Below are 71223 nucleotides of genomic sequence, written 5' to 3' on the forward strand. Positions count from 1 at the left end.
CCTTGCCAAGGGACCCATGAAGAGGTTCAATTACGGAGCAATCTCATTAATTCCAGAGCTTGTTACGGCGAACGGACAGGACGCCTCTTTTTTTCTTCATTCAGGAATGCAGATGTGTAAGGGACATAATTAGTAGATAAGGGTCCTAATTGGATCCTGCTGTGTGGCTGCAGAGGGCGGAGCCCTCGCCGTGTTTTACAAGTTCCACGGCGTGGAAGTAGACTTTTTTATCACCCGCTCACACACAGGAGGAGCAGGAGGGGAACCTCTCGCCCCGATGTTACCAGGGACAGATCCCTGCTGCAGATGTGGGGCGCTGCGTGTAAAGCGGCCCAAACGCAGCGCCGAGTGGCCGTGACTCAGCAGCGCTGGGTGGCGAGTGGCAGCTGTGTGTGTGGGGGGTGTAACCCTAACGCTGGGTGGGGTCTGTCCCCCAGCTGTGCCCATCTGAGGGGAAAAACGACCCAGAGGAAGCTCCATTAGTTCCAGGGGCGGCTGACGGCGGCGGCAGCGGAGCAGAAAGGCGCTCTCCCTCTCCTCCGGCATCAGCGAAACCTCCACACTCAATTACGTCCGCGGGAACAAGGCGTGTGGACAATGAGCGCAGCCACCGAAACACTGATTTCCACTTTATTTACACAAGTTTCGCCTTGTTGTCAGTGAAATAGGCTTTTGGAGAAGGTGCCGGGGAGTTGTACCTGAGTCTTTCTCCTGGTGTTGTCGAGGCCCTCGACGCCATTTACTGCACGGTCCCCCCTTGATGTGGATCACTGGTGTGAAGAGTTTCCCACTTGCACGTATTGTATGACTGCAAAAGCAATGGGCCCTGGAAGCAGCAACACACACACAAGTCGAACAATGAAAGCTGAACTCGAAGCATGTGACGACCTCCCGTGTGAAGCATGAAGCCCATCTATTATCTCTAGCTCTATGATGCTGCTATTTCGCCTGTAACGGAGAATGAGACCGGTCCGGCACGCGCTTCACAGACGAGGATCGTGTTCACATCAAAGTGATTCGTTCGCATCGGGCCGTTTCTTCATGAAACGCCCGCGTCGGCGTTGTGAAAGATGAGCCTCTCATCTCATTCTGTTCCTCCCTCGAACATCCAGGGAGTCAAAAGAACAACAGAAGGAGCTGGTGGGCAAATAATACCTTGCTTTACTTACTGACCCATATCTCTGTTAATTACACATGTTGTTTTCCCTCACACCCCCGGTCCTCACATTCAGCCCATTCCTTCTATCACACTGGGCCGGGCTGTATATCTGTGTCAGCTCCGCGGCCTCTCGGTGACTCTTCTATCTCACGTGGATCCGAGCGCCCCAGAGATGTTGTTTCAGTATTTCTGAACGCGACACCAGCTGTTTTCTTCTTGCTTTCACTGCAGCAGCAGCGGCGGCGGTGGCGGAGGAGAACTAACGAACCAAACAAAGCCTTTGTGTGTGTGTGTGTGTGTGTGCGTGCGGTGGAAATTGATTAATAGTGTTAATGCTTTCCATGCAACTTACATTACCTCCGCATGATAAACATCTCGGTTTTCCAGGGTCGGGTTTGTGAACTTCTGGGCTCGTCCGCCGCCTCCTCCGACCCGCTCGCCTTCATTCGTCTCCGCGGCTGCTCTTTAATTGTAGTTGCCACCACCTCGCGTGGCTCCGTGTGTGCATCTCCATGTTAACTCGGTCTGTGTGTGTTTGTTTATGTGTCTCGTAAGTCTTGGCCAAGCAGCCTCGGCCCGGCTGCCTGCTGTGCTGCCTGTCATTCTTGCTGCCATTGACATTCAGGCCAAGCAGCTGTGCCTCTTCATGTTTTTCAATTAGACATCACTTCAAAACCACCCTGTTTGGAATCTAAAGGGCTCACTTTTCCTCTTTGTATACTCTGCGAGCATGGGAAACAAGAAATCGGTAATTTGAGCTGTAGTTCTCTTTTTTTTCTACAAAAACATTGTCATAGCAGCAAAGATGCCCCACAGTAACACAAGGAAACTTTGATCAGAATCAGTAATAAACAAATAATCAAATCTGAAAATCAAAACCACTGTCATACAGTAGCTCAAGGAAAATCGGATGATCGGCCTACATCATCCCAACAGGTGCCCCCTCCCACTTTCTAAATAGGAAATAGGCCAAACACCCCGTAATGGGACTAAACTCGCGTTTTTCCAATCACAACAGAGGTGTCATTTACGTCCCCGTCACCAGGCGTGACCTGGACCCAGACTGAGCCCAGAGGAGACGCGCTATTGATCTGCACAGCCAAGAAAGCCAGCTGCCATTAAAGCCATGACAGTGGAACTGTACGACATCGATCGGCGGCGTCAGGACCCCACCGTATTATTTATAAAGGAGAGCTCCATCTACTACTCTCTTATGTCTGATAATTGATGGCAAGTGGGGCCTCGCTGCCTACCCTGACCCCGACAAACTGAAAGTCAGATGGATTACATCTAACACAATTATGATTGATATTATCAGATTACGCCATGCACGACAAGGCATGCTGGGTCAGCCGAGCTGAGGCGTTCACTGCTGCAGGATGTCTCGCTTAATTCCTCCAGTGGGAAAAAATGGAGGGTCTTTGATAAAGTGTGTGTGTGTGTGTGTGTGTGTGTGTGTGTGTGTGTGTGTGTGTGTGTGTGTGTGTGTGTGTGTGTGTGTGTGTGCATACTAGTCGCTCATCGATCATTAAGCCAGTATTGGAAAGTATTTTGATGAGTTGACAAAAGGTTTTTGATGTGTAATATACATTTCTAATACAAATGTCACCATTGTGCTATAATAGTAATAAAAATAGCAGCCCAGTAACAATATTAGTTTAAACTTGGGTCAAGTGTGTGCAGGAGTTTTCTTGTGCAGCTTATTAAGTGAATACATTGTTTTTGTAGTTATGGAGGGTGCCTTGTGTTTCACGAGTGAACCAGCTTCTATGTGAAAGTGGCCCAGGTTGTTCAGTCCTGTCCCGTCAGTGACCAGCAGACTGCTCTCAGTCCATTTCTTTATGTTTTTATTACGTGGTTTACTTGCATTTTTCTCTCTAATTCAATTACCCTGGATGGCTATAATGCAATTCAGACGTTGTTTATTATTCCCCCTCAACTCATTTCCAAACAGGGGATTCTTGTCCTTAAGGACCCAATTTATGGTTCAGAAGTTTCTGCTCTGTGCAGATCATCGTGATCAGAAATTGAATTAACGTGACAGAAGGAGCAGTTCCTTATGATACTTAAATTGTAACGACAAGCCCGTTAGAATTCATTTTCCACTCTGATTAGATTTAGAGTCATCATAATTGCTTCAAAGATATGTCTGTTCTCGGTTCATATTCGGGAGAAAAAAACATAAATTTCACAAATTGGTTCCTGTCGCTTCTTGTTAAGATGACGGTGATTCATGGCTCTGCCGCAGCTCGCGCTCGCAGCCGCGTTCCCCGTCGCTGCCAACATCAGCATCATAAATACACTAACAAAAATGTTTCATTCTCCAGTAGTCACAGCAATTGCCGCAAATTGAATTAAATCTGCATCTGTATCCTCTTAGTTTTTATGTCCAATTCATTAGCAAAGCTAACATTCGTATTAGATACTGTGAGCGGTGGGTTCACGCAGCACTGCACAGCGCGGACTAAGTGTCCTGTGAGTTTTGCAGAAGGAAACGCGTTTAACACTGCAGTGAGCACTTTGTGTGAGCGGTGGCCTCCCACTCGCACATCTTTCATCTGTGAGGACATTTCGGCTGCAGACTAACTGTTGATGCTACAGGAAGTAATAGGATTTTCAAAGTGCAGTAAGCCTGGTTGCGTATTTGTGCCAGACAGACTGTCTGAGAGTAGCAGCTGCAGCGCAGTATGTGTGAATGGAGCAGCTAGTAGTCGGTTCCCTGTAGCTGCCTGATGGAGGAGGAGGTGAGGAGGAGGCTGGCTGACTCTCCTGCTACTATGGCCCCGCCAAGTGTGTTTTAACACCTGGAGTCCTGGCTGGGCCCGCTCCAAGCACCGCACCATAATGACCTGTTAAGGAGCTCAATAGAGAGCAATTCACCTGGTGAAATAGGAAAGGGGGGGGGGGGGGGGGGTTGAGCTATTGAATGTCAGCCAAACACAAAAATGTCCCATTCATAGGATGGTGTGAGTTACACTATGCTAAGCCGCTATCATCTTAATTTAATGGCGTCTCCTCATTTGTGATATTTCATTTCATTTTTCAGTTGAGGACAGAAGGGAGGTCCTGTATGTATAGTCAACATATGGCACATATTGGATTACTCATATATTGTGTTTTTGTTGTGGTGGGGGTCATCTTTCTCATCCGCCGGCTTCATGCAACATATGTTCTCTTCCATTTCTCATATCACACCAGCTCCTGAGCCTGCCTGGTGTCTGATAACGGCCATTATAGTGCTTCATATCCGCATGGAATATTACTGAGCTCCGACTATTTCAGTTTCACTTAGAAATGATGGGAAACAACTATTACAACTCTTTTAGGATCAGGTCAACCTTTTAAAATAAAGTTCTTTGGAATGTTGTAGGGAAATTTTTTTTGTCCGAGGCCTCGTTACCAATAAATATCTGATCCGGTAACACTGGATTCTGGAAAGTGATGAGCTACTTAGAAACCAAATTATTTTAGAGGCAAAGTAAAATAACTAATAGCAAACTTGTTGTTCCTGTACCAACATGTTGACGGGTCAAACCACCATGATTGACATACAGCTCCAAGTCTATGGCGGCAGTAGAGAACGAGCCGAGGTCAACTGATTCCGGAAGCTTAGCTAAAAAAAAACATTTTCATGTTCATTTTCCATGTCTCATTTCAAACTCACAATCTCATGTCTATTAACTTTAATAAACAGTAGAGGTGTTAGTGCTATTTTTGTTGAATGTGCCAATTGGTTTTTCTCACTTGACTGTCACAGCACAACAGATGCTCAAACTCAGTGATTCAGATTTAATTTCATGTACAGTACTGGTATAAAACAGTACTAATACTATTATTGCGGCAGCTACATGAGCTTATTATTATTGTTATTATTTGAGGTGATGTAACCCAACACAAGTGACATTTAACACAGCACCGATACAGTGGTGACAAGTAGTCACTGCTCCTCGTTTGTGCCACACATGAATCATCAGTTGTCTTTGTTTTCATCTAAATTGTGTTACAATCAAAACATAGCACAATGCATCTTCAGCTCAGCTTTTGTGCCAAGTAATTGAACATATCAGTTCACGGAAGCTAATAAGACCTAGTTTTGTAATGTAGCAATTGTACATTGACAAACGGATTGCATTTACCACTTCCTCCTCTGTTTATTATCAGTAACTTGTAATATAAATATGCAAATCTTCTGCTTGAACTTTACAATCCTCCGCTGAGGCTATTCATCTCCTTTAAAGTGTTCATTTACATGTGGAGAGGCTCCATGCATCAACTTGTGTCATTTTGAAAGCAAATATTAATCAATTTTGCCCCAGAGCAGTGTGTAATACATAGGGTGTGTTTGCCGGGATGCTGCGAAGAGGCTGATTCTCTATCAGCGAGCTTCATCACATTAGGCGCAGACATGCTCTATAGCGACTTGTCTCGGGCTTTTTCTTTGTATCTTTCTCTAGGAAGAAGACTGTTTAGCGTCCAGAGTTAAATCATAAACCCATACGGGACCAAATCCATGGATTAAGCGTGGCACGGTACGTGTTCTGTGACTGGTTCACTAGAAAGCACTAGAGGAGCTCCTACTTTCCCTGTTGCTTCGGAATCTCTAATACTTACAGCTCAAAGCCGTAGATAATGTTTCCAGCAGATGCGTGCAGAGCCAGCTGGCATGTTACCGTAGCTTAGTGGCACATATGCTAACTGACACTGACTCATCCATATTGTCCATCCATGACTGAAACTGCCCCGTTGAGTTCATAATGCCCACTGAGCCACCGGGATAATCTGTCACAATAAGAAAAGGCCTGAAGTTTGCCTGAGTCATACAAACGGCTCTGTTTCAGCGGACATGCTCTGTTAATGTTAACGCCAGTCAGAGCTCATTACCCTCATTCCACTGGGCCGCAGCATGACTGCTCACAGGAAGCTGCATCACTTTCATTTGAGTGTAATGCATTGGAATAATACAGGAGATTTCCTGCGCTGGGACTCGCGGCCCACGTCATCTGCTGCTCACCGTCGTAGTGTTGCACCAATGAACTCCCACTGTTGTGCCAGTGACGGGGGCGTCATCTTCACCCTAACTGCTACACAGGTTAGATGACCTGTATTATAACGCATGTAGCTTTTAATAGGCGATACTGTGTTCTGAGAGGTTCTCCAGCGAACGTCTACACGTCTGAACCAGCCGCGTGATCGTCTTCAGCTGTGTCTATGTAAATGCAGCCTCTGTTATAGAGCAGCCACTCGGGCCTCCATGAGCTGTCATACTGAGTATACCGCAAAGCCAGGCCAGGCCGCTGATTCCCGCAAGCACCGTCACAAACCTCTCCAAACAATGTGACAGGTCGGAGCAATCTCGATAAAGCAAAGCTAGCAACCAAAAAAAAAAAAAAAAAAAAAAAGGAGCATACAGCAAATACAGCAGCCTGCCCCCATTTCCCTAAGGGCTCCGTCCTGCTCAATAGCGTCAGCGGCGGCAGACAAACGATGATAAAGTGATCCTCTCATGACTCTGACAGGCCCGACAGACAGCAGCAGGGCCGGCCCACGCAATAACGCCAGTCAAGCGGGCGCTCAGCGAAAGCACAGCACTGAGACGCGCGTTTCATCTGAGGCGCTGTAGAACAACTAAACACCCACGCTCGCGGTCACGCTCCTAATTATTGCCAACAGCTTGTTAATAAAAACAGCATATTGCTGCTGTCACATCAGCGGCCCGGCGCCTTTGTGTTGTTCTGAGAAGGAACGAGTATCGAGGTTTGAGGCCACGCGGCTTTTCTTACAGTGTGCAAACATGAGAATGTGGAGGATCTGAACTGTGGCTGGGAATGAATACACACTGAACAGGGCTGATTGTTTAAAAGTATAATAGGATGATTAATTATTCCTTAAAGCAGAAAGAACCTGTGAACATGTTATTTCACATAGAGATGCACTCTTATTGACTTATTGCACAGTATCAGGCCTAGCAGGGAAACCGATGCAGACGTGCTGCTATGTCTAAATGGCTGCGACTCCAGTTTTCTCTCCAAGGACACTTTGACATGTGGCCAAGAGGAACCAAGCATCCAACCACTGTGGTTCATGGATGAATGCTAAACCGAAGAAGCCACAGCCGTCAGCTTAAAGACGCTAAAAACTGGAAAACAACAACAAGCACCGAGAGCCGACGTCTGTGAGAGATTAACAGACTTCAAACTAGAAATATGAGCATATAGGGAACATACTCACATTTTGGGACGGGAGCGTTAGCGTTGGGTTTTAATTGTGGTGTGTTGTGGTGTCATCACCAAAGTGACTGTGAAATCTTCATTATTACAGACAAACCAGCACCCATTGACGGGGGTGCAGCTGCTGTGAAGATGACAAATGTCTTTCAGTTTTTCTCATTTCCCTGTATTTAAACTATAAGTGGTAGCAAATCATATTAGAAATCCCTGGTGTCGATTTTTTTCTTCTTGAATTCATCAAATTGCGAAAAAGCAAAACGTTTCTGATTCAGGTCTGTTTTGTTCCTTTTTGTTTGTGGGTTCAATCCCTGCCCTGCTCAGTGGCCCACTGATGTAAAGCCACTGAAGGAGCCAAAAGGTCAAACGTGTAATAACAAGGACACGGTGCACTTGATGCTAGAACACAGGAGAGCAGCCGGCCTCCAGTGGCTTTTAACATATTCCGTCCATCTCTCTGTTAATTATAGTCATATTGTTTCGCTGCAGTCCGACGTTCCTTAACATATTCTTTGTTTTGGCTCCTTTTTGTCTCAGGTAATGGAATGTCAGCCCGGCACGATTCTGGGTGTCGCCGAGTGTTGATCAAAGTGACCTCTGCACTCGCCCGCGCTCGCAAATCAATACGCGCGGTCGACAGCGGCTGACAGAAGCAGGCGCAACATATAATAAATGACAATTCGCCATCACGACGGCGAGAGCATATCTGACAACTGCTGCTCATGGCCGTCATTTTCATGCGATGCCAAGCTGTTATGTTCAAAGTGGGATTCATTTGCCGGGACTGTCTCACACAGATGCTGATATTACAAGGCTGACTTGTAAGCACCTCATCCCCCAGTCATATGTTCCTGCTGGAGCTGCCCGGGCCGAGCGCTGACAGAGGCGGTGGTATTACAGTTGTACCTCTTTATTGTTGTTGTCTTTCAAAGGGGAGCTTATATTGAAAGCAATTTTGCTCTTAAGGGGGCAAATTGTTCACAGAAAATTGTAACCGCCATCGCTCGCAGATGACTGGCTCCACCTTTTCGATGCTGGCAGCCAAGAATGGAAAGATTTCATATGTAGGAGGGAGGAGGAGGAGGAGGAGGAGGGCGGGGGGGGTGGAGGAAAAGAAAGGAGCAGCGCATATTAAAAGATGTGTTGTGAAAAATGAGTGTGAAATCTCACACGCGCCGGATGATGGAAGCGGCTGCTGTTTCGCCAGGTGGAGGGGAAATGGGTTCCTGTGTGCACGCTGACACGCACAGAGGCTGCAGGGGAGAAGGCCCCAACACGTTGCCACTAATACAGTGACTCCGCTGGCTTCATTACCAGACACGTCAGAAATAAAGCCAGACTGAGCACTTCTCTTTATGGTTTCCAGCTTTGTCGGAATCAACAGGATTGGGTTTTACTTTGTTTTTTTGCTGTTGGCAGAGTGCCTGTCCCCTCAAACGCGAGAGGCAGTTAAGAGAAAGGCAACAACTGTCAAATCTGTTTTAAAACTTAAAGCTCAGTTTTTGAAATGATGTCACCAAAATAATAAATTGTTATATAATAATTCCTAATTAATAATAAAATGAATTATTCCACTGAAATCCAAACTCAGCCCACAGAATGTAACATACATCAGCTCCCGACTCGATCGCGTGCCGCCTACGCTTCACACATTAGACCTTTTGTTTGTGCCATTTTTGAATTATAAGCAACGTACCTGCTAACGTGTAAAATGCAGAGCTGGGAGTGCAACTTCGCAGTTTACTGTCAAAGTTAAACCTGTCTGACTGTAATCATTGCGCTGTCTCCTCCTCCTGCTCCATCACTACCAGGTCCCAGCGGCTGCTGCTAATTACCCAGATCCGACCGTGGCATTTCTCTAACTATGGACACAATGAATTATGAAAGGACTGGAACACACACACACACACACGCACACACACACACACACACACCTGCACACCTCCCAATAAACCTGTTTGTTTTGGCCCAGCGTGCCCCATCCATTAGTTGTTATTGTTTTCTCTAAACATGACATTGATTCAATTTACCCCCCAATCAATTTCAAATGGTTCTGACATTCAGATATGACCTTAAAGCCAGGCGGTCCGAGAACTATGATTAGGATTAAACTTTTGTTAATGAGGTGATTTCTCTTCACGCGGGGGCATGTGACACGATCCAACGCGACTGGTCAGTAAAAATCGGATCAATTACTGTGAACGAAGCTGCTTTAACTTGGTTACCCCTGCACCTGCTAATTTGTGTAATTAATAACTTCCTCTCAGCTGCACAGAGCAGTTTATTAATAACAATCTATATCCGTGCTGCTTAATGAAATGGCAGGGGCGAGGCCGTCCGTTCTGCAGGTAATGTCATAATCAATGGTGCCCATCGCATATGTTAATTACCACCGTTATTAATTGTTACAGTTGTACTTGAATGCTGCGTGCTGTCAGCTCCTTTGTCCTACTATGTATAGCAATCAGCGAATTGAAAATGGCAAATCTAATTAGCCATTCAGCAAGCAGGCTGGGAATCCAAATGAGACGGTATCAGGACTGACAGCTGGCAGCCGAGGCGCCGTTCACACTGGGCCGCGAACAAAACCGGCATTATCCACTGCCCCAGGAACAACAGGAAAAGGCATGTATCTCCAACTAATAAATACATTCACAGCAGCGGCCTGCCATATCACACAATGGCCTAATGAAATGCCTGCTTGATGCTTTTGTTTGGGTACAAGGAGTGTTTATGCGTTTATCTGTACAGAGTGCACCTCGTCCATCCAGCAGCCTGCGGAGTCGCTTGTGAGCCAGAACCAGACGGAGGGCAGCTTCTGCAAAAGTCAAAGTGGAGAGGAGCTTATAACATGGTCATGAATGCAATCCTAAAACGGTGAAATATTTGCATTACAAATTTCTATAAATTCATCATTTTCCAGATTTACTGTAAAATAAGTCTGTGTGAGATTTTAAACTCCTGAAGTCTTTTTCTTTATTTACTGAGTGAGTGTAAAGTTAAAAAAGAACTTCCCTTGATTGTTTATCCGTCCTCTGAACCACACATGATTATTTACCCCCGCTATTTACGAGTCCCTTTGAACATATCAGTCCGATCTGAACATGTTGGGATGAAATTGTGAGGGAGATTATCAAAGGTCACTGATGAGGCCTCGTGGCCATTTCGTACTCATTACGCTGGAGGTTGTTGTTCATGAAAGAGAGAGATAATTTTGTGGCATGCACATGTACATGTCCTCATAATGACACATGCAGCAATCTTGCAACAATTCTTGCTTGAAATTGTAATGTTGCATGATTTTGCTTCAACAATTATAGATAAGTGCCTCATGAGTCATCGGGCTAATATCACCAAGGTACTGCAATCAGGGCCACGGGTGAAACCACCGTCCCGTCTGGAGACAGTCAGAGTCGTCCCACTAGTTCTACTGTTGAGCCTGAAAGGGGGGAAACAGCAACCACACGACAACGTTGAGCTATGCAAACAACAGCAGGAGTTATCAGAAGAGGAGCTTTAAATCTGAGGCCCCCTCAAATGTCTTTGTTGGTGTTAAAAGGCCTCAGCAGCCGGACGTGCAAGCAGGGAGACTTTGGATCTTAAGGTGAGTTTCCAAGCAACTGGACTTTCAATGATGGACTGCGTCAGAGTAGCTGCTAGGCTGATGTGCAAAGGCACGGCCTCACTCTACAATCACACACATACAGTACACAAAAGCATCCGTACCCGAAGCAGACGGCAGCTTGCGTCTCCATCCAGAGAGCACCTGTAAATAATGCAGTGTTAAAGGTGGCAGCCGGGAGGAAATTAGAGGCTGAACAGGTGGATGAGCGCCCCCCCCACGCTCGCCCATGCATCACCCCCACCGCGGCACCGTGACGCGCCGAGTCTCGCTCTCGGCCTCACCCTCCGCGCCGTCGACACCACAGGTGCTGAGCTGCAGCACGGGGGCCCAGGGGGGCTGCCGGCCCTTCCTCTCGCCACATTCAAAGAAGTGATGGGCAATAAAAGCTCTTCACACCTTAAGTGAAAGATACGACTTTAAATATTTTACACACATTCTGCATATGCAATTTATCCACACCTGGCTCTTAGGGGTAACAACATCTGGTAGCTGTTGCTTTAGAGGCAATTAATTCTTCATCCAAGCGACTAAGGTCCTTTCTGAAAATGTTGGAGAAGCACTAAGGTGTTACTTGGGTAAATACAAGCGCTTGGGTTACAATGCAGCGCGGTAGCAAGAAAGTTGGGAGAGAAACGACATTAATGTTGTGAACTCTGACATTAGTATCCATTTCACATCCAGTGGGACTGAAGCGCATTTAAATTTGTAAACTAACTTATAAAAAGTCCAATACTAAGACTCAACGTACTGATTTCTTTAAAAACAAGAGTCAGAAATGACAAGAGATAAATAATGAGAATAGTTTAAAAGGGCCTGAGAGCTGAAGACAGACCAAGATGTGAACATTTAGTTAATACTTTTGCCTATAAACAGTGATTACACTACTTTGACTTCGTCAGCCTCTGACCTTTGAAGCCAGTAAATAAAACTTATCATGATGGAGTTAAAACAACACCTAAGTGGTATATTGAGTTAGAAGTGATTGGCTTAAAAGCATTCAAACTCGACTTTTTCATCTTTAGTGCCGGAAATCACTGTTTTCCTGTTGTCTGCACGACTTTGGACATTTACCTTCAGTCTGAACGGATTCCTCTGTTTGTTGGTGTCTTTTCCCATGGAAATAAAAGTGGAGTCAGGGTTCAGTGCTAAGTGCGACCTGACCTGTATTCCCATGTGCTGTATAACAACAGGGGGGGGTCTATATTACCTAATGCAGTGTGTTTACTATGACCATACTGCCACCAAGGTCTTAGTCCATGGCATGGATGTGAGAACCACAGCAATGAAATCCTGGCAAGGCTACAAAGGAACAAAACAGTCCTCAGGCAGTGAGAAACAACAGGGAAATCAGATGTTTCTAAATCAGTGGCAAAATAAGAGTTTCTGTTTTGAGAGAATTTTACGGTTTAAGGTCAACGAGGTAGAAAAGAAGTCTTGTTGTTGTAGAAAAAAGGATGATTGAAAGTCCTCACAGGACGCGCTCAGTCATAATGTTCTTCCTGTCTTCCACGTGTTTGGGTTTGGCTGCTGTTTTGGTGAATGGGCGCCGGAACAGGTGAGGCGCCGGTGCCCCCGTGTCCCGTGAGCGTGGGCGGACGGCGAGGTTAAGCTGCTGGGTGGACACTGGTTGTACTGGCTGTTTATCATAAACACAGTCTAGCCCAGAGAGGTCCATCTGCTTTGATTTTATTTAGTGATTCCCCCCAGGGGCCCTGAGCTGGAGCGAGAATAACAATACTTGAGCCCATCTGTTCCTGTAGAACCAGCCCTGGCTAAATTACCACGCGCTACGAGCGGCTGGCATATGCTGTGGCATAAAGCTACAAGAGGGCATTGTGTGCCAGCTGTTCTGTTGACAAATACTTATCTGGCACTTCTGAAGTCAGCTTGCTAAGCTGGTTTCAAGTTTGACTAAAAACTAAACAGGGTAAAGTGTGGAAGAGGGTTCCTGTGGGGAGACGCGTGTATAATACATGCTGATTCGTCCCAGGGTATCGTTTTGTCAGAGACTGTCTGGGGAATTAGGTCACTGGAAGCAGACTTAATTTGAACATATAGGACAGATAGGCAAAGCAAGTGGTCCGACCACACTTAAGCTTCCTGATCCTCTTGTAGACATAACGGGCTGCGATCATATTGTTGTAATATGTTTACAAGTCATGGGGCGATTGCGGTTACAGAGGTTTAAATTGGGCTTGATAATAGTAATCCTCTCAGCGCAGAAGCAGATCTTTCTAGGGACGGATAACAGTGGCACTGAAAACCACACCGCAAAGCCAGGTTTGATAAGGATTTACGGCCACGGCCTCTTAAGTCTGGCTGGAGAACAATAGAAATTAAAAAGGCATCTTTTGCCATAGACACTAAATTTCAGACAGATATCTTTAAAAAGTGCCATTATGCACAAACACACAAGTCAACTTGTTGCTGTGAACATGCACTGAGAAGAGAACGTGCACGAAACTGGCCCCGAATAAAACTTTGCTAAGTTTTATTCGGGAACTATTGTGGACTTTCAGCACAGTCAGAACAAATATATATATATATTTTTTATATGTATCTAAGCATCAACATTTAAAGCCTGCGCTGTAGGATTCTGAATGTACTCACATCAAATATAGATAGATAATATACATAGAGGACTTTATTTACTTAACACTTACAAGAACACTACTGACAATAACTTTCCACCTGTCACATACGTCCATACTGTAGAGATGCAACAGAAAACAGTAACCAAAATCCAGTCCTCTGTTCCGAGGGTTCTCCCACAGAGAACGAGCAGTGCAGAAAAGTTCCCAGAGGAAGTTCCGCTCTCTGAATCAGTGAAACAGTCAAAACACCTGAAGAGTTTCATCGGGAATCAAATTTATAAAATACCGTTAAACACTTTACACTCATCACTACTGAAACTTGTGATTTAGGAAAATATATATATACTGTAATGCTGACGCCAACCTCTGTAGCTTGGCTACATTCAATTTTGTGTTTTTGTAGTATGACTGGTATACTTCAAGTATTCTGTAAAACTGAAATACAATGAGTCAAGGATCAAACTTGAAATCTTTTAATTTAAATACACATATGTTGACTCAAGGTTACCCGCCTTGTGCCTCTTCATTTCCCACCCTTAAGTCTAAACCGCCCAATGTGTCACTATTAACATTCAGTAGTTGCTTTGAGGGAGCATAAACTACAAAATTCACTTCAACATACAGTGAAAGAGGACAAGGAGTACCCAAAACCTACAGTATTATCAACCCTGTTTCATTTTGTTTTCCAAACGGGACAATATATATATATATATATATATATATATATATATATATATCTTTGTAATAGGATTAGAACATAATAAATAAGATTTTGACCACAAGTCTTTGTTATATGGTGCCTGGCTGGAAACATTGCAGGTTACATGTTTGTGAAAGGCAGCGACAGTCAATACTTGCTCCTCTACCCAAAGAAGGTCAGGACCACCAGGACAGGCAGAAACAAGGCTTTGTAAACATAAAATATAATTTAAATTTAGTCATCACCGTGAGTTAGACACTTAAAAAAAACACTGCATGTGAAATTCCTCACATGGCACTCAGACGCATTCTTCCAGTATTTTTACCTCGCTGACCCTATGAACGCGTGGAGTGCTTCACCAAGCCGCTTCACAACAGGAGCCATTGTACAAGTCTCCCCTCATGCATTTATCTGGCATCTACTCTGCATTAGCAATGCAGAGCGCTCCTTAAAGCTACAGAGAAGAGGTGAATTTGTATCCTGCAACACAAAACCCACGTCGACCAACCAGCAAATTAGCACTCGCTGCGCCTTCCAATAGCAGAGGAAAAAGAAACGGACAAAACCTAAATGTTTCCTGATAGGTCCACTTGGGGATATAACAAAAGTGCAGCATTGGTTGAGCAAGTGTGCAGCAAAAAAAACATGAGACTTTTACAATGGCTACATCTGTTTCTGCAAAACACAGACATTTACACAGTGTGATGGGAAAATATGCAAACTGGTTCACAAAGAGCAAAAATACTCTCGTTTTAATGCAACTGCACAGTAGGTTGACATCTATACTGTTGATGTTACTACCTGGAGAAATCTATGCTACTAAGAGATTTTACACGACGTTTTAGACCAGTACACACAGGTGGGGTGAGGAAATGCCCGCTGCTCTGCGTCCTCGCTGTGGCATTCTGGAAAGCTCCCAACTTTTACAGTGATTAAGAAAAGCAGGACTCCTCTTGTCTTAAGGTACATGAGGTGGCGGAGATCCTCCCTCGAGCTCCCGCGAGCTCGTTATTGTTGCATGTTCTGTCGCCCGCAGTGTCACGAGCCTGACCTGCCACCCAGTCTGTCCGTCCTCCCTGAACAGGGAGCGTTTCATAAAGTCACCGCCCACCGTCGATGCTCTGCTGTGAGACACGGGGAAGCTACATAGGACTACATGAAGAACACAACACCTCAACTAATGCACAGTGCAAATAGGCTTCTCACGCTCTCCTCCATCTCTAGAGGCTGCAGAGATGGAGGCATTTCAAGAGAGGTGGGGTGAGGAGAGTAAACTCAGCAACCACGCCCCTGCTGGTAGGCAGCCTTATTCAGTTTAAACAGTTTACAGTTTGTCGTTTTTGGTCTTTCTGGGACTCCTCTGTCCTGGGGAGGATGGGGTGGTGTGGCTGCGCGGGAATACAGGGGCAGGTCTCTGGGGAGAGGACTCTACTTGTACAGACTCATGGTCGGGCTCTGGTACATGCACATGTAGGCGTCGCACAGCAGGCGCCGCGCCTGGCCCTGGATGCTCTTAGGATCCAGTGCATGCAGCTCCTCTGGGGTCATTTTTAGGTAGGCCTCTACTTCTGGACAGGGAGACACCTGGGGAATGTTAAAACCGTTCTGGCCTCCTGTGGAGACACACGCTCAGTCGTTACAACACAGCCCCTTCCAGCAGTCAAAATTATGATAAACTATTTTTGCGTGAATGTTTGTGGTAAATAATATGTTGGGACTATTCATCACTGTCTTTTTTAATTCCAATACTGTAAGTCTCACTGACTTGTGTGAAAGTTAAATCGTGCAAAGAAACTATATTTAACACCTCACCGTCACGGTCAGCCATGCTGTCGAAGAAGAGCCAGGCTGAATCTGCGCTGCCGTACTTGACGAAGGCCACGTAGTGGCTGGTTTCGATGCACAGCACAGCGAACAGCTCCATCTTCTGACGGGGATAACTGCCCTGACGACCCGTACCTTCTTGTAGCTCCTTGGGGACGGACAGTTTGCTGTGCCGATGGGCTTTCCTCCTCGGGTGGAGGTGGACCTGAATAAGTGAAAATAGTTACACACATCTGAGCATGATGTTGTTATTGTGGCCCTTAAGGTTCAACAATATGCTTCATGCAACACAGGAAATAAAATGAACACTTAATGACTCATCAAAAGGCAAAAGCAGATATATGTACTGTATATATTTTAGCAGTAAAAGCACTGACTATTTGCAGTTTAGAACATCAACCATCTGTGTTTTTATTCTAAGTCACTGCTCTAAAACATCATTTCTGATCTTCGACTGTGATTCCTTTGGATTTGGCGCCACCAAATGGATCACACCCTCACACACTTTACAGCGTTGCAACACTGCCCTCTGTTACTCACCTGTGTATTGCACTTTTCACAGAACTGTTTAATCTTGCCAGCGGTGATATCCCCGTCCTCGTAACAGTCTCGACACTCGTACAGAGCCAGGCCTCCGCAGATTCGACATTCCCTCGGAGCTAGATAATAAAACACATACCTTCATCACAGCTGACGCGGCACACGAGTGTGGCTCTTTTTATTTTTTTGTAAAAAGTTAAGAGCAGGTTTGAAGGCAAGAAGAAAGGACTCCTTCATCTCAGCTGAGTAGCAGTGACAACTCAGTGAAGTTTTCATTACTGAATGCCACACAACTCTGAATCACCATTGATCGGTGAGAACACTGGAAGAAATATTAGCTGCAACTCACTGTCTTCCAGAAGGTCTGTGATGTCTAACTCTAGCGAAGGGAAAATCTTGTTGAACATTTTGAAGTCCTTGCCGAAGCGAGGCATCTGGATGATAAGGCAGGAGGGAGCCTGTGGGGTCAAGGAGGAGAGGGACATCGTAGTGAACGAAGCAGCGAGGACGAGTAACTAGTTTGGATTTAACTGTTTGTAGTTTTACGTCACACAGTTCTTTGATACCAAAGACAGAACATGGAAAAAAAAAAAAAGAGGCTCATCTGTGAGAAACTGTTCCCACTCGCGTGTTCTCACGACACTTCTGTCTGAATCACAGCTCGTAGACACATTGTGAGTGTAACAGGTAAGAAGACGGATTCAGTGGCTCAGCCTTGGCGGGCAGAATGCTTCTCCTCTATCCAGAAGTGCCAGTGCCACTTGCAACCACACGTGTCCAGGCCAATATGCTCGAGGTGGTACGTTCTGGGTAACAAGCCGATTCTTGTTCCTACACACTTTCTGCTCGCTGTCATTTTTAATTGTGTGTTTTGTTTCATCCTAGCAGGTTTGGTCGTGAACGCCTACATGCTGGAGAGCATTCGTGACTTGCTGTGCTGTCATTAACGTGCTTCTTTTTAAAACATTGAAGTGAGAGGCACATTTTTAATACTAAAAAATGTCTGGTATTTATTTATGAGTTGTTGGTACAGAGTGTATCAAAGTAGAATAGGTCCTTTAGCTCAGTCATATTAATCTCGTCACATGCTAAAAAGCAACTAGATTCATGTGAGCCTCACCTCCGCAAACTTCAAGTCACTGTTGATGAAAGACCACTCTAGAAGCTGCTGGATGGTGGGAACTCCAACCTTGTCCTTCTTGTCCATGAAGATCTGATAAAAGTAACAGTCCTGGACCTTCTGTCCTGCCGACCTGGAGAACAGAGTCGTGGGTCTGTTGTGTGTCATGGGTCTGTTAACATTCATAATTTAGGTCTATTCAAATAATTATCTGTAATAAAAGTGTCCAGAGCAGCACTTACCTTAACTTAAGTAATGGATCCACTCTTAATATGTGATGAAAAAGGATGTTGAGGAACTCCTCAGGATCTGCAGTAAATTAAGACCTTCAGTGAGATTTGAGACACTTGATGGATGTAACATGTAACAACATGTTTTGTCCTGTTGTACCACTGAACACAGACACATATCCCAACCTTTCTCTTCAGACGTAAACCCTGACGCAGCTTCTACTTTCTCTAGTATCCTTCGTAGCTTCATCACTTTAGTAGCACACACATAACCATGTCTAGAGGACAAAGAGCCAAGAACATGGAGGATAAAGGCATTTGAAAAAGACATTTTAAACAAACCTTAAAAGAAATGTTCCGACTTACATGCGCAGTGGGTTGACTATCTCTGTGCGCAACAGCTCTTGGGTCTCTCTATAATACTCTACATCCGTCTTCGACCGTGGTCTCAGCAGAACCGTGTCCAGTACAGAACTAAATGAGAAAAGACTACAAAAAAAACATTTATTAAACTCTACATTTTGTTTTATATTACAGAACAATAACGTAATTAATTATATGATTATAGTACATTCTGTATGTATTGATAATGTTTACATTGTGTTCAATCTAGACTGGTTACAGTTTAAGAATTAAAAATGGTCAACTGGTCAAAGTATATTCCAAAGCATTCCTCTAGTTAGGGATAATACTTTGGGGTCGTTGCTTTGTCCAGTGGGCCTCAGGCAGTCTTGGCAGGATCTACCATCCAGCTCACAGCTGGAATGCACCCTCCTACCAGAGCCACTGGGCAAAATCAAAACAGCTTACTAATAAGCCTCCGCCTCTGGGAAACCCAGCTCTGCTGGCTGAGGAAGCTCCTTACCGGCAATCAATGCATGTGAAGTCCAAAGATGTTAATATACGATGACATACACTGCAGCAGATAAAAGGTATTTACTGTTAGACAGGAAGCCCACTGACCAGAATAGGGTTGAATCCAGGTAACAGGAGTTGTAGTGGCCCTGGATGCCTTTCTTCTTCCCCACCATGATGTCCAAACCATCGTTCTCTGTGCGGGGAGGCGTGTTCTCGTGCACTACCTCACTCAGGTAACCCCCAAATGCTACATGAACACACACAGTGCCAATAAAAACTCAAAGCTTAAAGAACAGTTCATTTGCAGCCATGAGTAAATCACCATGTGTTACCTAATGCCTCACCAATTGAGTTGCATCGCTCTATGGGATTGGAGGAGTGGTGGAGAGACGGGAAGCGGGAGTCAGGCCGACAGCTCCTCAGCTTCACGAACAGAGCCTTTTTGGGTGGACAGGTGAAGTACCGGGTGCCTTTGAAGGTACCGTCAGTGCAACCAGGACATTCATCTTCCTGAAAGAGCAGGTCAATATGACATCATCCACATTCTGTCAGGAGCACATATGCTTTTAAATCTGCCTTAGACTGTAAGATGCCTGATAGACAATTACGAAACATATCCAAGAGTAACTACAAAGCGAAAGGATTCTGGTAGAAGCTCTAAGAAGAATCAAGGGTACACTAGGGACTTTATCTCACCAGTTCCAGTCCAGCTAGAGGCTCTAGCAGGCCAGGGGGAAGACCAACCCAGCGAATGACACCACATAGTGGGGGGTTCTCCTTCACCTCCACCAGAGAGCCCACCTCCAGGCCTGGCTGTCCCCGGGGAGGTGTCGGAGGCCGGGGCGAGGAAGGGGCAGCCGGAGACGGGGGCTCTGGCTGCTCTCCCATCACCGACTGAACAGAGAGGGAGAGCGGCCCATGACTCATACTATCAGTGGGCCCAGTCTTCCGGTTCAGGCTGAAGGGCAAGGAGTGGAACTTGTTGTCACTGGACAACAAGGAAGCAGGTGGGGCCCGGGAGGGTGGGGAGGACTGCTTGAAGTCAGGGGGTGTTTCAGTAAGTGACTTGGCGGGGTCCTCCCCAACTGCAGGAGAGAAACCAGAAACCAGAGTTAATGTCCCTTCACAGGAAGACATGTCACATTATTTAGGCTGTGTTTACCAATGTGGAGATTCCAATCTTTAGATTGTAAATTCCTGTTTAACTGACCTCTTCCGGTTGAAAGTGTGTTGCACTTCAACCACTGGAGGTCTGCAAAAACAAGATTATCAGATGGTGATGAGTTACGCTTTAATGTCACCATCTGTACAAAAAGAAAGGAATCCAGCACACTGACAACCGTGGGCACCTGACTCAAATTCAGGTAGTAACAGACCGCAGTTCCAATAATACTTCAAGTGTGAACTTCTGGAATTTCCATCTAGACAACAGTTCACAGTTAATGAAAGCGTCTTGTCTGCCAGCTTCTGTTAATGTTTTTATGTCAGTCAATGGGAAATCTGGTACAAGTGTCATTTAATTTCAAATCACAGCTGGCAAAGACTGAGGTACAGTATCTGCAACAGCAGACCCTTTGTATACTGTTGAGTGAATTGTTCTAATATATATTTTCAATCAATTGGACTTCTTGACATAACACAGCTTAATATTTGTCCAGTGAGATTAACTGTATGTGCTGTGCTGCTCCTTTTCTCATCTGATCCAGCTAACACTGGTAAAAAAGCTGTACTTTATACAATTTATTACACACAGATTCAAACTTTTAAAACAGTGGATAATACATTCAAAACAATGACCATGTGCTTGTAGAAGAAGAGTGCCCCTATTTTCAGAATTCATCACAGCTAAACACAATCAAACTGCTACAGTTAAACACTGAATTTAGTTGTGTCACTAAATTGGGGATCGCATTTCAGGCAGCTCTCCCAAGATAAACAATAAAAAAGACTATAAGTCATTAAATCACTCAAAACACAATTTTACAACAATTTACATTTTAATAACAAGAAGGATGAAGATAATGACTGAATATAAATTCTCCAAATGGGTGGCACTCTCCTTTAAACATTTAGCCAAACCAGACAACCCACAAAGAAGCCAGTCTGAAGTCTGCTGACATCATGACAGAAATCAGAGAAGCATAATCATAAATAAAAATACCCCTGATCATAAAAAATGATTAAAAAATGATGAAAATGATTACACATTCACAAGATGAGTAAGCAGATATGAAAAATGACTTCCCCTAATGTCTGCAACACAACGTAAATTTCCATGCATGGAAATGAAACGCTAGTGCGGGCACCACAGCTTTTTCAACACACCTACCTATGGATGTGGAAATTTATATTTTCTTATTACGTTTGCAAATTCAGAGTTTCTCCATCAAGTGGTTGTGAGGGAGGGTTGTGTCTTTGAATTTTGTTTTACAATCAGTCCAAAGGTCAGAACATCAGTACAGGTAAACACAATGCTTGGCCGATTCTTCACCACTGACATGTATTGGTGATAACAGAGGAGAAGAACACAAACAGGTCCCTACGCTGATGCAAATACAGAAACAATGACACAATGTTCTGACTGAATCAGTGAGTCCTGTCACTAGAATAAAGGCTTTTACTAATGTTTACGCCTGCAAAGTGTGTCACATAGAAAAACGTTATCAAATACAATAGCAGACTGTTAGAACAACACTTGCAGCACCGAGCATCAGTAAAAGCCTTAGGCAACACCAATTACTCCATGCAGATGGGATATTACAATAATATGGTGATGAAAGACGAGACCGGTGGAAAGGTCTTTATAGCAAGCTACTGCAACAAACCAACTAGTTTGTTATTGAACCTCATAATAACCAAAATGGAAATATAAATGTGTAGTATTTTTAGTTATTTATTTTTAGTTTTAGTAGATACCACGCCTAAGCACACTGCGCAAACATTAAAATATCTTTAACAGAAATGAGGAAGATTACTGAGTCAACTATTATCATTTAATAAACAGCAGACTATTATGAACACATTTATTTTATAACTTCAATTAGCATTCTAATTGAATTATTTCTAATTTAAATATTCTACTTTATTTGTTATATAAGAAAAAGTAAATGAAGAACCAATAATAAGTGTCTTACTTGTAAGATATTATAAAATTTATTCACTATGTGAAACTTTAAGTCCTATTAGTCTTCAGGCATCAAAACTACTATGTATTATTATAATTATATACAGACATCTTTACCAGATTATACCACCTAAACCATCTCCATCTATGATGCTTCTTAAAATATGCCTAGTTAGTCTATTGGACCCGGTGTCTGACAGTACTGTGCTAGTTGCATATCGTCTGGTGCAAAATGTACTATTCATCTACAAACGTGTCCATATCCAATCAGTATATAGTTTGTTGTAAACAGGAGCTTGCTGGAAAGAGGATTGACATCCCATTAAGGAACCACATTTTACCTTCATCAATGTACCATGTGCTTTTGGATTTGGACTGGATGGGGGCATCAATAGAGCTGCCATTTAAAGTATAGTAAAACTCAGACTTGCTCCTACTGCCACACTGGTGAACTAATCCTGTAAATAACAAGTACATGGAACAAAACAGACAGATAAGAATAATTCGCATCTCTGCGTGTTTGTGCACGTGGGTATTTGTAAGCGTGACAGATTCAACTGTCGAATAGGTCAAAACTAAATGACTGTTAATATTCATCTCCAGAAAAGAACCAAAAGTTAAAAAAGAAGAAAAAAAAAAGAGCAGGGGCAACACATTCCATTTGCATCAAGTCAGTGCAGCTGCAAAATTTATGTTTTGTGTACAACTTGTTAAGAATGCCCACGGTTATCATCCATTTAAAGGGACTTTCCAATAAATATTTGCAAAAGGTTGTTATTCTATACTTAGTTCAGGCTACTTTCAGTAATAAAGGAAGTAAGAAATTTAAATAAAGCCTGAGGACAAGAGCAATTTCACAAGTACAACCAGTCAATTTAATGAAATGCCCCTTTAAGAGTTAGGCTCACACCAAGCTGCTGGCACGTGTTACTGTAGGTCTGTATCATAACAGCAGTGCAGTACCTTTGCTCTTTGGTTTGGTTTGGCCAGAGGACGACTTGTCACTGCTGCTGCCTCTGGGGGCAAAACTGTGCTTTTGCAGCCTTTGGTCCTGCATGGAATATTCTGCACAGCCCAGAAATACATGCACATTAGAGGCACAACACCCCTGACCCCTACCTTAAGCCTCCCCATGCTTGAAAAAGTCCAGTAAAAAGGTCTCATGAGTCCCTACAAGGTTTTCTTGTCTCTGACTATGCAGTCACCGATTTTACGAGGTAATAGTGGGACAGAGAGTAAAACCAGCAACACACTGTGTTTGGGTCTAGACATCCAAAGAGGTCTCATACGTGACAACACAAGCTTTGTAGCCTGTCCATAATTCTGTCAAATTAAAAATGCCAATCTTTAAGCTTTCCGGGATTGAAGACGGAACAGTGAGAGAGGCGTCAGTAGGACACAAAAACAAATCAATATGCCAGTGTGGAAGACAAAGAGCCTGAGTATCTCACTTGACTTTCAAAAACAAGTGAACCATCAACACAAAAGACTCTCTGTGCCGAATGTGGTGAGCAAAACACAAACTCGGAACACTGGGAAGAAAAGAAGCTCGGCGCTTGTAGGAGAGAGGGACAGCCCGATGTTTTCGTACTACTGACAAGGACACATGTAGAATAGAACAGTATATAAACAGGGACTGTAAACTCACCTGGCATTACGTCACAGATGGGGACGAGTTTCGTGTGCTCCAAACTGGCAAAATTACACAACAGTTTTCCGTCAATCATACCATCCCAGTCTCCAATAGGATTGTCCTGGAAAAGTTGGAGACACAAGAACCTTACAACCAGCTCAAACGCTCTTCATCTCGGCAAAACAGGAGAACCTGGTGCCACATGTTTCCTCTCCTGGTTCTTCCGTTGTGATGATTACAAACTATTTCAACGCTCCATTTCTAATTCTGCATCTTTTACATTGTGCTGATCTCACTGCTCAGCTCATCTTCTAACGAACAGATCTTGCACCTCATGTCCTTCCCTTCAAATGCTCTAGATTTTTCAGCAACCACAATCACGCCGTTCTTCTTCTTTTGTTTTGCATTCCAGGATTCTGCTCCGGCGGGATAATCTAAGATAAGCATGAGGTCAGCGCCACTAGATACTTAGAGAAAGCAGGGCGAGGCTGGATGCAGAGTGAGGCAGAGCAGTGGGCTCTCCTCAGCTGCCTGCTGGCCCCTTGCCATGCTGTTGGGTCATACAGCACTAAGTCTTTACCTCACTCCCCGCGTGACTGCCTTGCCTTTGTGTGGGAGGCTCAGATGCACTGAGTGGGTTGTTGCTGCTGCTGCTGCTGCTGCTGTTGCTAACAATCAGCAGTCCAGTGGCTCTGTGTGTTTCAGTCTCTCTATGATTACAATATCACTCCCGCCTTGCAACAGTAGCCACAGATAACAGCTGCTGTGCTCTTAAGAAACATGTTCACACAACACACAAGAGGAACACTCGTAAAGACGAACAGAAAAGCAACTGGCAGCTTAAGTGTGAGACATACAGCAACTTGTTGATAGTAACACTCGGCGCCACTGAACCTGACGGTTTCTGTATGTGCTGATCTCAGTTGAGGTATGACTGAAATAATGTTTAACCTACAACAACAAAGTTGAAAAAGCAGCTCTAGCAGGGATCATGAGGCCCTCCTGCTATTTTAACAAGTGCTACTTTTCTGAAGGAAAGGTCTCATTAAACCGGTAATGCATGTTTCCTTCAGTATAGAACATTAATGAACTAGTCCTTACTGTTCAAAAGGACCAACACACAAAACATTCTTTTATAAAGCTCACTAATTAACATTATATCTCATTTGTGTAATCCACAGAAACTAATTATAAACACAACTCACACTGCCAAACTGTTTTTCGGGCAGGACCAGTTGCCAGGCAACCGGTGCAGACTCCTAGAGGTTATAGTACGAATGAATCTAGCGCACAACTCTAGTGAAAATCTGTCACTGTAATAATGTAGGTGCTTTTACAAACTAAACAACATGAAGCTGTCTGCTAACCAAATGTTAATAGTTGGTTATCGATAATAATAACAATCCAGTGTTATGGAAGGTAATTTAATGATTTTTGCAGCACAGTTTATAACATTTGGGGGGATAATAATTTATGACACCTTACTAAACCTACCTGGACAGTTTTGATAACACTACTCACTACTTACCATGTCAACTCCCACATAGTAACCCAGGCTTTCATTGCCTGGAAGTAGATCGCAAAAAATGATGGTGCCTCTCTCAGGTCCTTCCCTGGTTTGCACCAGAACCCTGGAGTTGATCTCCAGTGGTGGGAAGTCTTGTTCTTCTTCCACTAGATTGACATGGTCCACCTCCAGCTCTCCCAAGGGTTCATCATCATCATCCTCCCAGAGTTCAAGCTTGTCTAGGGCCACGAATACGCCGCACTCCTCCTCACAGCGGAATAGTTGGCGGCCCTGGTATGATCCCTCAGTGAATCCTTGGCCCCGGCCTTCCTCCTGGGTCAAAGGTAAAAATCAAAGGTGATGAAACATGACTCAGACAGAACAGGAGCAAGAGAGGTGAGCCAATTATTGTCATAGCAGGGAAGGTGGATAGTGAGGCTGCTAGCTCAGCATTCCTCTCTGTAGAAGAGTCAACACTTCAGAGCTGAGAGCATATGATCGATTACTGCAGCAACTTGACTTACTGTGATTATAAATACATTAAAAATGTTATCATGACAAGACAGTCTTATCTTTGTGCTGTTTCTAGACTATGATAAAAGCCACAGGATAAAATGTCTTTGACTAATATTAATCTTTAAAATTGCATGGTTTTCACTTGCTAAATTTATGCTGAATCACAATAATTGCTGGTCTATGTTACCTAAGAGACTTTTCTCTAGGGCACACTGTACCGCATGTTCTATTTCAGCTATTCAGTTTAAATGCTTAAGGTCCATCAGCCCACTCAAGAACAGCTGGTCTAAGTACAACACAAACCTTAAAATACTCAAATAACTAGTGCTTTTCACGATTTAATGTAAATGATCAATTTATGTTGATAGGTAAATTATGTGAATGTAATAATATTTTATAACAATAACAGGATATACAATACTACTTGTACTGTCAAAACACTATTATAATAATCATATTCAGAAAAACTCCACAATAGACATTCACATTGATACAGAAATCCATGTGTACTGTCTGTGTAAATCAATCAATCTATGTTTCTGTGCTGTTTTTGCTTGTTAATGTAGTAATATTTAATCAACGCTTCAGGCTTCATTTGCACAGTGCAAATGAAACATTAAAAAGCTGTCAACTTAAATGATATCGTTTAGGAGGGAAATCATTTCTCACCAGCAGTTCGACTCCAAACCAGATTCCAGAGGGAGCCCTGTCAGGGAGCAACGAACCCTTGAAGCGGACCACACCGGGCAGAGGGTCGTCACCGGAGCGCAGCTGGACGCGCACCTTGGAGCCACAGTCGATATCCCGGACCCGCTCTAGCCGCGACTTGTTTCTGAGCAGGGCGTATCTCTCCTCACAGTTGGTAATAGGGAACAGCAGTTCAGCCAGCTTCTCGTCCAGCTCCAGGACATCCCGCTCATCCAGGCTCAGCACCACGTTGGTCTGGTCCAGAATGCGGAGACTTTTTTTGCCTTTGCATGTGGGTATTGTTCGTCCCAAGTTGTTGCGCTCCTGGCACGCCTGGCCGAGGCTGCCACGAGGGATTCGGAGGGTCTTCTGAGGAGGTTTCTCTGCTGTACACTCCTTCACAACCATGTAGAAGCGGCAGTCCTCCCTGAAGCCCCCACTGGGCTTCTCCTGGCTCCACAGGACAGAGCTCATGGCTGCATGCTGGGGAGGAGGTCCAACATCACAGACTTTGGGTCTGTAGTAAGAATAATATACACAGTTATCTCTAGAAACCAACATTCATACCAATCCCAGCAAAGAAATCAAAGTTTAGCTGAAGTCATAATTAAACTGTGCATAACAGAATATTAATTTTTTGTATAAATATAAAGTTTAGCTGAAGTCATAATTAAACTGTGCATAACAGAATATTAAATTTTGTATAAATATATGTTGCAATGTGTTAAAAGTTAGATGTAAAATTATTTGATTTTCAATAACTTTTATGAAAAGAAATGGGATTAATTATCTCACTCACAGCATTCTTTGATCAGCTGCATACGTATATGTTTAGCTTTGATCAGTCGTATGTGATATAACCATCAGTTAGTGTAATCACGTCTATGCGGTAACGCTCTGTGACTTTTAAATATTCTAAAAATAGGCCAGAAGCAGACAGTTGACTTCAACACCCAGGGCAAGGCTGATACCTGCACAATGGATTTCCCCTGATGACATTTAAAATATGCTGATCAGTCAGCCGACACCGTCAACTCTCGCTATCCGTCATCGGTTTCAACAATGTCAGCAGAAGCTGGACAAGCTCAGTACATGACGTGACGGCATCCGAGGAACAGATCAACGTTGTTAGACAAACGCGGCGCTAACACAATGCTCGAGTGGCAATGTAAAGAAATCCCAACGTGACATTGCTGACGCCGACCCGACTTCACATGCATTTGGCGCTGAGTGACATGACAGCTACGCAGCTGATTACAGTTTTGTTCATGTCAGCGTTGGCGTCATTGGGCGCAATTTCATGACTCGTTTCAATGAACCTTTTCCGCGACAACACAGCAGCGGTATGTCATCACATACAGTATGAAAAGGCCCTTTAAGAGAGGGAAGTAGCTAGCGCGACATAGGCTAAAACGCGTCAAACTGCCGTTTATAACCAGGACTAATGCCGTAAAAACCTTACCTTTGATACGTATCAGTTCAGTTAAAGGCTACAGGTGACTGTCATTTCAAACGTCCACTCAAACTAGGCACAGATCTCTGAAAACACGCTAGAATCCTCTCGTAATGCCTCCTGATAGCTAGGTGGCTAGCTAACGTTGGCGTCCTAGTATCTCCAAGTATCACGCTAAAGTTAGCCCGGCGTGCTGGTTAACAGTAAGCGGGCTGGCAGACGGCTGCCACCTCCCACGGCCAGTAAACGGCATTTAAATCAACGCATTCTCCATGGGGACACAGGTGAAATCAAACAGGGTAGCGCCACAGTTACGAGATATATTATTTACAGGAGACGACCCGACTGAACATGCACACATGACATCATCGCGCTCCCTGGAAAATATTGGACAAGTGCGTCGATCGCGGGCGCTGATTGGCTGCTCAGTGTGTCGGTCGCAGTGTCCCACTCTAAGGGGCTTTCCCACGAATGACGGAGAGCAAGTTAGGTTGAGGTTGAGCATCTAGAGCAGCGACGTCTCCGCTCGTGTTCTGTTAAGGTCAGTGGTGAGATCTGCGTTCACGTTACTCAACTAAACCCACAATGAATTATAAATAGGCAATGAAAAGACATCTTACTCAAGACATTTTACTCAAATAAAATCTAATGTGTATGTTTTTCCCCGAATCCTAAAGGTTTTGTATTAAAGGCACAAATTCTCGATATGTCCCCAAAACTATGAAATACTGTCATTATTTATATTCGTGATGTTGCACACTAAAACCTACAATATTTCGCTCTAGAACATCATGAAGTAGAAGTATAAAGCAGGATCTAATAGGTGGCCTGAATTTATTTGGTTTATTGTTAGCAGCAGTAACAGGAGTGGTTGTAAGCAGACCACGGCATATTCAAATGAACCTTAGCATAAAATGTAATCTGTGGAAGCAAAGTATACTGTAACATAATCAACGTTTTATCACATACATATTTTGACAATTCTATACAATAAATAAAGATCAGAGCATAAAAGACACATTCCTTGGCCAAGTCAACACTAAATCAGAATGTCAGTCTGGGTTCACGCTGCGTCATCTCCTCCACCTCCTCCAAAGTGAGGTCATTGTTTTTCAACCTGCAGAGCCAAAGGAAAAAACAAACTCAGAGGAAGACAATGCACACACACAGTCTGGATATAGAAAGGAAGTGCAAAGGTAAAATTCTATTTATTGGCACTGAGAGCAGCACGACCATGCATTGTTTCACATTCACATTCAGGATGCACATACTGTAACAGCTAAGTAAATTAGCAGCACCACGTGGCATTGTGTGCTTTTCTTACCATACTGATTTCATATTAGTGTTGTGTTGCAGGGCTTGAATCAGATGTTCCGCTCCTGCTCTGGTTATACGGTTATCTGACAGCCTTTTACCGGAAATGACACAGTGAAACACAAGTTCACATTGAGTAGTCAGACAGCCATTCAGTGCCTCTGTATGTGCTTAGTCAGTACTGTCTCCAGCACTTACCAAAGCTCTTGCACTGATGTGTTCTTGATAACGTTGGCGAGGGCACAGGCTCCTGCACTCCCTACACCATTACCCACCAGGCTGCCATTACATTAAAAAAAGTTTATATCTGTTATAAATATTGCAGACTACAACACTTCAGAATAAAGCATGTGATAGTATGTAGTAAATGAACGTATATATGGTGAATAAGTAATAGTAATCACTTTTCAGTTGATCTCTCAACATTCTTCTAACTCTGTTCATATGCTTCAAAGACTGTAATTTATTTCTGACTTTGGGGATTTCTACATTTAATATTGCATACTTGCTGGTTCCTTTTCCTCTCTAGTTCAGGTGATTTTTGAAACCACACCTCATTGCTCTGAAACAGAGAGCCAAATTTCTATACCACATATTTTAATGCTCTCAATAATTTTGTGTTAGTTAATTGTGATTAATTGTGTTAATAATTATGTATACATTATTTCACTGTCCTGTCTTTCCACCATGTTGCCTATTAACTGATTGATGAAGCCTATTTAAAGACACATTACCTAAGCCACACCAGGGACTTGCTGTTCTCTAAGGCACTGGCCAGGGCCTGTGCTCCTTCATCGCCTATACTATTGCCCCAAAGCCTGCAAATAAAAACAAATTAAAATGAACTCATGGAAATACATCACAAGTTACAAGGATGTTCACCGAAAGAGTTTTACCCTAAATACTGCAGTGAATGATTACATTTTAGCCCATCCGCCAACTGTCTTGCTCCTTCTGCCGTTATATTATTGTTGCCGAGCCTGAAAGAACATTACAGGTTAATTTGGTATCCCTTTATACGATTCTGTCATTAGTCCCTAATAAGCGCCACAGCAGCTGACCTCAGAGAAAGGAAATCTGGCCTGGCCTTGAGAAGATGAGCAAAGTGTTGTGTGCAAGCATCGGTTAGCCTGTTGTTGAAGAGTCTGGAAAGAAGCAAAATAACAATTTAGGGATATTTATCAAATGTTATTTGTACTATTGTGGGACTGTTGGAATCATCTGTAAAGTACATACGCAATTTTCCGGAAGTTTTCACACTGGATACCTTTAGCAATCAGCCTGCGGATGCCTTCATCTGTAATATTGTTATTCCTGAGGCTAACAAAGAAAAGCCATACAGTGTATATCAGTCCTATAATAAATATTATAAAATTATATTTCACCAATGAGATGTTTTGCTAAATGTTTGCCATAGGAAAACCAATTGTTATACTCACTACAAGGAATTACAAATGTGCAAGCACGGCAGAAGCTGCTCCACGCCGACATCCCCCACGGAGTTGTTGTCCAGCTGAAGGCCGACAGGGTTCCTCAAATGCTGGAGTACATAAGCGAGCGCGGTGCACTCCACGGGGCCGATGTTACAGTAGGTGAGTTTCAGGTGGTCCACTTCTAACTTGCTCATGGCATCTTTAGCGATTCTGCACTCCTGCATCTCGTAGATGCACTTGATGAGCCAGACGAAGCCGGGCATCGCGTGCATGCTCTTCTTCTCCCCCGGCACCGGCTGAGGGATGGACTTGAAGTGCTTCTGCAAGCCTTTGGCCAGACATTTTTCTACCTGTTTGACCTTCCTTTCCAGCGTAGCGCCGGGGCAGCAGTGACGCCAAAGGTTTCGGTGGCGTAGGGACAGAAGCCCGGACACAAAGGTGGCTGTGATTTGTAAATTTGGTGTTTCCGTGGCCGTAGCTTTGCCGTTGGGACCCTGCTCCTGCTGGCTGGTGGGAGGCAAGCACACCCCAAAGCATGTGCCTTTCAGATCTGTCTCTTTCGAGTCCCACGTCTCAAAGAGCTTTGAGATGCTTGAACGGTCAATATTACCTGACAAGACAATGTACAGAGCGGCGAAGAAACATTGCATAGTCATGTGAAGGAATTCATAGTATTTGCTGTATGTGGAGGACATATCTTTGCTTTGCACGAGGAAGCCCGTGCGGACATCGTCCTCGGTCACGCCATGCATCTGCAGATGTGCGCTGGAGAAGACGTAGCAGGTGGTTTGCACGCTGTCAAAAGCAAGCTGCCCCAGACGCAGGACGGTTTCCAGGTGCTCTTGTGGCCAAGCTAATGCTGTGGCCTTCTGCAGGGGCCTCTGGTGCTGCAGGAAGTGCTGTAGGATCATCAGGTAGACGTCTGTGATGGTTTGTGGACTGCCGTCTCCACAGCCCAGTAGCTCCTTGTAGCACTGTGAGACGATCCAGCAGAGGACAGGACTGTGACACAGTCCAAGTAAAGCTGTGTTTGCCTGTAGGGACCCCAAAATTTTAGCTGCCACAGTGGGGTCAGTGTGATGTTTCCTCACAAAGCTATCAATCGCGCTTGGGGAGAATCCTGTCAGGAGAACTTCTTTGCAAAGATGCTTCTTCAGGGAAGGTCCCACGGCTTCTGGACGACTAGTGACCACTTTCTTCACTCCCTTCAGCAGCGATCCCTGGATTAGGTTGAACAACAGTATGTGAACAGGTGCCTGCTGGGTTGGGCAGCAGAGTCTGTACTCGTCCGAAAAGCTCTGCTTGAGCTCATCCAGGCCATCAAAGGTGAAGAGGATGCCCTGCGGGTGGTCCAGGATGAATTGGAAGATCTCCTCCTGCTCCCTGTCGGGCCAGCAGCAGTGCTGAAACAGTAACTCCTGGACAGACAGCTCCCGTTGCTCCGCGTTCAACCTGCGACAGCTGAAGGGGAACAGGAGGAGGAAGTCCTGCAGCGCTGCCCCTCGAGCCCAGAGCAAGTGTAGCCTCTGTAGTAGCGTGCTCTTCCCACTTCCTACCTCTCCTGAAATCAGCACGGTGTCAGCATCCTGGTTCACGGTTCCCACGGGGCCCACTATGTCCTCCATCCCCAAAGGTCTCTTGATACCGGGGCAGTTGTGAACCAGTTCTAGCTGCCCTTTGGTGTAGATGTCCTCCAGAGACACGTGGCTGGTCCCTCCATAAGTGCTGAGGAAGCAGGACTGCGCTGACAGTGAGCTGCTCAGCTTCTTCTGGTACTTTACAAACTCTGGGGCAACACATACCAATGAGAAAGACTTGCTACATTGCAAAATGGCACATATATTGTACAGGCTAGTGTGTCTAGGAAATGTGATCTGCATACAACTTCTTTTTTCCCATCTTCAGCATCTTCCCTATTTTAAAAGGAAACGCATGCTTTGCTATAGAGGTGTCAAGTCCAAAGTGTTATTTTTTCTACATGCAAGTGTATTCGGCATCACCAGGCTTTCTTACCGTTGGAAGGAGTCACTTTCTCTGGGGTTAGGTTACATCCAGACTCATGCCTCTGCTGAACAGAATTCAGCACCACCGTCGCTGCTGCGTCGCCTTTTGATCGGACATAATTGAGCAGACGTCTCGCCTGGCACAGCAAACCACAGCTTTATTGAGACATACTGCAGCTCAACATCTAGGAATGCTCTAACATTGGTGAAAAGCATGTGTATATAATGTAGCGTCACTGAATAATCATATTTCACCACTGAGCTGTATAAAATAATATGAGCAATATAATGATAGACATTAGGACTAAATAAACTAGCATTGATGAAACCCTTACCTGCTGAGAAGGGGTGTATGTGGGCAGCCGCACCTCGTCACACTCTCCTGAGGTAAAGTGTCCCGACACAAGCAGCGCCTCTAGAGTGTCATCAATGCAGCCTTGCAGCATGTTCACGAGACTTAGCCTCTGGGTCAAAAGAGTCTGAGCAGACGTGCACTGGCGTTCGCCCGTGTCCATTACACTTGCGACGCATTGTGTAGGGGAACGGCCAGTTTCCTGCACTTCAGGCACAACCTGTTTGAGAGCGCTCAGGAAGAAGCGACATGTGTCCGAACCCTTGACATGAACCAGATCCAGCAGCTGTCTGGCGTTCTTATAGAGCGCTCGACCTGGTACCAGAATGCTGTGATAGTCCTCCCACGTCAGTTCCCCATGAGCAAGCAGCGCATCTAAAAGCTTTTCCAGGGTTTCACTCGAGCCGCTGCTGCACAGTGCATCCAGAAGCTCTGTCCGTTGCTTTAGTACAAGCTCCTGGGCAGACATGCTTTGTGATTGGAGGCATCCATAGTCAGAGACAACCAGCGGGGAACCTCTGTTGATTGCAGCATCACAACCTGACACACAGGGTTTCCTCTCATTTAAAATCTACCTCACATCAGAGTGCGGTCGCTATTCCCACACCCACCACAGTAAAAGTTACAGTAGAGTAAATATATTATCACACACTCACTCAAAGCAAGTGGCAGTGGGACCACTGCGTAAACTCACGTTAGCGTCTTCCCAGCGGTCGTCATTTTGGAGGATACACTGCTCGGCTACAGACTCGCCTCTTCCTCATTCCACACATGAAAGCAAAAGCTTAACCTGCCACAAAGTGCCTTTAGTGAAACAGTAAACAAGACCTCCCTGGAAACGAAACAGAAATCACGCACACCGCTTCAACACGTCATGCACTCTATTCCACACTGGGTTATTTTGTACACTTGCTATGTTTACAAAGGTTTCCAGCTAAAAACAATGAAAGGAGAAACTAGAGGTCTGAGCTGGTAGTTCCGCATGTGATGTGGTCGTGCAACCACTTGATGGTACTATTGCACCAAAAAATAATCTGGTTTCCTGGACAGCGTTTCCTAACTTTTAACAACAATAATGATAATAATAATAAATATGCTGTGGAGCTGCAGCCCAGCCTGCATGCTGTGTATCTGATGTGAACTTCAAAACGGGCACATAAAACATAACCCTGGAAACAGTTTCATGTTGTGGCACCATTCGCATTATTTGATGTCAAAATAAGTGCCAGGATGAGTTTTTGGACAGTCAGGTGATTTATTATTGCTGTTATTGTAGCTCCCTCCTGAGTAGCATGATTGGTTTGTTTGGCTTCTTCATGTGCCCTGTAGGGGGAAATCCTCAAACACACAAATGCAGGAGTAATCAAAGAGAGATTTGAATAAAACTTCAACTTCCTGTCTGGAAGAAGAAAAAGTTTGGCAACCACCACAGGGAGTGTAATGCAGAGTACATCCTACATGAATCTGTAAGGTAGAGTTCTGTCAGCCAAATCACAGCAGGGGGCCAGGTAAGTTTGGACGGCCAAGGAGAAGAGGAACTATACATAGGAAAATATTCATAGACAATATAAAACGCAGAAACAAGTTCAAATTGGTATTTTATCCTCCATCAGACATTTTATCCGCTTTTTTTCTAAATTTATATTAATTTAGAGCAGTTGAGGTGAGATGTAGTGGTCATTTCCCCACACAAATTAGTTACGTTTTGACTGGACTGGTTCGAAGGAGGCTCAGAATTAACCAGTCGCCATTACATTGAGAAAAGATCATTTGTCCTCACACTCTAATAATGAATCCAACCATCACTTGTATGTACTGTACTGTAGGTCCAGCATGAGAACTTTATGCCTTCAATTGACCCGTGCATACAGGACTAGTGTATAAGTGGATAAGGCCTCTTCAAGCCAGACAGAGGCACTCAGGCGAGGGTTAGATGGCATCTTACATCAACACAACTGGATAAAGGGCACACGTGTGCGGCGATGTGTTCGTGGGTGTGTGCATCAATCAGGATTTAATTGACAGGAAGATTAAAGCTCACATCTGAGAGCCCCTTCTTTTCGGGAGCAGCCAGCTTGAAGGAGCCCGGTCTCGACCGTCTGCCCAAGGTTTGGGGTGCTGTGCTCAAGGTTAGCGCTGGCACCCTGCTGAGTGTGCGCTGTCTGAGATGGGTCCTACTTGTTGGACATTCATTATCAAACTCTGCTTGCTCCTTTCATCTGCAGCTCTCTGCAGCACTCAGCGTAAACTACAGAGGCACCTTGCAGCTTGACATCTCTCCATTCACTCTGTACCTTAAACAGCATGCTGCCACATCAAAGAACTGCGGCTGCCTTTGATGTTCCAAAAAGAAAGAGCTCCAATGATCTGCTAAAAACCGATGCAACTTTCTGGAGCCTTGTTTTATTCATTTGCCATCTCTAGAAGTCTGGACGTAGTCTCTAGAAGTCCACGGAGCAGACATGGAAGTGGGAAAGTTGCACCGTGCCTGTTCCAAAGAGTAGTGAATGAAAAGCTGCAGAGATGCGTTTCCATCATTACCCTTTGATGAGCATCATATCACAGAAAGTTAAAGGGCAAGTTTCACATTTAAGGTGCATGTAAAGGTAGTTTCAAACTAATTACGTCCTTGCCTTGTTTACAGTGGGGCTTCTTTTGATGTTGCTGGTAGCAAGGCCCATGACCAGCAAATGAACAGAGCGCCACACGTCTGAGTTCTCGACCCGAGTCCGCGGCCAGCGTTCAGCAGCATCACAGCTGAACAAAGCACTTTCCGTCCCCAGCGCGGGTTTAGAGATTACGGCGTGAATTTAATCCTGCTAATTAGAATTTCATCAGATGCAACAAAGCAAATGTTGACAGTGAAAAATGACATTTAATGCAAATGACTGCTAGGTCAGACACACTGAACTTTAACACTTTGTCAGCTTGTTCACTAATTGAATGAACTTGACAATAATTGAAGTGTTTTATTTTTGCCCTTCTTTCGGCGCATAAAAGACTGCCATGCCAATTAGCTTTAATTCCCCCTTTTTCCCTTTTTGCGTTTCATGCCGTTGAGGAGGCAGGGACCAGCATATTCCAATCATTTGCATTATCCAAAGCGAATCTGCTTTGAAGTTCTGAGATTCTGTAAGAAAAAGAATCCACTTATCCCACATGAAAAAATGTTCAAAGCTCATAAATTCACTGGAACAGATGTACATTATCATTGGATTTGCCTCTTTTTTTCCCTCTTTGCTCCTGTATTGGTAATAGACTACCTCATGTCCTTCTCATCCCTTAGCGTTTAGCATCTTGCCTTTGCAGAAGCTTGCACCCCGCTGTGCCAATCCACACTTCAAAGCATTTTGCCTATCTGCTGGAAACAAAGCACACAGAGCATATTATGGCAGCCTCTCATTTCCCCACATTTAAGTCAATATCATTGCTTTTTCTCCAGTGGCAACACTGAGCCGAGGTTTATTTCTCCTCCTGAAGACTGCTTCCTGTAACCTGTGGTGATGCGCGTGAAAAGGAGACGATCATTATTCCGGTCATAATACTCTCTCCGAAAGTTGTTGGGCTCCAAAAGTGTAATTCTTTGAAAACATTGCATTACATATACTTTCAGGTTGTATCCTTAAATACCTCTGCACTGTGCAGTACTGAGAGTCTTACTCCCACCGCACTCATTGCTGCTCTTTATATTCCGTATTGTAATGCATACAAGTCTCTGGAGGATGATGCTCAGAGTAATTGCTCAGTGTAATTACTGTGGATTTATTGCTCGTCTGTGAATGAGCACGGATCCTTTGCTCAGGCATCAACCTCCGAAGCTGGTGGCCAGTCCTTGGACTTTACCTGACATACCTACAGTGTCCCCATCCACAGCGGAGGAGACAGGCTCGCAGATGGGAGGACGGACACTGTCGTTTCAAAAGGCGTGAATGCATTGTGCAGCCGTCACCCTGCTCCGAAGAAGAAAATTTCCATGAACACCAAGGCTATTACAAACATATGTAAAGAGTTGAAAGAAGTGAAGATCAAAGTGGAAGTGAGAAAAAGGAGGAAAAAAAGCCTCGCGTGAAGCGACGGAGGAGAGAGGATGCAGGAGGATACGGGAAAAAATGGCCCCTTTAGCTATTTGAGCCCTGCAATAAAGACGCAAGGAAAAGTCTCAGGGCTGTTCATCAAACCGAGCATCGGTGTGTCACCAGTCAGGACGTGATCCACAGTAGACAGACATCATTTGATTATGGTTTATGGTGAACTATTCAAACAAATTCAACTAACTAATTCATATTCACGATTTTAACTTCTATCCGTCCTTCTTTCCTTCCAACTTTCCTTACGCTGTCATGATGAGTTCATTAGTTATGGCAAAAAATAGCAGATAGATTTAAAAAACATCAGGTATGGAATCTTTTTAGATTCTCCTGTGCTTTTTTGTTCTGAGCGATGCTCTTGTGTGCTGACTTAAAAGGACTGGGAGGAAATCAAAAGTTCTGGGCTACTGAATATAGAAACTTTCATTGTAAGTTTAAATTAAGATTTTCCTTTTTTTCTGCAGGAGCCTGTGTGTCTTTCAGAGGATTATCAATATAAGTTGAAGAGACATTTCTACATTGTTTGTAATTTGTATGCACCTAATGACACCAGGCTGGGATTATACTTACTCTAATGTCTTTGAAATTCAAAAATCTCCAGGATAAGCACAAGTAAGCCTGTTTCATCACAGGAGGTGACTTTAAAAGTGGGTCTGATGCCTATAAATATACGGTCACATGGAGAAAGTGAAATTTTCTGATGATCTGGTTTGAAAAATAACAGCAAAGTAAAACATAAATGCATCTATATAAAGCACCTATAAACAGAATGTGTTTAAAGGTGCAACCGGCATGTGGTTTCAGTCGTAACCACAGCTCTGATTTAGATGATTAATGCATTTACCAGCTGAGATGTGTAAAGCAGTGAGCTGCATTAGGACAGAAACCATTTGTAAGGGTGATCCGCGTTCTGCAGGTTACACCGCCGTGCTCACACAAATAGCCGTGTTCGCGGGACCGGGGCGTATCGCATTGCCACGAGGCGCGCTCTTCGCGGTCGCGCCGACCAGAGATAAGCTGCTAAGCTGCAGATGAAAGCGTGTGTGCATGTAGCGAGCGTGGCGTGGCGAGCAGCTGCGGTCAGCCGGATTTCAGAGCCCTGTCTGACTCCACGGTTGAGAAGTAGTGAAAAGAAGCTTTACTTCAGCCCCCCCACAACCACACATGCACATCACTGAAGCTCACTCAAATTAAAAGTAAAAGTAGACATGTTATTCTAAATACTGTTAGGCCCTCGTAGACCAAATGCAGTGACCGCTTGTGGTTTTACAGTCAGGGCAGTTGCTCAGACTCTGAGGCCTTTCTGTGGACCCGGGTTTGATTCCCAGCCGCCCACTATACTCCCATGTCTGCGTGGGTTAGCTCCAGGTGTCCCCCACTTCCTCCCACAGTCCACAGGAGTGCAGTTTCCTATGTACGTACTATTTAATGCTAAGATCCCCACATTAATATGCACATGGGCTGTAACGAATTTAATAACATGACTCCAGAGTTCAGTCAGTTTATATGGAACAAGTTCATACTTTTAATAAAAGGGGTTTTCCCTTGGCACAGATCTGCTATCAAATAAATAAAGAAATGATTCAAATACAATCTATATGAACTAAACAAGGTCATGAAAAACACTGGGGGGGGGGGTTAGCTAGTGCTAAGCAATTTTCTTTTACAACAAACTTCAAGTGAAAAGTGTGTCAAAACAGAAGAGCTTGAGTTAGAGGGAGCTACGTTAGCTTGATATCAGGGAGGCTGAATATAACATGTAACAGGACAATTATCTGACAGCGTGGAAATGAGTTTGACAGACCTTTAATTGTAATAATCCTTATATTTGTTCTACATGATGCTGATTTGACAATTCTGCAGTCCACTATATACATCTGATTTTTAAGCGAAGTTGACGCATGGGCATTATGTATCGCCTTAACATGGAGTCGTGGCTTTGAATACTGACAAGAACAAAAAAAGAGAAGATGGTGCTTCAGCTGGTGTGTCATCTGATTTTGTTTTGTTCCATTTTCGGAAATGAAAAGTAACACTCATTCTTACATGATAAACAAAATACAACGTATGCTGATAACCTGGCTGCTGACAACTGAGGGAAACAACGGAGTAAGACACGTGTGACAGTGGTAGGGTTTCACCTCCAGGAAGGTTTGTGAGACAAAAGCCCACCCCGTAACAAATACTGCCTTGTGCTCTTGGGCAAAGCGAGTCACCTCCAGTTATTTCAGTGACTCTGCTCTGTTGTCAAAGAAATGAAGGTACATTTCTAGTACATTTCATGCATTTCTATGAATGTGAAGCAGGACCGGCACAAGGAGCTGTGTGTTGAGAAAAGCTCTCTCCACCTGCCTGTAGGTCTGAGGCCTTTCACAGCATTTCCTTCAGAAGCCCAGACTCACCGTGTCGAATCCGACCACCCCGTGGGACGAACAGTCGCCTCCTTGCTGCCCTCTAACGCACACACAGATGACCATGTCTGCACTACTCGGGGTTGGTGCACCGTGCGCCGGTATCAGAGCTGCTTTGGGCGAAATGAAAGCTTTGGCAGAAAGGTCACGGTGTTACGAGGGCTCCAGCAGCAAAGTGGCGGAGCACGGGAGCGAGCAGCTGAGGAAGCTGAGGTATGGGCGCGCAGCTGTGATCGCCCTCTGTGAAGGATGGCGCTTTCGCCACCAGGTCCCGTGAGACGAGCCGTCTGACTGGTGCCTCGGCTAAAGGACGGTCTGCAGCTGCGAGGACGCCACAGGTCTGAGGGCGAGACTGGCATTCGCTGAATTCTTGACACGGCACACGCCGCATGGGCGAACGCAGAGCGGGTGGTTCAAGCACGATAATACAGTTTGGATTGATGAAATTATAAATCATTAAAGCAAAGTGCTGATGCTGTCATATCTGCATGTTTATGGTAGGAGCCATGGAGCATCATGGGACAGGCGGCGCAGACAGTCCCCAGAGCTGGCAGGGGAGCAGCAGTGGTGAGTTATGAGTCCAGAGGAGACTGTGAGCTGGGCCCGGTGTTATCCAGCACCAGAGGAATGAGACAGCTGAAAGAGCCCTCGCCCCACCTCACCGCCAACAGAGCCTTTATGGCTGAGCACCGAGGCCACATGGCGGCACAGTGAAAGACCTGCTGACAGCTGGGGGACAGGAAGATGCCATGGAAACAGAGGGAGCAGCCGCATGACCCCGGGGCCAGACCCGGAGCAGGTCCCTGGTGTGAATATCTTTAACTAGGCGCACATTCTGCAAAGCAACTAAAAGAAAAACCTTTAGCCTTCTGTCAGATCCACTGAAATGTACCATATTAACTGACTGAGGGTTTCAAGCTAAATATGCATGTATGTATCTCCACTACCTTGAAATGGAATGATGATGAAATGAAAATGATGTGTCACTGGACTGAAACAAAGGTGAAGGATGAAAAGTACGGATTATATATAAAAAGAGCAATTATAGCAAGACTAATACGCTGCAGTAGATATTTAAAACTACATTCAGGTTTATTTAGGTTATTTTATTTTCATAAAAAACTGTAAAACCTGTATGTGATGTGGCGTTGGAGCTAAAAAGAACCGCCGAGGGATGGGATTTGAAGCCATTCAGCCCTAATTACTATGACACAATTATGCAGCTGAAGAGCGAGTGTGAGACTGAGAAAAGTAACACAGATGAACAGATGATAGGTCAGAATGAGGCTCCTAGTGTTCTTAGATGCGTGTAAAGGGAAACAAACATATAAGCTTGAGATTGTGAACACAAAGATATCACGTTATCGATAAAGCTTACAAAATTTATAACAATATACCATATGTACAGTAAGTGTTAGGTAATAGAACGGAGGAGCTGTCAGCGCTGTTGATCGTGACCTCCCCTTTTAGAAAAATGCTTTCAACTGAAAATAACTTCTACATGTTCAGTCAAACTCACTACTAAGGAGAATTAGGATAAAATTAGAGGTAGCAGCAGATTTGGGATCTCTGTTTTCTTATGTTTCGCAAGATTCATCTCTGTCCTTCCCATTTTTGCTTATGGTGGTTCGTGTGCTTATATCCAGAGTCTTCATTCTCGTCTTACTATATCTGCCTGACAGCCCGCTTTAAATACTCACGCACCCATGAGCGCACTCAAAGTGGTTTTCAACAGATACCAGTGTCGTGACACTCTAACAATAATGCATACACACACACACACACACACACACACTCTCACACACACACGCTCGCTGTGCTCATACCGTTGCACAACCCTTTATAGACACATATACACAGACCGTGCCCCGTTCCCCTTTCTCCTACATATTCCTTCATATATTTTTATTATTACATCACAGTCTTGCGTCCACGGGTCCCTTCTGTTCCCTAAAAACCTTTTTGGCTCATCGGTCCGGAAGGGTTGCGGCGCTGGTTCGGAGCCGCACAGTTCAGCAGTTGTGGGATACAGAGCGAGGGGAGGAGGAAGGTCCCAGTTGTACATGCATCCGCTCGAGCCCCAGGTGCCCCAGGTCCCAGCGCATGTCTGAGCCTACATATGTCCATCCTCTGTATAACACTGGTTGATAACATCGGACCTCCCCCTCCACCCCGCGTCCTGTGCCCTAAACAAAGCCACTGCAGGGTGAACAGGGAGCAGGCTCGTGCCTGCAGACCTGGCTGCACGTCGCGGGTCCTTTTCCAGGTGCTGAGTTCAGGACTGATAGAAGTGGTGATAGTGGTGATGGTGTTCGTGGTGGTGGTGGTGCTCGTGCCGCTGCACCACCTGTGCCAGGCTCCCCTCATAGAGCAGCACACTGGGCATGTCCCTCACCTGCTCCCTCTCCACCACTGGTCCTGCAGCGGTCAGAGAGCCCAAAGCCCGGTAGCCCTGGCTCTCCTTGGACCGCTGCTTGTGCTTGCGGTACGGGGCCGTGGACTGGTGGGGGGTGGTCTGGCTAGGCAGGGCCGGGGGAGGGGGCGCGCCTCGGCTCCTCATCACCCTGCTGCTGATCTGCGCGGGGGGCGTGCGGCCGTGGGTCTTGGGAGAGCGGAGGGCGTGCTTCCCCGAGTCCTGGCCCCGCAGGCGCGCAGGGTGGAGGCAGTCCGGCGCGACGGCGTCCACGACGGTCTGCAAGCGGCGGTGGTGAGAGTGGGCGTGGCCGTTTTCGGGCTCGTGCGATCGGGAGCGGGTTTGGTTGGATGCGCGCGTCTGGGGCTCTGCTTTCGTTGGCTCGGCGGCCGGAGCTGTGAGGCGGAGCAGACGGGGCGGTCATAAGCATCAACAATGAATTGCAAAGTTCAAAGACACAAAGATCCAGTCGTAGAAGTTATTACACCCATAAACAAGCAAATTATTGTGCCAACAGCACAGTAATCAGTCACAGAAAGCTCTGTGATAAGAATCTGGCAGCTTCACATCCTGTTCTCTTCTCATGACACAGAGCAGAACTCTGTTAGCGCTTTCCTAACAGAACCAACACTAAAATACTCACATGTCATCACCGAGCATCAGATCAAGGCAGCTTCTTATTAAACCCAACTACAGCCCGTTCTGTTGATGGGCTCTGGCCTTGAACACTTGGTACATTGTGCTTGCCCGCGCCCAGACGTTTGTGCTGGCGAGCAGCTCAGTGGGCCAGTAGTCCTACCTAACGGCTCCAAGCAGGTGCTACAGCACTGAGGGCGTCCCCCTCCCCTCGCCCCCTCTACACCCCTGGCACCGGTCCACTCACCGGCTCCGAAGCGGGACGTGTAGTTTTCGATGCCTGCCAGGTCCAAGTAGTGGTTCCTGCGTTCCAGGTTCTCATCCACACAGTGGCGCTGGCAGCCCGGCTGGGTGTGGTGGTCACTGTGGTGGCGCCTGTGGACACAAGCGGCACCCCTCATTAGGTAGCAGCTTGGGCCGGCGAGGCTCAACGTGGTGGTTGTTTGGAGAAAGTACAAGTGGTCCTTATGACGCGGCAGCAGCGGAGTAAACGTCAGAGGAGTGAGATTGGGACTGGAAAATCACAGGTTTAAACCACTGGGAGTATTTGAAAAGCGCGGCAGAAGGTTTGATTCCTTCTTTCCACCGTTAGCTGCTCATTTAAATAGTGAATTTAAACTTGGGCAGAACTAATTACAGAGTAAGACCACTACTGCAGATGTGTGAAATCCTTCTAAAACAGCCACTTCCCCTCATAACTGCTAAAATCTGTGTTATAATTACAAACAGATCTATTTGCAGTGCCGTGCATTGAGGGAGGGCTGAATTTACCTTAAAAGTGCTCGTGTCTTCTTGTCCACACTCTTGGGGTCTTCTATGCACTTGTCATTCTTCTCTCTCGGGTGGGACACGTCTGTGTATATGTGAAAGACAGGAGGCTACTATGAAAGAGAGCGACACACAGGAGCGACGCACACACGTGCATGACAACAGTCACACCAGCCTTAGAAGAAAGCAACCTTTGTTTTGCCGTTTTACTTTGAAGATCTATAGAAGGGGAAAAACAACAATGCTTCATTTATTCTATTTTCAACTCGCAGCATCTTATAAGGCATGAAATGGGGAAAAAAAGAACCCACTCAGACTTCAGAAATAGTTTATTAAGAACGCGAGATCTGATGCAGTTTGAAATTAGCATGAAGGCAACTGGCGATATTTTCAAAGCCTGCTCTGTTTGAGTCTTTTGACGGATATTTATAGCTGAAACAATAGGACGCGAACACACAGGAATATATACTTTTTGAGATATTTTTCCCTGACTACTTGTTTACCAAGTCGTCAGTGAGAAAAGTTAAGTTGAACATAGCTATATTTTCCCGGCAGCTCTGAGAAGAAGAGGGGGGGGAGGCAGGAGTGGAGTGCAAGAAAAGGGAACTTTGCAGAAAAAGAAAAATGGCTGTGGTTATCAAAAGGACTCGGCACATCTCTTAAGGTTTCTTTTAGAGTATTTGAAGGCGCTGAGGGAGGGGGCCCTCTCTTGGCTCTGTCACTCTCCCCATCATTAAAAATGAACCCCATTGAGTGGGAGAGATGGAGCGACGCTAAGACTGCAGAGAACAAAGCCGTGACGGGCCTGAAGCGGCTGCCGTGCCGCATGACAACAAATACGTCTCTGGCTGAGCTGACGGCAGGCGACACACGGGGAAGCCCAAAATGCCCAAAATGCCCCCCCCCCACTTCGCCGGTGCGAGCATTACCTGTCGCTCCCTGCGTGCAACTCCTCCACCGCTGGCTGGAGTCGGGCGCCAGCGAGAGCTTGACCCGCAGCGTCTTGCTGCTGCTGGGAGAATGGTTGACCGAGGCGTCCACCACCTCGTAGATGGTGTGGAGCAGGCTGGTGATGTCCTGCAGGACGAGGGTCGTGGGAGAGTTCATTAGGGTCTCTGTAATGCACAGCTTCATTTGTCAAGAATCAAGTGGCATTCATATAAATGTATAAAAAAATGATGAGAGCAACATGTTTGTATTGGCGGAAGACGTTACAGCTGTGATCTCTATACTCTCTATTTACATTCCTCTGTGGTTATTAAATAGCTGTGATAACATCTGGATGGGCCCCACTACAACATCTGTTACAGGTCAACATGCATCACTGACTAAGACCGACTTCACAAGCAATGCACCACATTGGCACAGGTTAATATGCACATAAAGCGCCCTCTGCAGAGTCTAAACATGCTGAGATAATAGCTCTCTACCTGGACATGTGCTGTATCTTTCATAGCACGCTAAATTCCTGCCGTCCATACAAATTTCACCTGCTACGGTCCTGCAATGAATTGAGCTGACACTGAATCAGTGATCAGTGTTTTACTTTACACGATGAGCAAAAATGTAGTATAACAGCTTCCTTTGACAAAGCTGTTGAGAATTAAACCAGCACAACACAAAGACTTGAGATGCATGATTTTAACTCACTATACCACTCTGACTCATAAGAGAAGACTATTATATATTCTTGAGGGAGCAGTTCCACATACTAGTTTCAGACATAGACAAACTGTAAAAAAAATGAAATAAAATAAAGGCTTCCTGTGTCATTTTTGGTTTCCTTTTCCCTTTTATTTGAGTGGAGGGTTGAAAAAAAAAAAAAGAGTTGGAGAAGAAAGCGTTTCTTTCCCCCCTCCAAGCCGCCGCCTGGCGTCTCACGAGCCACGGAGCCACAGGCAACGCCAAAAAAACTGCACAGGCAACCACACAGAGGACAGCTCCAGTCTCTTTGCACCGTTTCAAGTTGCTCTCAAAAAACACGGGGCTTTCTGGATGTTCTCTCAGATCTGTATCAGGGAGACGCAAGCCACAAGGTACCAAGCAGGAGCGGAAACGCGCGGTCGATGCAGAATTCGGCTTGTGAGGAGTGAGGCTGGCGCAGACGGTTGAGCTCTAGCTGCTTTTAGGGTGTGGCGACAGTCAAGTCAAGTACAACCTGACAGCGACGATATTGGATGGTTTCGATGTTTTGTAGAATTTACACAAATGTTGCGCATTTTACAATGTTTATTTGTATATATTATTTTTAAAATATTGGTAAAAAACAATAAATATGCTTCAAAGGGGAGGAACCAGTTAGTTATGCTTTAGACTCTTTTAGAACTACTAATGTGAATTACATTCATTCAAACATCAAGCACTCAAAGCAGATCAATACCTCTCTGGTGACTTTGCCATTGTTGTCGAAGTCGTAGAGGGTGAAGGTCCACTCCTGGCGGTTGTCCTCCTCCACAGACACAGCACACTCCAGCTCCTGAAACAGCCCAGCATCCAACCAGTATCATCCGGTGTGTACGCGCGCGTGCACTCGTGTGTCCTGCCACTGCCCCAGTTTCGTCCCGGGGGGATGTAATAAACGTCCTGTTTGGTGTTGACACTCACTTCAAACTGGAGCTGCTTCTGTGGCCCTGCGGGAGATTGGCTGTCCCTCTCCTGCATCTTCTCCTCCACGCAGCAGCTGTCTGTCTTCTCCGGGGGTAAAGCCACTGCAGCGACACACATATAAAGATAAAACGGAGAGCCTGAGGATTGAAACGTTGGGTGCAGTCATAACCTGAGGATATATCGTTGCTTTCAAGTGTTCCTTGTAAGCTCCTACTTCCCAGCCTGGCAGTCGCAATTAAGATGTGTCACACATTCAAGTACTCCTGAAAGGAAATAGATCTAGACAGCCAAGTGTCGAGTGAGTACTACGCGCTAAATGTTGCCGTTACAAACCAAAACCCTTCAGTGAAACCAAATCATTAATTATTTTCAGGTGCATCCACCAGTAATTACATGTTGAGGCTGGAACTGCAACAACAATAATAATCCAATTATACAAGTTATTGCAGCTTTTTAATCAGCGACACAAATGGTAATGGACTTTAAGCTGAGCATACGGTTTATCCCACTGAGAGGGAAAGTCCAGACATGACACTGAATGGTAGAACACGTCTACAACATGATAGAACATTAAGACTCAGAGCGGCAGAGCTAAAACAGCGTGTGAGCATCAAACGGTCCATAAGAGGCCTCTGGGTGCGCGTCCCTGTGCAGCGGAGCTCATCACTTTACGAGATGACATTAACTGTACATTAGCATCGACACGGGCGTACGGAGAGGCGGTCCAGAGGGAGCCTTAATCTGTCGCACTGTCGTTCCCGTCCACGTCGAGTCTAACAACGCTCCCCACGCAAGCCAGCGACAGGTTCAGTGTGAGACACTGCTGCACCGGCTTCATGCTGGGAATGTATGAGCGAGGTAAGTTGGAAGCTAGTGAGACATGACGCGCTTTAACACTGTGTCTATATTGGTAAATAGCATCCGCAGCAATGAGGTACCTCCTCTGACTAAAATCGGGGTTAATGGCAGTATATATTTAGGTTGTGAGCCACTTGTGGACAAATATGTCACTGTCACTGTCTGGTTCAGTGTTTAGGTTTCACCGCTGGACGTCAGCCCAGGTCCACTGCCACCGGATCCTTCCCTGCTGCCAAATCCAGCATTTATGCGAAACACAAGGCTTCAAGATTCACCCGACACGTAGAGTTCGGTGATAGTTGAAGTTGCGCCTTGCTGCGTGGATGCTCTACGTGCGTTTATGCACCAGCAGCTCTGGTCACTTGTCATTGCGCAAGCTCCAGCCCCCTCCCCGTCCAATCGCAGCACAGTGGGCCCCGCACACCCCCAATAAAGCCGACGCAGACCACACCCCTCCGTCTCCCCATCGCCGCACGCCTCTCTCCTCCCACCACACTTTGAAGTTCCATTCTCAAACCTTTTGGAAGAGGATCAGACCGGCTGTAAAACAGAATCACTAATTAATTAAGCCAAGTCAAATCTGAAACACTGTTTGTTTGCTCGCCAACGGAGCAGACACAACAGCCCAATTTCTTTCCTCCTGATCCAAAGCAGATCAAAGCAGACCTGTCTCATCCCTGGGCAGGAGAAAATGCCAGAAATGAAAGGCATCATCCCAGGGAGCTTTTACTAACTTTTTGGAGAGGAGCAGCTTTGGGGTCCCGCTGTTTGATCATCTGAGGTGCTCAAAGGGAACATTGTGTGCGGGGGACAAATCTGTTCCGTAGCAGGCTCAATATGGCGGTGAGATGTTTATCTCAGAGCTAATGAAACGCCAGGAGGAGTAACAGTAATCTTCTATCACCCAACCCCCCCATCCCCTCCCCTCTGACCGCCCTCCCCCCACCACAGCAGACATAGACCAGCTCTTTATGAGAGGAGCCTCCGCCAGCGAATTGGCTGCACATCAGATCTGAGGGGCAAGACGAGGGCAGCCTTGGTTGGCACCCTCTGTGCCATACTTTTCCAGCAGCACACACACACGCACACACACATGCGCTGACTTATGTTGGTGTACGAACACACCAACACGGGTGTTGGCGGGTCGGGAAGGCTGCCACACGCTGTGAGCAATCACGAAGCTTTGCAAGGCAACCACATTACATGTAAATGGGCCTGTCCCCCGACACGCTCAGGCCGCTCTCTTGAGTTAGGATGGACCGTATGAGATGATCTATAGTAACTTATCACAAACAAGGCAGTTAAAAACGTGGGCTGATCCTCACCATGACCAGCAAAGTGCCGCCCAATGTACTTTGGCAAACTTTTCTCTCGTTAACAAAAGGGTTAAAATAACCTAATAAAAAAGAGCCCCTGTAGGTTTTTTGCACGCTTGCAGTATCAATGTTAAGTATCCTAAAAACACTTTCATCATTGAGCCCTTCTTCCCTCCTTTGCGATTCTTGCCTGCAAGTTCTTTTTTTAATCTTCACAAAACTTTCTTTGAAAGCGCTTCCTTTAACCCGGAGGAAAGGAGGCTTTCATGTATGTTAGTTGTTTATCATCTCCCATCTCTTTATTTTCCTCTTTTCATACCTTACTCCACTTTGTTACTTACATCTATGGACAATAGATGGGATCAGAATCGGAAACAGAATCAGCTTTATTAACCAAAAGTGTTTGCAGATACAAAGAATTAGAGTCTAGTTCTTAGGGCACCAAACGCAGGCTGCAAAATGCTTTATGATGTGAGCATTTACACAAGATATTACAGATTCTAATCTATTGTTTTCATGAAAGGGCATTGCCTCTGACGCTGCAAATAAAATTCTTTAAGGTAGAAAAAACTATTGTATTTTCAAGTCTGAACAATTTCAAAAGTTTAGAGTTTGAATGAATACAAAAATCACCTAGACTTGTGTCTGTTAATAACAGAAACTGAACAGTGCCCATACTGTAATTAGTAGAAGCATGTGTCTTTCAGTCCAAAGCCTAAAGCTCAATTCATGCTCAGTAGTATATCAGTCATCTTTTGTTCCACTACTCTGAGGTAGATAAAATAAAAAAAAAACATGCTTCCAAATTCTGGGCCAGTCCCATTCAACGCTCAGCCTTCACCTCACGTCCACTCCTGATTTTAAAAGGGAGGGAGAGACTTTCTCATGCTGGAGCCCTTAATGCAGGATCACACCACATTGTGCAGAAAACATGGAAGAACTGAGGCACTTTGGAGACGAGTACTAAGGGGGAGGGATGGACGAAAGTCTGAGGAGATGGAGAAGGGGAAGGTCGAGGGGACCGCTTCCAACGCATTGTGTTAAGAGCACAGATGTGGAGCAGAGAGGATGAACTGAAAAATAGACCCAAGCAAAGAGTGAAACGAGGCACTGGCGACAATGAAGAGGAAGAAACCAACCTTCTAAACGATAGTGTTCTTCACCAATTCCCTCAGCACATGGGTCATCCATGGAGTCCTAGAGCAAAAAAGACACATAGATCAAGTCAAATGGAGAAGTATCATATTTTTGTCACATAAAAACAAACATATTTAACGGCGCAAATCCACAGCACAGCTTTCCAACACAGAATGATGTGTCCAAATGAAAATTACAATGTTTCCATAGCTATATATGAGCAAAGTTTGACAACTGTGCACTGAGCTTTCACAGAAAGGGAAACTTTAAGAGGACAGTAATTGAAGGACTAAAACAAACTAGGCATAAGAGTGGCCGTCAGAATTCAGACTCGCACAGAAGTCTCTAAATTATGCCCTCGGGCCCTGCAGGGACTTCTGAGAAACAGGGCCGGTAGTCGGGCTATTTCTGGGCAAACTGTTGCTGCTGCGAGACATTTAGAGTTTGGCAGGCAACAGAATTTGTTTTTATCCCAGACCTTTTTCACCCGAGCCCCTTTGCCCTGGAAGCGCTCAAGTTGGTAAACAGTAACCCCGGCACTTTTGAGAACTGTACCCCTCTTGCATTGAAGTGCTTAGCGCCCTCGACGGAATCAGTTGAAGACCCCTGGCTTGGTGGAACAAAATTAGGCATCTTTTCAAGTTGTCATATTATAGTTTACTAGATCAGAACCAGATCAGAAGGTTACGAGTCTAAATTTCAGTTGCATCCTGCATTAAGTGAGTTGTTGGAATGCTGCCTCCTAGAATCTACAAACTACTGACTCCTATTACTAGTCTTTCATATTATGGCCGTATGTATGAGTGGCTGCTTGCATGACTGTGTGGCACAACAGGCTACAAGACAGAAAAAACATTTTTCACAGGGTGAAAACACCTTCATGCATCTGTACATACACACACGCACATTTGCAGAGGATCAGCGTCTCATTTCACTTTTCCACTGCACACACTCCAGTCAAATCAGAAACCAGTGTACGTGTCTGTGCTGAGACAGGATTTAATACCAGCAGACAAAACATTAATAGGTAATAATTAACCTTGAAGGTGCCATTTTTCATGCTAGTATATGGAGACCAGTGCCAGAAGGTCTGCTCTGCTGTGCATGGCCACTGGCATAGCTACAGTAACTACAGGATAAACTGGCAGCCTGTCACACCTGTATGTGTTGTTAGTATGAGCAACACTTTCATACTCGCACAACTCCAGCAGCACTTTGTGTCTCCACAGCCTTATTTTGTTAAGATAAAGGTTGACCAAATTTTAAGGTAAAATACAGGAAATAAGATACAAGCTGCTCACCACACTTCATCACCACTACTGACACGGGACTTATACATATATAAGTCATACATATGACACATGGTTTCCCAAACTAAATGATGATGAAAATGTTATGTTAATGCTTTACACTAAATGTCTATTGATTTCCAATGTTATATTGTATTTCAGTTTTGATTAAATATCCAAAACAGAGGAGTCTGCCAAGAACATGAGAACAAGGGGGTTGAGGAATGTGCTAATTGGTTGTTGTCTGTGGTGATGGATGAGATCCGTATTATTGGGATCCCGCTCCGCTGAAACTATCCCAAGCTTTTTTTTCCCATTTGCACATAGGCGCAATCACACACTTCCAACACTGGAACCCCAGCGACTGTTTATTGGCTTCCCATTTACACCAGGAATCAGTGGACTCAAACATGAACAGCTAAGCACCAGTCGGTTATGTGAAGACATGGCAGAGGAATCACCACTTTCGGTTGACGTTTGCGCTTCTGGTTTTGGCACTGATTGATGTGATTCTCCTGGGTTAAATAAGCAAAGGTTTCAAATGTCTAAAAATAACAAGCGTTTGCTTGTACATTTCCTCCTTTCCCACAAGCCTGGTCATCCCAGGAACAATTCTTGTTTGTTTGACCGCAAGTGTAGACATGAAAAGACAGAAACAAAATGTTACAATCAGCAAGTTGATGCTGAGTCACTACCATTTGCTAATCCACACAAAACTCACTTTTTCTATTATGACTTGAAATGAGATGAAACCAGCAGTAGGATACTGGTATTTTCTCCGCTAATGACTCAAGACAAAGCTAGTGGCTCTTAAAGATCAAGTTTATGAATGGGAAAACTTACGAAGTGAGTGCTGTGAAATTACCACTGTTATGTATGGAAAACTATGATCATGTGAGAGAAGCCAATCTGTTTCGTGTATTTCAGAAACCTTGCTCATGGTGAGCACTTCACTACTACAGTTCCCATGAACTGTTACTTCTCTGCATGTCTGCAGTTATCAGTCAGAGGTGCTGGCATTAGTATCTACTATACTTTGCACCTGCTTAAACAATTTTTCAGACATGATGTTAACACCACATACAGACTGTTATATACAATAATACTAATATATATATATATATATATATATATATATATATATATATATATATATATATATATATATATATATATATATATATATATATATATATATATAAAGTTATCTGTTCATCTCAGGTAGCTCTTCATTGTCCACATGCAGCCCAAAGTTAAAGTCTGTGAACATGTAATAATAAATCAAATAAACGTTGTATTCCAGAGTTAATATCACCACATGATGATGTTGGATAAATTATTTTGAAAGGCACAGACAGTGGGAGAGTGAGAGAGCACATGCTGGCGCTGGACTGACTGGATGAGTTAAGAGACAGCTGCCTATAGCGTCATCCCTACTCTGGAGCTGCACACAGGGACCCACTGGGCCCATTTTTCTGTGAAAGCAAACGGGTATATTAAAACACAAGTAATATATACTTGTTTGTGATTGTGGGAAAGTCCCACAAGGCCTCTCGGTCTCTACGCTGTCTGCCTCCGCGACCTGCCGCACAGGCTGACAATTTATGCAGCCGACGACAGTTCCCCCTGATCGCGCGCCAGGGCTCAGCGGAGGCAGGCCTCTTGAGCAATGGCAGTACTACTGGCACTCCATCAAAACCCAGGAAAAATCTCATTAGGACTGTGGTTCGGCGCCTCCTGCTTCGTCCCCCCACCCAGCCCAGTACAAGAAAGCATCTTCATGCCTCCAACACTCAGTCACCATACTGAGCAACGCATATGAAATAGCATTTAGCCAAGTAGCAAATACAACGGCTGAAGCCCATACGACCCATGCTGGATACACATTAGGTACGTTATGGGACACTGAAGCGGTCAACAGGCCGCTGCACTTTGTTCCATGAATAATTAAGTGCAATTGGCAAATGAAATGATTCTGACTTACTTAATGTAACCTGGACAGCCGCCATTAGCTACAGTCCATGAATGACTTATGGAGAAAACAGATGTAGAACATGGGAACTCTAGGAAAGTCTACAGAACACACAGTCCCGATGTCGACAACCGAGCAGTAAAGCAACAAAAACAGAGCTGCAAATGAGCTTATAGGTGTAGTGTTACTCACAGAAGACCCCAGGAGAGGAAATCACCGCCCACCTACAGCATCTAGAAGAGTAAACTGAGAGACACTGGTGGGAATTATAAAAGACCCCTCAGAACTACTGGGGTCTGGAGCAGCGCCTATCCTATAAATGTGGTGTCCTGCTGGAAGAGAAAGACGAGACGAGCATATCGGCAGTTGTCAAGACCCGGGTCCCTTCTTTGCAGGTTTATTGTTGTTTTTTTTACAATGCAGTGTCCCTCAGCTTCTGGCAACATTAAGCAGCTTCTTTCAAAGCGCGACACAGCAGTAAAACATGACGCCCAGAGATGGAGCCAAGATAGAGGGTGTTGATGTGAGGTAGTGAAGCACTGCGCTGCCTGAGTGAGGCTTCAAAGGGGATCAGTTTTCACACATCAAATAAAGATCTCAGATAATCATATAGCATAGCAAAGCTGACGCGAGACAGACCCATTTGTGGAGGGAGGGGAGATTGGGAAGATTTTGAGGCAACGCCTACAGACCGAGCCACGGCCAATTAATATCGCAGCGTTTCTCCTGCCAAAAACATGAATCTGTTCATTTCAGAGGGAAACTCATTATCACATGATGGATTAAGGTACTTTCTTGAATGTGCTCCAGTTGAGCAGATGCCTAGGTCATCGAATATGTCAAAGCTTAGAAGAAATCAAACAAATAAGCAAAACTGATGATACGAGAAAGTCATTTACAATGTAACTTTATGGCTTGGATTAAAAAACGCAATGTCTTTCCAGAGGTCACAGTCCATAAATAGTTTACACCGAACCCTTCAACAAAAACACACAGTATTAAATACCAAAGAACAACATTTCCCATGAGCCCTAGGGGGGTCCACGCTAAAGAGCACAAATAATTTAACAGGAAATGTGAGTCTATGTGTGAGTGGACAAGCTGGCTGAATGCAGAGGTTAAAGACACAACTGCTTTAAACTTTGAACACTTGCCTTTGAGTCAATTCGAATCTGTGTGGGCAGCAAACTAACGTGTGATCTGCCGTCGCAGCGGGCGCATCAAAGGCAGACACTTTCGCTGCAGACTCGGCGGCCCCGCGCCCGACACCCCTCCGTCACGGCACACCCACTTCTCTTCCTGTACCCCAGGAAGGAAATTATAGCCGTGGAGTTGGAATCCATCACTAGGCAGGTTGGAGGAGGCAGTTCTATGATTAAAGTGCGCACGGTCAGCAACACCAAGACTTAAGGGGTTTGAGGAGGCAGCACATTCCAGAGGGCTTACCATGTTAACTGTAGTTCCCGGCGCAGGTCATGCAGAGATTCTCCACATACACAAACACACAGACCAGACAAACGCTTTAATACGATGAAGCCCTGCACATGGAGGAGGTGTGGTTTTCGACATACCGTATATTAAGTCAAATTATACTGTGCGTCTGTGTAAATGAACTCGCTGACTTCGCTAGATCAGAGGCTGCGGAGGCACGTGTCTGTGCGAATGGAGTGGATGAGTAAATTCTGGCACACGTGTTGTTTGCGCTCCGAATTCATTGTTGTGGACCTGCCTGACACGACGGCTTCCTCTTGTAGCGATGGTGCACAGCCACCAGTTGTTCCTCCACATCAGATTAACATTGCAAACACCGCTGGTCACATTACCTCACCAACATCAAAGGCTGCCTCCTGAAAGGCTTAGTGGAATATTAGCAGAGATTTACAGCCCTCATCGCTATGCTTCAGAAACATGCTGATCTGAAGTAATCTCCCTCTCCCTCTCCCTTTTTGTGTTTTATGTGTGAAGTTGGCTAACACTTTAATGACCCATTTACAAAACTTTTACACCTGCAACGATAAGCTTTAACAACTCAACCGGGCCCTCGGGCGCTCGCCCTACCTGTTACTCAAAGTAACAGCCTTTATTAGCGTTTGAAAAATATGTAACCACAGCAATTAACATTTATCACACTGTTTATCAAAGCCTTATCTCACCAGAGAGGAGGAGAGGAAGAGGATACCAGTGTCAAGATCAAGAGCTGAACTGCGTGATCGCCCCTCGAGCGGTTTTTAGAAAAGCCGATTGCTGAGAGTGCTCCGAGTGTGTGCAGTAACACAAACACTGGGCTTTACTCAGGACTGCTTTTTAACTTTCCCTCTAAACTCGACAGTAAAATGAATGGTAAAAACCAAAAAGACAACAGCTTCTCTAATGCATGTTCTAAACGTCTACCTCAGGTATTGAAGTAACATGTGCCAACAGCAGGTTAGAGAAGTTAGTGGTTTAGGAGGAAAAGGTGGGTAGTTCCACCAAAACATGGAGGCCTCACAATGTTCTCTGCCCTCTGAGAGCAGCACATCACAACATTATGGCCCTCACATCAAAGCTCTTTTTTAAAGTAATACAAATGGCGAGAAAGACGGGAGAAGCATTTCAAAGTGGTTTTAAGTTCTAATAATGTCTTAGATGTGAACAATCAGAAATTCATAACATGGTTCATTCACCGGCAAATGTTTAGAAACAAATGTATTTCTTGCCATTAATCCTAGTGTGATAGAACCATGTAAAATTTTAACTTTTCAACTTTAATGTGCCTTTAGTGGCCTTTTAGGTTAAGTAAAAACAGGCAATGGTGCCTTCAAGAGTTTGTATATATGGGCTAGTGTGTCTGTTCTAGTCGGTGCTAGCAATTAGTCAGACGTCCTTTAGAGGAGAGACAGTCCTCCAGTCGTCTGGGCGACTTCAGACGCCAGTGTCAAGTGCTACAAAGTGTGGGAAGAGCAGGGTTTTAGATGTCAAGTCTGCCTCAAGGGCAACGATAAAGTGACAGGCACTTTACTCAGACAATAGAGTCAGACATGACCTCAAGTTCCTGGGTTCTAATTCAGTAAATCAATGTCTTTTCTTCTTGTGGCTTTTATTTGATCCAGCCCTTTGTTTACGAACATAAACATACTTAATAGGATACTGAGCCGTTTGTGTAAGTCGTAGGGTCACGCAGTCAGTAGTTGAGCCAGCTGCTTTGCAAACACAGGGAAAGCGAAACAAACACAAAACAGTAGTCAATAAATAGCCACAATCTCTTAGTAACAATAAGCAGGTTACTCAGGCTTTTAATGCAACCATTAGAGGAACCATGTGTGAGGTTGAGCTCTGATGTGTGCATGTCAAACACACACACACACACACACACACACACACACACACACACACACACACACACACACACACACACACACACAGCCACAAGCCACTACCTCTAAACATCCCTCACATCTGACCTTTTTAACTGAGGGCCCAAAGTCTTCATAATTACAGAGTGTGCCTCGACTTAGCGAGTAAACACAGCAGCAGAAATAGACACTTCAACTACTATATACTGTGCAAGTGTGCTGGTGCCAGATGCGTGTTTCTATTCATAGCTGAGCGGAATTATTGGCTTGTGTCAGTCCAACACCATAACGAAGCAGAAGCGTGTTACTCACACTGGTACCAAACTGTATGACTGATGCACATATGCAGATTAGCATTTAGTGCACACAACATCAGGTTAGGGGCATGGAGCAAAACTAGGGACACTTAAAACTTAAATCACCTAAACCTTACTAAGTGAAGGGAGGGCACATATCTAATATTAGAAATAAGACAACAGGAGATTTTTACCCCAATAGGGACAAACATTGTTGTTGATGTCAGAATCATTCTAAACTAGAACTATAGAGCTACTCTAAAACAACATACATCTCTCATCAACTTTCTTCAAACAACATAGAGTTGGGGAGTGGTAGGTTTGGTTGGACAAGACAAATGGGCCTTTTGGAGCACTTGGTTGGGTGAAGGCCTTCCTTGGCTGTGCCACCTGTGGAGCATAAACACACCAGGGGAGGACAGCTTTCCTTTCTCCAGGGTTATTCCTCTGTTTAGCTTTCCTCCACCGAAAACATCCCCTAACAGACAATCCAGACCTCCTCCAGTCCTGGCGCCACAGGAAGAGCTGTAGAGCCCTGAAACCTCTGTCTGAGGACGGCACAATGCTCTCCCCACTCTGTTTATCTAAGGCCACTTCCTCCATTCTTGATACCTCGGGTGGCCTAAAAGCTCTGGTCACCAAAGCTCTCACACACAAGGAGAATAAACACAGCAGCGGGGACCGTCGAAGCTGTCGAGTCCATCACTGGAGTTCCCCCGCATCGACCGGGAGGAAATCTCTCATAAATGGATTCTCATATTAGGGATTTGCACGCTCCCGTGCGTGTGCGTTCTCTCACGAGAGCTTGATAGCAGTTTTATGCAGATCTTGATCTCGCCCAATACGACAGCCAATTTGAGCGCTCCGTCAAATTATGCAGCTCTCGCTGCACGGGCCGGCGCGCGACCCGCAGGGAAGCGAGATAAACAAACAAGCGACAATTATTCAGGGTTTAAACACTTAAACGCCCGTTTCAGCACAGCTTTTAAGTGGGTGACTGAAATGGGCACGGAGGAGCCCAGCGCCATCGCATGCTTTACAGTTTCCACCCCATCCACCCATCCATAGCCCTGCCATACTGTATATGTGTGTTCATTTTGAACTACGTTCACGAAAGTAAACCATACAAAACTATTAACTAGATAATGACGAAATAAAATCATCTAATCACAAATTGTTATTACTAGAAATTAACACCTTCCTAGTGCTTTTAAAACCATTTCCTTAGAACCTGAGTGAACATTCCCGAAATCAAAATCTCGCTTAAAACCTTCAAATAAATGCCACCCTCAAGTGTGGAACAAAACCCCGCAGCCTAAATGGAACCGTGGACGGGGTGGTGAGAGACACTTTGATCAACAGCTCTCCTGAGCTGAGCATATATTTGGGGAAACAAAGCACAATCTCAGCGGCTAATCCCCTGAGATTCAGAGCACATTCCCGCAGAAGCCTTTGATCTCTGGAGTGCATCCGGACATCTGACTCCAGACGTGCTACACACTCGCATGCACAGGAAAAGTTTCATACATACATATGTTCCTTATCACCAAATGCCAAAACATGCTGGCTGTATTGACATCTACAAGTGGTGGTGTCTGACAATATTTTGCTCATACAAACTTTAAACATGTTGCGAATATTGGCAAAAAACCTCCACAACAGCACGTACTACGTTTAATGGCATGAAGGGAATACACAGAGGAGCGGATAGGTGATGCTTTAGCTGAAACAGAAAGGTGGATGAACCCGATCGGATGTCTACATGGCACAAGAGCTTTACTTTAGTCTAAACTACTATCATTGTTTTAAAGCCGCTCTGCTTTGACGCACAGGATGAACTCCTCCAGCTTTTAGTAATCTGCGTGACATGCGATACCGGGCGTGACATTAAAGCCACCTGCATGTCCTCGGACCTCCCAGTCCCACAGCTACATGCACGTCGTCCCAGGACTTCCATCCCATCTTCTCATGGGGGGAAAAAAATCAGAGAGCCCCGCTATGGCCAGGTGGTACCCCTCCTCCCCAGTGGCCTTTCTTCCCTTCAGAGTGTAGCTCCAAACTTCTCTCCCAGCCTCTTCAAAGGGCAACAACAGGCCCTGAGTCCCTTGGGACCACAGAGGGGGTAGATTCTGGTGGGAGAGGGGCATACGTCATGCAGCACGCACAAGAGGCCAGCCGGTGGGAAAAGAAAATGCATATGGTGAAAACAGAAAGGAGAGGAGACGGAGGAAGAGGAGTCTACATTTGAAAGGTGCTTTCAGGCTTCTAGACAAGAGCCCTTGCTTTGTGAACGCGACAAGGGGAGAGGGAGCAGAACAGCAGACGTGAAAAACGAAGGTGGCGCAAAACCTGCCACGTCTTTTATCAGACTCGGAGGCTGAGGGAATGCATTTAAAAGCTTTAGGCCTACTTCCAGAAAAACCTTTATGCTTTGAAAAAAAAGGAAATCAGAGTGCTGGCAACCAACTGTGAGACAAGGGGGTTGGGGGTAGAAGTTTCATTGTGATTCACATCTTGGTTGCCTTCTGTCATCAGACGCCGCTTTGCTTTTTTGTCGTCGCTCAGTTCAAGTTGATAGAAGAAGAAATAAAAAAAAAAAAGACCTTTGGAAGCAGCTTGGGAAGGCCAGGGGTGGAGGGGCTCCTTTTACTACACAGAGGGTAGGGCTTCACAGTGGAGGAGGAGCCATCAGTGTCACTACAAACACCTCCCTGAGTGGCCCACTTCAAATGCAGTCTCATTTCATCAACCACAAGCAAACAGGCCCACAGGCTAAATGCAAGAAACAGATGGAGGCTAGGAGGGGAGAAGGGAGAAGTGGGGGGCGGGGATTATTAGGCTCAGAAAGCCGAAAACCCTTTGAATTGATCATTTTAGAAGTTAAACATCAAACCTAATGGACGGACGCTACGAGAGTCAAACTCATGAAGCAACCAGAAATCTGAACTTCCCAGTAATGGGTTGTGAAAACTCTCCACCCTATCGATGTCTATGTCAGCATCAGAATCCGGAAGGGTGCGCGTCACATATCAAATTCATGGGTAGGTGAGGAATGGGGGGGGGGGGGCGCTCAGGCTCGCATGACCCCGATCACATGTGTCCAGACCCACAGATCCACCTGCCCACAGCCGTCACTCACTGTCTGCCACGCTAACGCTGCATCTGACCACAGCGCTCATGCATGGAAACATCATCTAACCTTCGCGGACTTCTTTTTGTGCAAAATCAATACATGGAGGTTAATTAAAAGATTGGATCGGAAGAATTCCAAGTGTAAACTAGCTACTGTTAACCCCCAGCCTGCATTCTGCTAGACTAGCTTGGAGGAGAGCTCCCATCTATAAATAGCTGTCCCACCAGGTATCCTATGCAACCGGAACAGCTTTTAAAGAAATCGATAACACAGTCGTATCTTTATTTAGGGTGTCAATGATCAGGACTCATTCCGCTGCTGAGACTGTGAATCCCGCCACAAAAATCAGCTTTAAGCTCAACCATCTGATCATAACGTACAGAAGCTAACATTGTTTTTGACGCGCTTACTCACAGCAACTACCGATTCAAGGTACAACTTGACACGAACGGTTTAAACTTTAGCACGATTTACATTTTGGATCCATTTGGATCCAAAAATTACAAACAAAGGAAAAGGCAACCTCATAAACACTAACGGCAGAAACCTTTTTCATGTATTAATTTTCCCTCTGAGCTATAAAGGCCATTAGGGACCCAGACCTAAAACTCCATCCAGCCCTTTCAGCAGGGGCTCCTTTTCCATCCTGGGCCAGAGCTGCACGCACCACTGTTGTTGGCTAAAGACGCACATAAATAGTTCCAGGAACAAAGCGGCGAATGTTCGTTTTGGTCTCAACCATTTATGTTAATTGCACATTCTTTAAATGCTTAAAGTGCCCAAAGCATATGAATAAAACTTAACACAAAAGCGACCATGTACAAAGCTGCACCAGTCGTCAGCGAGCTCTAGAAAATAGTTTTAGGTGTTTCTCACGGGGCCGGTCCCGGAAAAAATGTCCTGCAGACACGGCATCTGCCGCGAGCGGGATAATGTTACTACATTAAAATGTTTATTGCGGCTTTGGGCACAAGTCAGGATTAGCAACTTTAACACCATGTGGGTGCTGCGTGTAAAGCCAGCAACCTCCAAGCACTCTGGAAGCACACTTGCACATCGCCGTAGACGCACTGCCCCTGTCATTACTCGCACTGAGGGTGCCCTGTAGGCGAGGCTGAGGCGCACACAGTGGAGGACTCTGGACCCGACCGAGGCTGGAATCATTGCCTAAGACGAAGTTTGATGTTTGCCATCGCTTCACCAGCATGCCCATAAATCCTCATACCGAAGGCTCATTTTCCAAGAATCCAACCCAGTGCGTGCAGCTGGGTCTTGTTTGTGCAATAATCGGTTTAAAAGCATGCTATGACATGGTATATGCTAGAAGACTGTCTGCTTTGTTTTTTTTTTATAAAAGTAGAACAACACAAAATAAAATTATCTGTTTATTACTAGATAAAATGCTTCATGTCTCTGATAAGATTATTTTAATGAAGGGCAACAAGAGGAGCCGTCACATATTTTACAGTATCACAATAGGCACTTTAATGTGTCAAAATGCAAGAGCCAATTCTGAATCGACAGATGTGTTTCTGTCTCAGGATCGGGTGGAAGAAGCGATTTCCCCTTTTTTTCACCATAGGCTCCAATTCCACAAACATGCCGCCTTTGAGGAAGGCATTGCTAACCAAAGAGGCTTAAGGCTCCTCTGAAGCAATTCCAAAGGATTTCCCCACATGACAACAACAGCACAGTGTTTACGGCGATGCCAAAAGACAAAACAAGCGTGACCTCCAACATTTTCCCCGAGCTTTCACAATCCATAGTTGTCGCCACACTGTCACAATGCAATGCTTTCAACTTAAGCTTGATCTATTGTTACCTAAAAATCCTTCCAGAAAGCTTGCGATTTCTACCAACGCCGTGCTATAATTCATTTTAATGTTGTCACGTTGAGCAAAATGCACGAGCGTCTCGAAGGGCGCCAGCTTGTGGTTTTGCAGGTAGACCGTGTGAAGCAGGGTCACGATATGAGGACAATCCTCTCACCACCATCGCTCAAAGTTTGTCCACTAAGTTTTCGCAAACTTCTCCAGAACGTTTGATTAAGGAAGATAAAATTTAGCGCGCGCAGTTAAAAAAAGCGCACTGGGCACAGTTTAATTAAAGGTAAAATACCAAAACCAAGCGACACGAAGAGACCTGAAAAACCGTTTTCCAACACGCTTTAGCGCTTCTATTGCGCCACTTCGCCATAAACACGCAAAGCTCGTACTCACCCGGGCAGTCAAACCGCAGTTATTCTTGGGGTGACAGTCCTGCGGCTCGAGGCGAGCGCTCGTGCAGTAGTACTTCTGCTTCACGAGCCAGTCGTCGATCCCCTTCCTCGCCAAACAGGCATTGACTACGAAACTGTCGCCTGCAACGGAGAAGCGCGTTAGCGGCGACTACGGACGGTTTGCCTCGCGCCGCGCCGGCGCTCGCCGTTACGTCCACCTTCAAAGAGTCGCGCCGCGAGCGAGCCGAGAGTTGGCTCCGAAAACTGCCCCGTTGTTCCCAAAGTCAGCGAATTGCTCTGGAAATACTGTGCGTGCGCGTAATACGGAGTAACAAAGCAAGTGCGCTTACCTTCTGGACTCTCCCTCGGTTTACAAATTGCGGCTTCAGAGACAGACAGAAAGAAAGAAATAAGACAATGAATCATGTTACTCGAAAGTATCGCAACAGCTACAGCGGTGATTTCCCCCCAGGAATGACCAACCTTACCATGCTTCGAGTGCAGTTTACCCATTTCTATGCATCGAGTTGGAGTTGAAAAGCATCCGATGAATATAATCCAAAGGCAAAAAGAAACAGGCTACGATATCCAGACGCGGGGCGTCCGTGGAGACCGACGGCAGACCGCGCTCAGTACAAGTCTGTGGGATTGGAGAGCGGAGCGAGCCTTTGATCGCCGAGAGGACGCGCACAAATAGAAATGTGCCACTTCCGGTCAGGACTTTCAGTGTAAACCGTGACATTTACGGTCAGTAAAAATAAAGAAAAGCTATTTTTTAACAATGTCTGCTACGAACGGCTGCTGCAATGCGCGTTATGGCTATAGTTCACAAAACAAAACATTTGCACTGAAACAAAGGAACTTCTATTTTAATGGAAAATGTTTTATTATGAAACGTCGGCACACCTTTTTGACTTCCGTGATCGTTGACGCTTGACCGTTTTCGTCGCGCTTTCTCCTCTCTTACCTTCATTCAAAGTGCAGCGGTCGCTTTGAAAACATTTTGAGCCCCTTACAGATATTTGATACCCCAGCAAATGAATGCAAATGCTTTGATTGTCAACATCTCCGTAAATTATTGACAATTATACTAAGTATATATTGCAGGTCTGATACCAACCACCTCGGCCTGAGTTAGTCCAAATTATGTCATTATTTTTTAGTATTTTTACTTAATCTAAAGAAAACAAAACACTTGATGTAACACTAAGTTATTTTTTGTACTTAAATCGTTTGTCTTGGTGATTTAGGATCCGTTGTAAATTTAATTAGCTGCATTACAAGAAATTGGTTGCAGTGATCTTTTTATAATTTTGCATAAATGAATGCCCTAGATAGATCAGGATAATTAGATGACTGTCCCAACCAGTCTTTATCTCTCTTGACCTATAAAGCTGTTCATTTGAATAATGACCCATATCAGCAATAATCCCCACAGATATTAGGCTTGGTGGTCAGTGCCTGTTTGGGGCCTTTCACTTGAGAATAAGGTTTAGAAATCACAGCCTTATTGGGATGATGCAGCAGATGAAAGCAGCCCAACAATCTTTTGAAGTCTTCAAATATATGAAAAGACAGCAGCCACTGTGCCATATCATGCCACGCTGCCAGTAGCTCAATGTGACAGCATACATGCTGAGCATCATCTTGTGAGAAAGCGATAAAGGCCATGATTTTTTTTATTTTGTGTAGAATTAAATCTGACTGTTGGATTGGTAACGCTGTTCTATTTATTCATATTGTTCTAAAATGCTGAAAAATAATATTTCAGTATGAGAAACAAGATAAAACCCTCATTTTTAATCCTGTGTTTTAAATGTATTCACATAATGGTTAATTCACTGCGCAAATCTGAAACAAAACATGTGCATTAATATAATATGTTTTTTTTTATAAAATCCTAAAAGGTGCAATGTTTTTCAAGTGTGACTGTCTAATTTTAGAGTCAAACTCTGTCATCAAGGACTGAATTTTAAAACAAAAGCAAAGACTTTCTAAAGACCTGCTTAAAAAGCATTGAAGACACTCCCAACTGGTAATCTCAAATTTCAAACATGTAAGTGATACCTGGTCTGCTCCTCACATTGTGCCTTCATAGCCTGTATGGCTCCAACATGTGATTAAAGGCCATATTTCCTGTTGTGCGTATGTAGACCTAATCACTTACACACAATCAACAAAATATAACTTTAACAGTTGAGCAGTTTATTTAATAGCCATGGGTGGCATATGCAAAAAAGTACCCGGGGATGATTTCTGGGAAAGTTCAGATCAAAACTAAAATCTGGCCCCAATTTCAAGGCAGAATCTTTACATCTTTAGGGATGTGGCTATATACTGGGCACAGGTCTCTAATGAAGCCCTCCAGTTGCATTTCTACTAAACAGTGGTTTCCGCACCCTGACTCTATCATCACATGTTGTACCAAGAGGAATCAGTCTCCCCTTTGAACTAGTCTGCCACAGACACACAGATGAGCTTGTTATTATAGCAACTCGCCTGAATTCGCTGGGAAAGAAGGCTGTCCCTCTGACACACTTCCTGTCCTTTGAAGAGGCCAACGGAGAGATGGCTTTGCGGGCCCTATTTCCCAACTTTGCCTTTGATGCCTGCGAGAGAGGAGGTGGCGGGGGTTTAAAGCCAGAGTTCCATCTCATAGACATGAACCCCCCCCCCCCCCCCCCCCCAAACCCCCAATCAGTCCCTATTATCATGGGGTGTAGGTATTTCAGCTGGATACATCTTGGAGAAAGATAATAAATACAGCTAATATTAAGGCAAGTGTCATATTAAGTGGAGATGAATTTACTGGAGTTACTGTTTCACCATGTAAAGGTTTGATTGATCAAAAGCTTAATTCATTAAACACCTGTCTCATTGATGTAGCTATTTATTAACCTTTGGGAGCTCCCACCTTGGTGGCCAACTGCAGTTCACCACCACTACAAAGCTGAGCATTCCTGCCTAGAATAGAATCAGACCTGATGGGGGGTACTCAGACAGCTAGATTTGGGGGGGGACCTCATGGTTTGTCTGTGTTTATGTCCTTGCAACAGTGTTGGGGGCCTGGTGCCTGGCGAGCCAACCAGAGGGAATAGTGCCTTTCTGTGAGGGGGGTGTGAAGCATATAGAGGGAGGTAAGAGCAGCTGCTGGGCGCTTAAATCTCTAACATGTCACTGTTGCCTTTATCTTGAGGAACAAAAGAGCATAGATGTTGTAAAGGGCAGAAGACAATTGTGACTGAAGTACAGTGTTGACTCCTGCAGCGGTGGTGACTCAGCCCATTGTGGTGGCCCAGCATGGGATGTGTCAGGCAGAGGAAAGATGGAGAATGGACTTTGCCATTCTACATCCTGGAGGCAATGAAAGGGACCTGGATTCACACAACAGCTGGACACAGTGGCGTGTTTGATCCCTAGTATTCGAAGTAGTTGATTGGGACTGTTAACTTCAATTCAGTTTAATTATAGACAAGACAAGACAAGGGTCATTTCAACGCAATTATAGAGAAAACACGCAGAACTATAAAGATTTATACATAGAAGTGAGAAATGTGGTCTTTACATAAAAAATGTTGTCATGTTTGTCGTTGCTTGTCTGTACAAATACACTACTGAAGTCTGAAAAAACATAATGTGAGTAATAATGTGAGAGAAACAATAATAACAATAGGAATACTTTAAAATATTGTTTGTAGTGAAAATAGGTGAAATCTTACCACCTCACTTAAAAATTCCTTTTAATCTTAGCAGCACAAACAAGAGTTGCAACAGAGCTGAGCCTAAAAGTCATTGAAATTCTGCTTTTATTTTTCAGACTGTATCAGTAAAGCTGTATGTAAATAAATACAAATGCAGACTTTAAAGTATGCGAGTGAATGAGTGGTAATTTTTCAATCAATACTTTCTGCTTCTGTACTTCTCTTTACTATCTGTGCTCAGCACTGGCTTCTTTTTTTAAGCAGTGGGGGTGCAGCCCCATCCAGAACGAAGGCACAATTAGTGTATTCAGCCGAAAACAGTGGGGTTCCCCCTTTGATGTGGGGATCAAATGAAGGAGCTGTGTGTTTTTGTCCAAAATGACAGGCTTGCCAGGTTTACTAATGGGTAGCTAATAGAAAGAGAGGTTTATGATGCTCATTAATTACACAGTCTGTCATGTGTTGGAAGGACAGAATAGGGGAAATAGAGAAAAAGGAAAAGAGTGGGGTGCAGCAGAGGAAGGAGAAGGAAGAGAGTTGGGGGTGGTGGAGAAAAGAGGGCTGGGGATACTCTAAAAGAGGGAAATTGGAAATGGGCAATGGGAAATAGCAAGGGCAAAGAGAAGATCTCCTAAGAGATGTGCACAAAACCTGGGTTGATGTTGATGAGAGAGGAAGAGAAAGAGAAAGAAAGGAGATAAAATAATCCTTCCCAGAGATAAGAGCAGCCACCAAGACAGGAGCTTCAAAGACCAGGAGACGCTCTCACGGGAGCGTGCCACAAACCTTTTCCACATCTTCAGAGGGAAATCCGTTCCCGGTCCAAACACGGCCGGGCTCCCAGCACCCACCGCTCTGCGGGCGTCCGAGGCCCGGCGACTCCCGGGGGTGACGCGCACGCTTCCAAGCAGCGCCGGCGCCTTTGAGCCGCTCGGACTCACGTCGAGTGGCGATGGCGATCAGCGCAGGCGGTTCAAATGTGAATCGCTAATGACGGGGAGAAGAAAGACAAATCAGAGCCTGTCACTCCCACCGCGGGGAGCACGAGTGATCTCCGCTATCAGCCTCAACCAGAACCCCTTCGGAACCCTTCGTAGACACGCTTTGTCATTTCAAGCTGAGCCGCTAACAATGGCCCTGCTTACTGTAGTCTATCTTCTGTGACGGGGCTGAGGTGCGTCTCGTGGGACGCTCCTGCTGGGAGTCACGGTGCGTTTGGGGTAATTAGCACCGCCATTAGGACCGAGCCCGTCCAGTGGCCTGTGATAGACCTCGTTCCTCTCATCCCCACCGGGCCCGGCACCAGTGAGGCCACTTGCCAGACAAGGTTTATTTAGCTAAGCTCCGCATCTCCCGCACGTACAGCGGAGGCCGGCGCGGCCGTGGAGTTCTTTATCCCGGGCTATTGACGGGCCGCGGGTGTTTTGAATAGTTCCAGAAGGCTTTGAAACTCCACTCTCTGCTTGGGCATCGCCACAGAGGCCGTGATCAAATTGCATTGGGTGTTATATCATCTTCTGGGCATCCAGCTTCACATGTGAGGCGGACGTCCACCCAGGAGGCAGGATGGCACCTAAATATTTAGCAGCGCTTTCCACAGCAAAGGAGCCTGTGTCAGAATAACATGGCAGTGGTTGGGTGCGGTGAGAATCTCCTCCTGTTGCAAGGCTGCAGTGACCTTTGACCTATCGTCTTGTTTCTCTTGACGTAGAGCTCCACAAGTCATCGTGAGGTAATAATTAGAAACAAGCAGCAGCAGAAACAAAACCAATCAAAGAGTGAAGTGTGGTGGAGGTCATTGAATAAACCGAGGGGCTTCGATAGCGATCCGCTCTGATTATCTATTAACTGCTTTCCTGTTGCTGGAGGCATCCAGTAATCAGGTTTGTTAAAATATGTGTGCATTGATTTTGCTCAGCGGAAACACACTTTCTTCAACAGATCCAACGAGCGTTTTCCGCATTGTTCCTTTTCATGCGTTTACCTTTAAAAAACTCCTGCGACGCGCATCATTTAAGCAGACGAAAGCGACGGAGCGCTGTCAGCAGAGGTAGGCATGCCTGAAGCGGCTTTGTAAAAGCGCGTACTTAAAATAATTTCTCCACAACAATGAAACATTTCTGAGTTGGCTCGTAGCCACCCCCACAGAATTCCGCCGGTAGCTGCTCGGCGAGGACATTTCACAAGGCAAGCGATGAAAGCAGCACAGACGTCACTGGCACGTTTCTAGCGCTACAAATCGTTCATGGTATGCTTAAAACAAAAACTAAATAATAGAGTGCACCGAGTGTATGACATTTTAAGGTTTAATCTCCAACCAGGCTTTCAAACGCAACTTTGATTGTTTTGTTTTGATTATTGTTATACTTTTGTATTTTATATTAGCTCAACTGATGAACTCATGGCTCAGCGTTGCTGCTCCACTTTCCTAATTATGTACCAACTGCACCATTGGTGAAGTGACATGAAAGTGAAGACTGGAGCTGACACAGCGCATGCCACGGGAAGCCATCGTCCATTATCCCACACAATGGTAGGTGAGATGGGCTGCTAGTCTTCAAACAGACCACCACCAAAGACATTCAAACCTGCCAGAGCCAGTAAATGGAACTCCTTTCTTCGCAATGAGGGGCTGTTCCTTCTGGGCCACATTGAAGAGTAAATCCAAAATCTAACTCAAACTGCAGGATTTAAGGTAATATAGCCGGTCACTGGCCATCGCTTAAGGAAAGGAAAGAATCATTTTCACATTAAAATGGCTTAGACATAGACAGTGGCCAGAAGTGCACATTGTGTAAGTGTAATCCGTTGTGGCAGCGACGTCCTTCGCTGAGGGGAGGGGGAAGTCACCCAGTGATGCGTTACGTGAGATGCTTTTCAAACAGTGGGTGAAGTGACCCCTGAAGTCGGGTCACTGCGCCGTGCCCTGATGTCCAGCATGGGCTCCGCCCTCTCCTGCAGGAGGGGGCGCTTGAGTCTTCACAATAAGACAATTCATCTCCATAATGAAGTCGTGTTCCCAGAGAGAGAAAGGTTGGCCAGTTGGACGGCTGACGCTGAAGGTGGGGGTTGGGGCGGAGGTGAGGGGTGCGAGGAAGCCAGTGATGTCATCGTGTTGGAAGCTGTGCCTTTTGTTCAATACAACGGAGAGAATTGGAACCGAGGCAGGATCCGGAATTTGTCAGGAAAATTTCATTGTAGGAGGTTTGAATCTTTTCTTATCTGTCTACTACATCCACCATCTTTCATCACAGGTGTATTAACGAGATGCGATGCTCAGCTGGGAACCTTCTGAAGTGTGCAGAATAATGAAAAAGAAGAAAGCTACTTACCTCTATTCGTTATAAGATATAGAAATATGACCCTCCTATGCACTGAACTCTCATGTTGCACCAGGAGGCCACATTAGTGGAATTATTATTTGTGGAATTATAACCAATATGTTGCCATGACTCCACCATAGAAGTGTAATTCATATCAACAGCACCGTTAAAACAACCGTCCTTGTTTGTGTGGTTTGAATCCAAATCAAACCCGGACGCAGGTTAAAAATATCAAAATGCTTGTTAAAATCGCAGGCTCGCACTGTTCAGTCCCGTTGTGTTGTATTGTTGCATGGAGCAGGACCGGTTCTGTCCTCCTGGAAACATCTGGAAAGCATATGGGTCACGGCACAGCCTCTTGCTGTGAGATGCTCAAAGTCAATGGCCTTCACAATCACCTGTTAAAACACTGTGTTTGCCAGCTACTTGACTTGTTACCTCGGTGGGTCTCTTCAGCACAGAGGCATCAAACTTTTATTGATTGTGGTTTGAAACACTTGGGTGGTTCCTCCTTCTGGTCATGGAGCGCGATTTACTCATACACAGCGATGGGAAGGAGTAAAAGTGAGTGAAAAATTAGAATAGGCTTGAATTATGCTAAATATAATATAAATGATCATTCTTTATTGAGGGAATAACATCAACATTATTCAATGGATTAGAGATCAGAGCAAATTAATGTTAGCAAATACAGTTAATGGTTAAAACTTTTGTGACAACTGAAGCGGACACGTTGGTGATAAGAAGTTCATAAATTCACAGCAACACACATACACAGAAGTGATTGAACTGCTCCGGCCACTCGTTGCTTCTGCCTCTGCGATGCAGTGTGATAACGATTCATTAAAAGTCCTCCACGGTGTCTGTTTAGCTTCAACACGGCATCTTATTATTTATACATAAAGGCTGCAGACCTCTGGCTTTAAACGATAGCGCAGCTGCTCAAACGCTTTTGAAACAGCTGATAAATCAGGGAAGATAAAAAAAAAAGAGATGCACATTTTGTTCATTCTGCAGAAACCCATTTGTACAAACCAAGCTTCTCATTCAGACCTCCACTTATTGGGGTCACATCTTACACGTCCACATCCGCGGCCCCTCGGCTCCAGCGAGGAACTCGTGTGAAGCAGCGCCATCCACATCCACACCTCGCCAGCCCCACTGGTGGCCAACCTCGCGACTGCCTCTGTTTCCCGGAGGCCTGGCGTAGTCCCCCCTCGGTTTCGTGATGGTCTGAAGCCGTTTTCCGCGGAGGAGGAGGTTGTGAGGGTGTAATTGGGAGCAGATGAGGAGGCCCCTGCGTGCTTCCGTGGTGATGTCAACCCCGGTGGACGGAAATAGGTGACGTGGGTGGGGAGGGGTGAGGAAGAGGAGGGGACGCTGGGACGTCCCCCCTTCACTGTTGTAATAGAAAACGCAATGGGAGCAATATTATGCTCAAGATTGAAATTAGATAATCGCTACCTGGCCTTGAGAAGTGAGGAAGGGATTTCTTTGTAATACAAGACTTTTAATTATGATGTTAACTGATATTTTTTACCATCCATTAACTAATCAAAGATTCAGTTTAGGCATGAGTGCCTCCGCTTTTTGTCGCGCTCCGCTCGTCGAGGCCCTGTGATCTAAAATGTAAATTCGTTAAGCGCGCTGCTCTTATCCGGGTACACACAAACTGCGCCCACCTAGCGCTGCCCTAACCCATTTCGCCGCATGCAGGACATTTGCATGAAAGGAACGAAACTCGGTGCCAAAATAAACATCAATTAAAGCTGTCAAACACCACCAAAAACAGCTGCAGCTTTGAACAGCTCGACCAGCAGGCTTCAAACGGGAGCCGTCTTTAAAGACCCGCCTCACATGTACCAAAGGCCAGGCTGGAATTAGCGCGGCCCCGCTCGAATGCAGAAATTACCTCCGCTAATGAAGCGAAGACGATTTCAGGAAGCCTGGCGTAAATGTCAAATCTTCTCCCTGCGTCGTGTCATTGAAGCGCACGGGCTTCTTTGCAGATAAATGTTTGTTAGTGAAGTGAAGAATACAAATTGAATGAAGCGATGGCTGAGTTTTACCGAGTTAAAGGAAAGCGCCACAAGTGCAGTATGAACACAACAGAGCGGGTCTGAAGAGGAGGAGGAGGGTGGAAAACAGATATTTGTTCCCTCCTGGTGATTTTGCTGAGAGGAGGACGAGCGATTTGTCAATAGCGCTTTTTGTCGGATTGGATTGTGTTGCGGCTCCTCTCCTCTTGTCCATTTGCTCATACCGAGTTTGTATTGAGTAAATGCCACGGCTCATTACCGCCGCAATAGCAAAGAATCTGTGTTCACGCACGCGGGAGGAGGTTTGGCCTGAGATCTCGCCTCCTTCACACGGAAGCACACGCCGCCCGGCCTAAACTGGCTCCCAATAAATGTGTCCCCATGCGACGGACCTGTCAACATGACTATGACGTCATAGGGTGTATTATAACTGAACAAAGCACTACATGCACTAACAGAAAGCCAGAAAGAGGTCAGGCAGTGAAAAAGATGCTGTGTTTAGCATCATCATATTTGTATTGCAGCAAATCCTGTTTTATAGTGTGAGCTGGACCGGCGATAAAAGCAAGCTTTGCCTCTATGAAGAGGGAGTCATGAGAAATTCAAAGTTATAACCATGGAAAGGGTCTGATGTCAGTTGTATCTCACCCCAGATATAGAAAATTGTTCTCAAACCACCAATGTACCAAAGACAGTTCTGTCATGAGTAATAGGAGAATAGAGGAATAACAAGTGGACGTGATACTCAACACACATTCATATGCTGATATTTCTCCAAACATATATTTGC

General features: G+C 45.1%; 3 protein-coding genes across 22 annotated transcripts; all 3 read right to left on the reverse strand.

The window, feature by feature from the left end:
- Positions 1-13634: 13634 nt before the first annotated feature.
- On the reverse strand, positions 13635-28163 carry cylda (cylindromatosis (turban tumor syndrome), a). Of its 17 annotated transcripts, none has more exons than XM_029144405.3 (18): positions 27804-28163; positions 26324-26858; positions 25160-25471; positions 23647-23752; positions 22962-23063; positions 22340-22456; positions 20037-20126; positions 19571-19959; positions 19207-19384; positions 18980-19121; positions 18383-18505; positions 18203-18294; positions 18029-18095; positions 17787-17940; positions 17016-17124; positions 16667-16785; positions 16115-16331; positions 13635-15915 (listed from the first exon to the last, which is right to left on the reverse strand). In XM_029144405.3, exons 2-18 carry the CDS (start codon positions 26813-26815, stop codon positions 15731-15733), a joined length of 2994 nt encoding a protein of 997 aa, XP_029000238.1. In that variant the 5' UTR covers positions 26816-26858; positions 27804-28163; the 3' UTR covers positions 13635-15730. The 17 variants fall into 17 exon arrangements, with proteins under 17 accessions (XP_029000238.1, XP_029000239.1, XP_029000234.1 ...); XM_029144406.3 differs by lacking the exon at positions 27804-28163 and adding an exon at positions 27141-27760 and having other exon boundaries at positions 20085-20126; XM_029144401.3 differs by lacking the exon at positions 27804-28163 and adding an exon at positions 27141-27760.
- A 446-nt stretch (positions 28164-28609) lies between these two features.
- nod2 (nucleotide-binding oligomerization domain containing 2) lies at positions 28610-33866 on the reverse strand. Of its 4 annotated transcripts, none has more exons than XM_029145277.3 (11): positions 33591-33862; positions 32880-33436; positions 32555-32681; positions 30548-32327; positions 30345-30428; positions 30170-30253; positions 30005-30088; positions 29843-29926; positions 29307-29387; positions 29119-29202; positions 28610-28911 (listed from the first exon to the last, which is right to left on the reverse strand). In XM_029145277.3, the coding sequence occupies exons 2-11, from the start codon at positions 33363-33365 to the stop codon at positions 28839-28841; spliced, it is 2967 nt and encodes a 988-aa protein (XP_029001110.1). In that variant the 5' UTR covers positions 33366-33436; positions 33591-33862; the 3' UTR covers positions 28610-28838. The 4 variants fall into 4 exon arrangements, 3 of the variants coding, with proteins under 3 accessions (XP_029001110.1, XP_029001111.1, XP_055363349.1); XM_029145278.3 differs by having other exon boundaries at positions 33553-33862; XM_055507374.1 differs by lacking the exon at positions 28610-28911 and having other exon boundaries at positions 29115-29202; positions 33553-33865.
- Positions 33867-38485: 4619 nt separating this feature from the next.
- Positions 38486-63161, reverse strand: nkd1 (NKD inhibitor of WNT signaling pathway 1). Its single transcript, XM_029144603.3, has 10 exons — positions 61859-63161; positions 61721-61753; positions 61372-61511; positions 49133-49190; positions 45817-45920; positions 45593-45688; positions 44142-44289; positions 43216-43297; positions 42692-42819; positions 38486-42203 (listed from the first exon to the last, which is right to left on the reverse strand). The coding sequence occupies exons 1-10, from the start codon at positions 61881-61883 to the stop codon at positions 41671-41673; spliced, it is 1347 nt and encodes a 448-aa protein (XP_029000436.1). The 5' UTR covers positions 61884-63161; the 3' UTR covers positions 38486-41670.
- Between the last annotated feature and the right edge of the window lie 8062 nt (positions 63162-71223).

The sequence above is a fragment of the Betta splendens genome, chromosome 3, assembly GCF_900634795.4.
Source record: "Betta splendens chromosome 3, fBetSpl5.4, whole genome shotgun sequence".
In the NCBI taxonomy this organism is placed as follows: domain Eukaryota; kingdom Metazoa; phylum Chordata; class Actinopteri; order Anabantiformes; family Osphronemidae; genus Betta; species Betta splendens.

Excerpts from the sequence above, each read along its gene's own strand:
- nod2 (XM_029145277.3), bottom strand. The coding sequence starts at position 33,365 with ATGTCTGCCCAGGAGCTTGTACTAAAGCAACGGACAGAGCTTCTGGAT. Across the intron at positions 32,682-32,879 it reads CATACACCCCTTCTCAGCAG|GCGAGACGTCTGCTCAATTA; the intron begins GTAAGGGTTTCA and ends TTGCTGTGCCAG. Across the intron at positions 30,429-30,547 it reads CACATTTGTAATTCCTTGTA|CCTCAGGAATAACAATATTA; the intron begins GTGAGTATAACA and ends TTTCTTTGTTAG.
- nkd1 (XM_029144603.3), bottom strand. The coding sequence starts at position 61,883 with ATGGGTAAACTGCACTCGAAGCATG. Across the intron at positions 49,191-61,371 it reads ACTGCGGTTTGACTGCCCGG|GACTCCATGGATGACCCATG; the intron begins GTGAGTACGAGC and ends TTTTTGCTCTAG. Across the intron at positions 45,921-49,132 it reads AGAACACTATCGTTTAGAAG|TGGCTTTACCCCCGGAGAAG; the intron begins GTTGGTTTCTTC and ends GTGTCGCTGCAG.
- cylda (XM_029144401.3), bottom strand. Across the intron at positions 22,457-22,961 it reads AACCAAACCAAAGAGCAAAG|GATTAGTTCACCAGTGTGGC; the intron begins GTACTGCACTGC and ends TGTTATTTACAG. Across the intron at positions 18,295-18,382 it reads ATAGTCAACCCACTGCGCAT|ACATGGTTATGTGTGTGCTA; the intron begins GTAAGTCGGAAC and ends TTTGTCCTCTAG.